Here is a 63,011-nt window from a genome sequence, read left to right as displayed (position 1 = left end):
AAAAAAAACATGATTGCATCTTTAAGAGTATTGAGCATAAGTAGCACATCTATGCTTGTATTTGTATAATATTTAAATAAACTAAACAATAGAGTGTTGAGGAAATCACATATAATGGTAGACATCAAATTTCCAAGAAAATGTTCACCAAAGTCAGACTTATGGCTTTTACTGGAAAAAGCATGTTTCTAAGAAACTGATGACTATCTATTTCTTAGCTTGTTTGTAGGGCACACAGAAGTTTATTTTATTATTTACATCAACTGTATACTTACATTTTTCACTTTTTATTGGTATGATATTTTCTAAACTCTAAAACTTCATATGTAATCTTTTAAACTATATAAAAATATTTTTATGTTGATGTAAATTAGTTTAAAATTCCTAAGTCAATTGATGAGCTTAAAAAGATGTTTGTAATGCATATCATAGAAAGAAAGGCTTTAGACTCCCTAAAATTCCAGACCATTTAGAGATCAATAGAATAAACAGCCCATAAGAAAATGGAATAATTGCTGGCCACCTAAGAAAAGGTCTGAAGATAAAGGTTAAATGTTTCAAAAATTTTAGAGGACATTGTGGCAGAGATATAAGTAACAACATTTAGGGCAATATATATATATATATATATATATATATATATATATTGTAACACCAGAGCTGGAACAATTGAAGTATAGCTTTCACACTAGACCAGTTCAATGATTTGTTATACCCATTCATATGAATATTACTAAATCAATATAAAGGATAATGTAGATTTTAAAATGTTGTGTGGAAAGATGTCAAATATATATTAAGTGAAAAAATAGGTAAACATGAATATTTACTCATTATTCCTACTGGTAAAAGAAAGAAAAAAATGTATATTTATGTTTAATAATACATAGACAATATCTTGATGTAAAAACAAGAAAAGTTAATAGTGCTTATGTAGGAGAATCACGAAGCTAATTATCATTCATTATATATACTTTTGTTCCATTCAAATTTTTTAGCAATTTGTATTAGTTATTTTTATCATGACATCAGGAATGAAATTATACTCATAGTGCATTCAGAATTGCTTAATAAAGAACATGAGAGTACAGCAATGAAAATCAATGACAGTGCTTATGATAAAAGAAAAACTATTAAAGATGTTAGAGTTAAAAATTTGCCATTGATCCTAAGGACTATATTTGTTTCATAATATGTATACATACAGAATCCTATACCTTTCCTCTATTTATGTATAATATGACAAATGTCCTAGAAAGTTATTGATTAGAACTAGGGCAGCATCTCTAATAATCAGAGTATATTTCTAATTCTGTGTTTTGTGTTTATTTGTGAGGGAAGAATTGAGGCCAAGGCCCTAGTCTTATTTACCTTAAATCCACACACTGCCTATACCCAGGAAGTTCTTATCAGTTGTTAAATTATTTACTGTGAAATCAATTCAGTGTAAATTCAAAATCATGTGTAAATCTAAGGATTTTTAAAGTGGGTTATTTTGACTATTAGTTCTGTGAAACAATGTGTCTATTAAAAATCAGTGTTATGGACTGAACTATGTTCCTCTAACATTAATATATTGAAATCTGACTGTATTTGAAGATAGGTACTTTAAAGAGGTAATTAAAATTAAATGAGGTTATATGAGTGGGGCCCTAATCTAACATGACAGATCACCTTACAAGAAGAGGAAGAGACACTATGAATTTACATATACAGAGAAAAGACCATGAGAGGACATAGCAAGAAGGTGACCATCTACAAGCCAGAGAGATAGGCCTCAAGGGAAACCAGCCTTGATAACACCTTGGTCTTGGACTTCTAGCTTCCAGAACTGTGAGAATATAGACTTCTGTTTTTTTATGCCATCTAGTCTTCTAGATTTAGTTATAGCATCCCTAGAAAACTACTACATTAAGGAAGTTAAATTAGTTAATATTTCTAATACCCAGTATGATCTTTTGTTTGTTAGTTCATATTTCTTCATGACTCTCAAAAATATTTGGAGTGATAGCACATGCTGGAGAGGGTGTGGAGAAAAGGGAACCCTCCTACACTGTTGGTGGCAATGTAAGTTGGTGTAGCCACTATGGAAAACAGTATGAAGGTTCCTCAAAAAATGAAAATTAGAACCATATGGTCCAACAATCCCACTCCTGGGCATATATCCAGAGAAAACCATTATTCAAAAAGATACATGAATCCCAATGTTCATAGCAGCACTATTCACAATAGCCAAGACATGGAAACAACCTAAATGTCCATCGACAGATGAATGGATAAAGAAGATGTGGTATATATATACAATGGAATATTACTCAGCCATAAAAAGGAATGAAATAATGCCATTTGCACCAACATGGCTGGAACTAGAGATTATCATCCTAAGTAAGTCAGAAAGAGAAAGACAAGTACCATATGATATCATTTATATGTGGAATCTAAAATATGACACATATGAGCCTATCTATGAAACAGAAACAGATTCACAGATATAGAGAACAGACTTGTGGTTACCAAGGGGGAGGGAGGTGGGGGAAGGGATAGAGTGGGAATTCTGGGTTAACAGATGCAGTATTATATATAGGATGCATAAACAACAAGGTCCTACTGTATAGTATGAGAACTATATTCAATATCCTGAAATAAACCATAATGGAAAAAGAATATAAAAAAGAATGTATACATATATATAACTGAATAACTTTGCTATACAGCAGAAATTAACACAACATTGTAAATCAACTATACTTCAGTAAAAAAAAAATATTTGAAGTGAAAGCCAGCCTCAGCTGATGGGATCAGATAAGAGCTAGATATGTGAAAATTGTAAAGCAAAACCATTCTTTATTAGAAAAGGCAAGTGATTAAAAATAGAACGTATGTAACTAGTGAAGTGAAAAATATGCTGTTTTTAACACCTCAAGCTGTAAACTCTTTTAAGTTTCTATTTAATTTTCCAGGTTTCTGTATTATGCTCCCCCCAAAAACATAAAACATACTAGGAAACTTTTCAGTATGACCAGCTATGATGAAGCAGTTCACATAGGACTTACTGAAGTTTCATCCCAAATTTATGAGAGAGATAGGAATAGAAGGTACTCTGGTCCAACAGGAGAATGGCATAAATTTTAAATCTAATAATCTATGATTTTCTAAATTTGTAGAGCAAAATTCAAAGAAAGTTAAATAACAATTTAATCCCATTGTTAGTATAGCTTAGGTTTCAGTTTATTACTGGAACCAGGCAAGAAGATTATCTTCCTCTTTCAACGAACATTACATTCTCTTTACCAATAAGAAGTCAAACGTCCTCCTTTATGAACACTCAGTGTACTAGACCTATTTGTGATATACTGCATCTGACAAAAATACATCTTCCACTGGATTGACATTTAATAGCATGTTTTATATTTCATTTTGTTTTGGTAGCAATCTTTTAAGTATTGAAGTATCCTACAAAATAGATGACTGGAAAGAAAGAGTAACTATAGCAAGATATTTCTTGCCTCCCCTTCCCAATTCTTTATTGAACAACAGTTCATTGCTATCAGTTGTGGAATTTTATGTGGAAGTGAAAGTTTTAAAAATATATTCCTTTCATCTTCCTAGACTTTTCTTAAACCTCCTTAGCTTCTTCTGATAACTACTTTAGAATGAAAAGCAGAGTCTCTTACCTAATACTTTACTGTAAAACTGTTCCCAAAGCTGAGTGTCAGTCATATTGTTGGAGTCAGAAGTCAAAGAAAATGGAAAGCATTAATTTTTTTTACCCTTTCTGGAAATGTCATTTTGTCTGTTAGTCCTACCATGGCAACAGGCACATAGGAAGGCGGAGCTGGAAGTTTCCCACAGTATTCCTCCCTTGTGCTACCCAAGGAGAGCCTTAGCGTGTACAAAAAAGGGACTCCCAGAAACTCAGCAATCAGCTCTCCGCAGGGCATCACAGGGTCTATAATCATAATATTATAGTTGGTTTTCTGGAATTTCTTCATGATTGACTGGTTGTAGACAACACTCTTACACAGAAGTGTTAAGTGTCTACTTATTTGAAGAAAAAATTCTTGCAGTTGTTTTGCTGATTGTTAGGGTGACAATGATGGCATGACATTAACAGACAGGTCTGAAAAGTCATTTAGTGTATTTTCAGCAGTCTCTCTGTCCTGTGGCACAGGGACCACCTCAAAGTTCAGTGTGGAAGGCTTGTTGTGATCAGTGATGAGATTTTGTGGAGACACCAACACAGTTACTTCGTAGCACCTTTTTGTGAGTTTCTCCAAAATAACCTTTAGATTGAGCCAATGACTCATGTCACAGGGCCATACCAGGACCTTCTCACAGAATCCACAGCCAGTGAAGCTGAGCTGCAACAGTAGAATTGCTGAAACCCATTTCTCAGACACCATGACAGCAGCTGCCTCACTCACTGCTCTACAGAGGTTGAATATTTGCTGGGCACAGAAATGAAGTGGCAATTTAGACATAGATCAAGTTAAAAATTAATTTCTAGAGTTAGGAAATGGCACTTACATGCAGAGAACTTTGCCAGTGTTTTTAACTGTGCACAGTACTGTATGAAACTTGTTCAGAAGGAGGTATGAAATATTTATATATTTTGGAGGAAATGATTGCCACATTCTAGGAGTTTGTTTTAAATATGTTAAAATAGAAAAGATATTTTTAAATGAAAAATTTTAAATGTGATAGAAGAAGCCATTTAAGTAAGTCTAGTAAATAATATGGTGTATCTTTTGGAACATGATGATTAATAATTTGGGTAAACATAAAATGTAGGTCTTGTCATAAGGTTGGTCACATGCTAGTATGTGGATAAAACACATACATCACATAATATAGAAGGAATATACTAAATACTGTTCAAAGGTACAGAGTTTCAGGGCCTCAGAAAATGCTGTCACTGTAATGTGAAGAAAATCAGACAAAGCTTCAAGATGGAGGGGACATTTCAGCTGAGCCCAGAAGCAAAGATTACAAGAGAAGGGTTCTGAAGGTGAGTAGAAGAGCAGGAGAAAAAGATGAATATGTATTAGTTCAGTATGTATGGAGCAGAGGCTATCACAAAAGAACTGTGCAGAAAAGGAAAATATTAGTTAAAATAAGACACTTTGGAGAGCCTTGAATGCTATACTCTGGGTTCAGTTTTTTTTTTTTTTGCAGTACGCGGGCCTCTCACCGTTGTGGCTTCTCCCGTTGTGGAGCACAGGCTCCGGACGCGCAGGCTCAGTGGACACGGCCCACGGGCCCAGCCGCTCCGCGGCATGTGGGATTCTCCTGGACCGGGGCACAAGCCCGTGTCCCCTGCATTGGCAGGTGGACTCTCAACTACTGGGCCACCAGGGAAGCCCCTGGGTTCAGTTTTAGTCTCCATAAAAATATGTCTACTCAAATTTTCGAATCAGGTTCAGAAAATGATCATATATATCCTTTAATAAAACTATTCTGGCCTCTAAATAGGATGAGTTGTAGAGAAAAAAGGATACGTAAGTGGTTAAAAATTAAATGTTAGGAAAGCAAGATTTGATGAGAGTATCAGGGAGAATATAATATTGATTTGTGAATGGAGAGCATAGAATGAAAGTCTTAATGACTGATGGGAAGTGAAAGGTGACCAGTAGTTAACAAGGAATTGCTTGGTTTATACTTTGAGCAACCAGAGTGTGATAATGACACCAGCAAAATCATGAAACACTAAAGGAAGAGTAGCTATCAGAAGAATTTTTGACCTGCAGTGTGTAAGTTAAAGACTGGACATGTCTGTGAATCCAAGAGAGGGGTAAAATTTAGAAGTACAGATTTTATGTCCAGTCATCCATCCATATTTCAATCCAATTCCAATTCTTCTCCAAATTCTTGATATTTCATACCTTCAACAAGCAATTTTTAGCACTTATTATATACCAGATTCTATATTATTTGCAGGGCATAAAGAGACAAGTAAGATACAGTTCTAATTCAAAATGATCTCTCAGATTATTGGAGAAACTAAGTTAACCAGTTAACTAATACTTATTCTGCAAGTATAAGGGAGATGGATCATATAAGGTAGAGATGAATTGAGGAAGGGCAAAGCCCATGAAGGAGGTTGCTTAGTGGAGGAAGGGAATGATGGAATTATGAGTTAGCTAAGTCTTTAAGAGTCTATTTAGCAGGTTGAAATGTATCACTTAGAAGTAAAAGATAATATTAATGTATTTGTGTTCTAAGATGAGTGGCATAGTTATATCAAGGGTTATATTCAGTTACAAAATTATACTGATTTCAATAATTTGAAAGAGATATATTGAAATTTCAAATCCGTTGAGAGCTTATCTGTTTTGCTAAAATGAAAACACAGAGTAGGTTTGCTTAGAAGATACCAAGATAAATCCAGGACCAAGGATTGAGGGTTGTGCTGTGTTGCATAGTTAGGCTAAGTTCTGGTAGTAATTGGTAAAAAGTAGAATCCAAAAGAGAGTCAGAAAACAAGAAGATAGGACAGAACCATAAATCCACGAAAAGAAAAATTGAGATAACATTATAATCTTAAAGGAGGAAGGTCCTTTTATACAGGATAAGTAACCCAGAAGTGATTTGAAAAAAAAGACATAAATTTATCTACTCACTATGACAAAATTCATATGCTGTAAACAGCTTAAACAAAGTCAAAGAGAGAGCAGAGATATATAATACAGTTCAGAAATTGACTACAACATACATGTATAATTTGGTAGAGAAATATTTCTAAGTTCTTTTATTATATGAGAAAAATAAGGTAGAACTCAGATTTTGAAGGATTTATTTGCATAAATTTAAAAATATAGGCCTTTTTTCACTTATGTCAAACTGAAACATTTAAAATTCTAGATAAAATATAAAATTGCCCCATTAAAATTCATTTTTGATTTGGCAAGAAAGTAAAAAGGCAGCAGAATCTCTAAACAAAGTCAAAGCAGGAATTCTGATGTTCAAGCTTGTCATTTCTTTGAAGAATACACAGTATAGGGCAGGAGCAGGGAGAAGGAAAGTCTGAAGGTTTGCCTAAGACCCCACACCCTGCGTATGTTCATGTAATGTTAGATTCTTGAGATATGGCCTCACTTTTATGAATAATTCCTTTACACAGAAGTTTACAGCAAGGAAAATTGCTATTTTTGACTTGGCATTGTATGGATGAAAAAAATCTTCCCTTAGAATTAACACAGTCAGCTTTTGTATGGATTTCCAGCTCAAACTAGAAAAGGCTCTTTGAAGAAACTGACCCCAGCTTCAAAGGTTCCCACAGATAAAATTTCAAGGGAAATAAACAGCTCCTTTTCACAAGGAAACAAGGCTTTAGGACTGAGAACCAGAAAAAGCAACAGAGACCAGAAATATTAGCGCAATGATTTGAAGTATTATTATTGTTTGAATGAAAAATAAAATTATTTTGTACAATAGATTTAAGGCCATGAAAGTGAAGTCTGAAAATATGGGCAAGGAACAAGAGATTAAAAAGAATAATTGTGAAAATTTGCTAAAGAAATAAAGTGAATTTCTGGAAATTAAGAATTCAACAAATAAAATTTAAAAGTCAATTTTGACTGAAGAGCAGATTAAATGCAACTGTACAAATGAACAGTGACCCAAAAGAGAAATCAGAAGATGTTATGTAGAATTAAGTTCTGAATTTAAAAAAATGAAAGAGGAAATATGATAGAATGGTGAAGAGGCATAGAGAATAGACTTAAGACTTGAATCTAGTTAGTGGTTTTGCCTAGTTGGTGCCTCCTCTCTCAAGCCTTTTTTCACTCTTTAAAGCTTGTGCATTTTTCATGCAACCAGTCTGCACAACTAAGCCCTACATTAATGTTCCTTTAACCAAATCTTCCAATTACTTTAACTTTTTAAATAAATAATCATTTTAGACATAAAAAGTTTCAAATTAAGTATAGAGATTTCTGTATACCCTGTAGTAGTTATTACTATGTGTTTGCCTAATAGTGATTTTCTATTTCCATTACTCCTTCTGTAACTATTAATTGGAAATTTACTGTAAAGGATTGTAAAAATATGTGAAAACATATGAATAGCATGATTTGCATAGTCTCACAGTATCTCCCTTCAAGATACTTATTAATTACAAAGGGTGAAATAGGGAGAATCCTGGCAGACACCATCTTAACTAAGTGATCAAAATATGGTCACTAGTAATAACCTATCTCTATGATGTACCTCTGCTATGTCACACTGTGAAAGACACAAGATTGCTTCGGTAGTATTCTTACCGCAAATGCATCATCTCACCCTAATCACAAGAGAATACCAGAAAAAAAAATTGAGGGATATTCTGAAAAATAACTAGCCAGTATTCTTCATAAAGGAAAAAACAAAGAAAGACTTTGGGAACTGTCACAAATTGAAGAGAAGGGAGACTGGACAAGTAAACATAAGGGGGAAACCTGGATTGTATATTGGAAAGAAAAAAGGGTATCATCAGGATAATTGACAATGTTTTAATAAAAATTCCTAATTTTGATAACTTTATTATGGTTGTGTAAATGTAATGTTAAAAACCCAGTCAATTAAAAAATTTAATTGTTCCTTCTATATTTATTAGTTAGAATTTAAAGAATTTCCTACTTAATTATTTATTTACTTATATCACTATAACTCAAAAAGTTATTTTTATAGATTCTATTTAATTTATTATCATTATTCATTTTATTGCTCAAATTGTCACAGATTTTGGAAACTTTTTCATATATTAGTTCCTATGTCCGTTTGATATGACCCCATCATTTTCAAGCACTCTTTACTTTCTGATACCACAAAATGTTTCAGGAACTTCTACTATTTTCACAGCCCCAACCTTAAAATCAACCATTTCTTCAATGAATGCTGGTTCATTTTATTAGAGAATGGCACTTAAAAATCAAGGTACGTTAGATGTGTTCAGTGCTACTGGGGTTTTTAGTCTTATTCAGAAGACAAAGCTAGTAAATATACTTGCACATACTAATACTCACTAACAACATGGGGAATGTAGCCAATATTTTGTAATAACTGCAAATGGGAAGTAACTTTAAAAAATTGTATTTAAAAAAGGATGCACTAGGGGAAAAAAAAGAAAATAAAACTGCCATAATTTTCAAATGCTATAGTTATCTATATTGAAATTCAAAGAAACATATAGTCACTGCCAAGTTACAGCTCTGCACCTGGGGAGACAAACTTTCAACATATACATATATATATATATATATTTGATATTATATATAATGTATAGAGAGATGTTCTGCATATGTAATGTTTTACAAACTTGAACATATCCATAGTATAATATTGCATACACGAACATATATATTATACATATGTAATGTTTTTAAGTTGATATGTCTAGTTTGGTTCTTGCAGAATGAATGGCCCTTCTGCTTCCTCAGAGCTATCGTCCACTTGGATCTTGTGGGTCAGCTCTTAATTGGGTGGGGAGGTGACATATTTAACCTATTTTGTACTTAGTGTCTTTAGTGTTATATTTTACTGACAGTAATAAACGTCATCTTATAAAAAAAAAAAGAATTAGCTCAACTTTGACTCCCTATGCAAAGAATTACCAATCTCCTGGTCCTTCAGGTATAACGTTTAGCTTTAACAGGGCCAAAAAAACCTGGTCCACTTATTGTTTAAATATGAGCGGTTCCTACATTGAATGGGAAGATTGAGTTCATCATTTGATAAGCCAACTTCCATATTAATGCTCAGGGAGTCAGTGCAGACTGTTAAAAATAAAATTCTTTTTAGGGAGAGGGAAGGGAGGAGTGGCAAAATAGGGGTAGGGGATTAAGAGATACAATCTACTATGTATAAAATAACTAAGCTACAAGGATATATTGTACAGCACAGAAAATATAGCTAATATTTTATAATAACTATAAATTGAGTATAAGCTTTAAAAATTGTGAATTGCTATGTTGTACACTTGAAACCTATATAATATTGTAAATTAACTATACCTCAATAAATTTTTTAAAAAGTAAAAAAAAATGCTTTGATAAACTGAAAAATAGTTGATATCTCTTATAATATACACTATATATAATATTATATAATATATAATACCACTTTATATAGATAGATGCATATGTTCAACTTTAAACAATATCTACAACATCAATATCAAATAGACACACACACATATATATAATATTGATAATTTTGGAATTAAAAAAACAGTAAGAATAATAAAACATTATGATAATTCAATAAAACAAAGTGTAATTCAATATTGCAATGTAAATTTCTGTGTAAAATGTTTTTCCTGTACCCATTTATTGAAGAGAGAATCCTTTCTAGATTGTATGTTCTTTGCTCCTTTGTCGTAAATTAATTCTCCATATATGTGTGGGTTTATTTCTGGCCTCTCAATTCTGTTCCATTGATTTATGTATCTGTTTTTCAGTCAATTCCATGCTGTCTTGATTATTATAGCTTTGTATAGTTTGAAATCAGGGAGTGTGGTACCTCCAGTGTATTGAGTTCTTCAGCTCCAGAATTTCTGTTTGATTCTTTTAAGAGTTTAAATTTCCTTGGTAAATTATTCTTTCTGTTAACTAATTCATTAATTTTATTCCTGAGCTCATTGAATTGACTTTCAGAGTTCTCTTGTAGCTTGTTGGGGTTTCTTCATGATAGCTATTTTGAATTCTCTATCAGATTGTGATATTCAGTGATTTTAAGATTGGTTTCTGGACAACTGTCATTTTCTTTTTGTGGTACAATGTTACTGTGGATCTTCATGGAGCTTGATGAGTTGTTCCTCTGCTGGCACATTCGAAGTAGTGAATGTCTTTCTATTGTTTTCCAGTACGTGGCACTATAGCAAAGGTTTTTCGTTTCTCTTACCTGCGCTGACTGGTTATATTTGAGAGTAGGCACTTTCCACCCTCTGCTAACTCTGTCATGGGTGTTGCCTAGTGCTGGCATTGTCACTACTTTGGAGTCCTTGGTGCCTTGCTGCTGCTGATGTCACTGGCATTGCTGCCTGAAGCTCCAGGATAGTGGGTGCTTCTGCTCTGTCTGCCATCTCCTGAGTCACGCATAGGCTTGTTCTCCACAGGGGGTGGGGAAAGATGGAGGGAAGTGGGGGTCACAGGTTCCTCTGCTGTGTTCGGAGTTATTGGGTTCACAGGCACTACCACTGGAGGCAGGGGCAAGGGCCTGGAGTTGTGGGTGTCTCCATGGTTAGAAGGACAGAGTCATAGACATTGCTCCCACTGCTGCCCAGTTACCTGTGGCTGCGAGCACCATTGCAGCCAGGAGGCCTGAGTCGTGTGCACTGCCTTCCCTGCTGTAACCATGTTCTCTGGGGCTGAGTTGCTGGGATTACAAGCATCACCTCTGCTGTTCCCTTGGTTACACTTTCTCTAGGTATTCTAGTCCACTCATATTTAGATGTACACTTGGTACATCTAGGAAGGGCATTAGCTGCCAAATCACTGAATAGAAAATTAGACCAGAGATGCTTGATGGATCACAAATTGAACATGAGTGACAATCTAATGATGTTACTTTTACAGTTAAAATGATTATAGGGTGTATTAAAAAGCTCAAAAAAGAAAAATGGAAGTCCAAAGAAAACAAAAACACTAATTCAAAAAGATATATGCACCCCAATGTTCATAGCAGCATTATTTACAATAGTCAAATTATGGAAGTAATCTAAGTGTTCACCAACAGAAGAATGGATAAAGAAGATGTGATGTGTGTGTATATATATATATATATATATATATATATATATATATATATATATATAAAACAATTTTTCTTTCACCAAAAGAAGAATGGATAAAGAAGATGTGATGTGTGTATATATATATATATATATATATATATATATATATACATAATACACACAATGGAATATTACTCAGCCATAAAAAGAGTGAAATCTGCCATTTGCAACAATGTGGATGGACCTAGAGGATATTATGCTTAGTAAAATAAGTTGGACAGAGAAAGACAAATGCTCTAAGTTATCACTTATATTTGAAATCTAAAAAATAAAACAAATGAATGTACATAACAAATCAGAAACAGACTCACAGATATAGAGAACAAACCAGTGGTTACCAGTGGGGAGGTGGAAGTGGGATTAAGAGATACAAACTACTATATGTAAAATAAATAAGCAATAAGGATATATTGTACAGCACAGAGAATATACCCAGTGTTTTACAACTTTAAATGGGGTATCATCCATAAAAATATTGAATCACTATGCCATACACCTGAAACAAATATGTTATAATATTGTAAAGTAAATCAGTTATAGTTCAATAAAAAAAGAAAAATGGAAGTAAATAAGAAAACTGAACTAAATGGTAGGAGCTATTCAGTCTGATAAGTGTCTAAGAAGTTCTGGAGAGCTGCCATGTTAGAAAGGGATCTTAGAGATTGACGTGTTGGTTACAAAGGTATATACATCTGATAAAACAAAGCACTGTATGCTTTATGTACTTTTTGAAAAACAACATGCAAATTAACCATTAATAAAAAAATAATAATGAGCACATCAACAATATGGTTACAATTAAAATAAAAGAAAAAAGAAAATGCCCAGTGAGATGAAAATGAAAAGAAAAAAAAAAAAAAGGAGAACAATCGGAATCCTAGTAAATGGCTGATGAGATTATCAATCCGTACAAGTGCTTGAGAATCTAGACTTTAGCAGTATCTTCTATACCTAAACAGATGCATAACTTATGACTTAGCAATTCCACTCTTATGTATATACCCCATACTATGACATACATGTATTCACCAAAAGACATGTTCACGAATGTTCATAGCAATGTTTATCATACATAGCCAAAACCAAGATAGCCTACATGACCATCAACAGTAGAATAGATAAGCAAAATGTATATTAATTCAATAGACAGATTTGAGAATGAACATACTATACGTACAACGACTTGGACAAAAACCAAAAAACATGATGTTAAATAAAAGGAGCAAAATACAAAAGAGCATAATGTGTGGTTCAGTTATACAGTTTAAAATCAGGCAAATTTAATCTGTGGTGTTCGAGGTCAAGAAAGTCGTTACCCTTAGATGGGAGTTGTAGGGACTGATGTGAGGAGGGATAAGACGTTATGGGTATAATAATGTTTTGCGTACTGGCTTGGGTGCTGGTTGCATCGGTGGCTTTATATTGCAAAACTGCAATGGGCTGTACAATTTATGATTTATGTTTTACCTTCAAAGAAAAGTTACAGAGAATTTTTAAAATCTCACAACACTGGCCACAGGAAAACCGTATGTGAGAAGGAATTAAAAACCAACGTGAGGCCTTCCCTGGTGGCGCAGTGGTTGAGAGTCCGCCTGCTGATGCAGGGGACATGGGTTCGTGCTCCGGTCCGGGAAGATTCCATATGCCGCGGAGTGCCTGGGCCCGTGAGCCATGGCCGCTGAGCCTGCGTGTCCGGAGCCTGTGCTCCGCAATGGGAGAGGCCACAACAGTGAGAAGCTCGCGTACCGCAAAATAAATAAATAAAAGCCTACGTGAGAGCAGATTAACAGAGATCCACCTTTTCCAGGGAAAGGATGAGATGTTGGCAATGAGGATTAGAATGGGAGTGAGTTACAGAAAAACAAATTAAAAAATATTGGGCCCAGAAAGGGAGCCAGAAATCAAATGTAAAAAATGTAGTGAGTAACCTAGCCCAGTTTCAGTCAAGTGGGGTAGATGGGAAATGTTATGAGGCTTATTTAATTAATTAATTAATTAATTTTAATCGTCTGGGAAAAGGTAGGGTTAGTTCTAGGGAATCCATCTAAAATTTAGCAGCAGGGAAAGAGGGACCAACATGGAACCCACATGGTACTTAGAGGTAAAAGCAGGCTACACTGGTTGAGTGTTACATAGATTAGTACTGAGCTTTCCTCTCTCCTGTCTGCAGTGTGCTGGGAAAAATGGAGACAGATCAGGAAACCAAAAGACACAGGCAAAATGGGACTATTCAGTTTCTTTACCGGTTTAACTATTTTCATTACAACATTCAAGTCCTTGGCCTTCCTATAGCTGTAGCAAAGGCTAGTCTCAAATCCTTCCCACATGAGAACTACCTATGTACTATATGTACAACAAATCTCTCTGAGGTTGGGGGAGAGATCAGGCTCAGTGCAATTGGATGATGCCTTGCAGAACAATTAGCCAGGGCAAGATTTATTAATAGATTCACTCCTTAATATGAATAACAATATTGGCATATTCCCAGATATGCCTGTTCCATTAGGTGTTAGAAGCATATTCAAAATTGAATTGATGATCATTTTAATTTACTTCATTCACAAAAGATTTCTTCACTGATAAATAAAACAGGATTTTTAACCAATGCAGTTAGATATTTCCTTGTTACTTCTATTTCTTTCAAAATAGATTTTTGAGGGTTTTTGTTTGTTTTCTAACCACATTTAAGCATGCTATTTTTCTAGTCTATTTTTCTCACAGAACTGAAGAACAGTCATTGAAATGGAAACTTCTCAGAAATTTGACATTATGAAATCTCGTGTTCAAAGATAATATCAAATATAAGGTACCTGCCCTATTTCAGTGTCAGTTTACAGTTAACAGGTGTCTCTAATACTTTAAGAATGTAATTGAAAACAAAAGACAAATTAGATTTTACCAGTTCTTCTTGGAAATATAGCTTGATTTGAAATAAAATATTCAAGGTAGTTATTTGTTGTTCAACTACATTTAGTAACATGAGGAGCGTAAAGGATTTAAGTAAATAAAATATTTAATTTCTTAATATGTGGGATTTCTGAAGCTAGATTAGTATACTGTGCAAATGAGAAGTTGGGAACATTCTGTTTCAAAAAGGCTTTTTCACACGTTATATAATTTGTCATGGTTTCCTTTGAGAAGGGAGATTTAGTATATCCCAGAGGCCGTTTATTTTCTACAAATATTTACTCACTATTTTCTATGTACATAGCCCCATGGTAGTATAATTAGGGCATTGTCATTACAGAGTTCTTGTGTAATTTGGTGTAAATAATATTCAGCATAAGTATAAACCTTCATAATTGACATAACATTTCCATCCATAAAGTGTCATATGATCATCCTAAAGAGTGCTGTGAAATAATTTCCCCATTTTAAAGAGAAGGATGTGCTGTGACTCGAGTTTACCTGCCTGAGATCACACATTTAGCAAATGGAACTTGAACCCAGAATCTCCTGTGCTTTGCAAGGCCCTTCACCATTTTACTTTTTACATCTCCTTATTTATAGACAGTTACCTTATTCAAAACCCACAGTAGTTGTTGGTATGTGATACATATATGCGCAGTGATAACTATTATAGCACACATTTCAAATATCTTGGGAAATAATCATGTGAATAACACCTAAATTTAAAGTGAAATGTTTCTGAAACATATGAAATTTGGAACCCAGAAAAAAAGAAAATATAGTTATGTTACATTATAAAAGATATAAAAACACAGAATTTTACTTTCAAAATTCTACCATATCTACAAAAGTATATGCAAAATTTAATTACCTTGCATATGTTTTATTTATATGTGTATGATATGTTCAATATCTTTCTTCTAGACTAATTCCACAAAGAAGTTTAAAAGTGATGGAAAACAGGATAGAGTATTCCAAAATCAAGGAAAGAGAAAAATTTTACAGATTCTACTTGTGAAAGGTAAGATTTAAGGTCAAGATACATTAAATCTTTATTGTAAATCCTTATGTAAGTCCTGCATCTATGGCCTGCCATGGGTTTTTGCACTTGTTTTTACCTATGCCTGAAATGCTTTTTCTCCAGGGATCCTACTGGTTCTCATTCTCACTGCTCTGAGGTCTTTGTCTGAATGTCATCTTTTCATTTCAGACCTTCCTTTGCCACCCTATTTAAAAGTATAACACTACTTGCAGAACTGTCTAGTCTTCGTGTTTTACTACATAGCATATATCACAGTCTAACACCCTGTATATTTTATAGATTCATTTTATTTGTTGACTGTCTCCTTTTACTAGTGTGAGCTCCATAAGGGTAGAGTAGAGATTTTGATCTGTTTTGCTAACTGTTGTATTCCCAGTACCTAGAAAAGAGGGAGGTATTGGGCTGGTATTTGGTAACTTTTCTACACAAAGAAAGCAAGATGGATGGAAGGAAGGAAGGAAGGAGGGAGGGAAAGAGGAGGGAAGGAAGAAAGTAAAATAAATGAAGGGAGATAGGGAGAGATGGAAGAAGGAAGAAAAGAAATAAAGGGAGGGACAGAGGAAAGCCAAAAGGTGAGTGAAAGAATAGTATTTTGCATATTACCTTTATAAGAAAGTACCATTGGTAGCATCAACTATTAATTTTTGCTTTTAATTAGTATCCCTGCTACTACTAATAGACCTAGAGAAAAAAACATTAATTAGAAAAGAAAACAGAAAAATAAAGAAAGGAAGACTCATGAAGATGAGAAAAAGAAATAATATATACAATGAACCAGAACTGGCCTTGACAGTTTGTTTTATTTTGTTTGATGCTCATAAAGGAATCTGTGAGACAAGGAACCTTGAGGTTTGCCAAAGGTCCCTGAGCAATTAAGTTGGAGGCAGTGCTGGCGCAAGCACCCAGGGGAACCTAAGGATGGAGAGATAGTGAGAGGCAGAGAAGAGTATAAATTCAAGTTTCCAATGCCTAACCCTAGGCTTTTTAAAGCTTCCTCAGACAAAGAAAAAATAAAGAATGAAGAGGGAAAGTAAATCAGGTATCACTTCAAAATGTGTGTCAAGGTATTTTTTAGCAGTGTCATAATTTATCCTAGTAAAGGTATTTTCATTTATATTTGAAGATTGATTTACACATCGAAAAGCTATTACCTAAATAAGCACAACATTATTTGCTTTGAGACAACAACATACGTATTAATACCACCACTCTATTTTCTAGGAATTTATCCAGAAATAATGTTCAAGGATGTGTACAAAGGTATAATAAGTGTATTTACTTCAGCTTGGCATAGGCAGTGGTATGGAAACCTTCTGCTGTATTAACAATAAGAATAAATAAGATATCTAGAATCAATAGTAAGATAATATTTTAGAGACTTACCTAGGATTTTGCTATAGTATGAATTCCATTGTCCCCAGTAGGACTGAAATATATAATCTTGCAGTGGATAAGATATGGTATTTTTAACCCCTTCGCCAAAGGTCATCTGGTAAGTGAGCTCTGAAAGTGCTGCAGGTACATAGGAGGCAGCTGCTGGGATTTTTCCACAGTGTCTCTCCACTGATGAGGCTGGAGAGAACTTCAACGTGTACATAAATGGAATTCCTGATTTCAGAGCAACCAGGTCTCCACAGATTGTTACTGGGTCGGCTAGCAGCACATCAAAGCCTCCTTTCTGATGTCTTGCCATTAACTTGGGGTTCTTTAATACTCAATCACAGATTTGTGTATTAATCTGAAAAAAAGTATGTAGGAGTTTTCCTAGTTCTTTGTAAAAAGTCCAGAGCGTGAGAGGAGTCAGTCTGTGATCTATCCACAGCATTATCAGATGTTCAATTAAGGAGTCGATGTTGCTTTTCTTGTAGGAAACAGATATCACCTCAAAATTCACAAAAGAATCATCACTGGAGTTGACGAATAGAGTCACTGATGAAGCCTGTACAGTCACATTGTGATTTCTTTGATTCAACTCTTCTAAAATGATCTTAATGTTTAACCGATGGCTACCATCCGTTGGCTAAATTAGCACATTCCCACTTAGAACAATTTCAATCGGAGTCAAATTAAAAATCAGAAGATGGGAAAACTTCTTAGGCATGGTGATATCCATTATGGAAACCATCCTACTACAGATCTTTTAAGACGAAAAAAACTTTCAAAGTATATTTAGGTAGATTATTTTTTCAAACAAAATAATATTTAATGCGATGGCTACACTCATTCATAAGTCAATTGATCTATAGATTAAAAGGAAAATAATATAACTCAAATTCTTGAATATATTAATATGATTAGTCCAACAAAAGAAATGAAATCTGGCCCTATTTTAAAGAAAAAGAAGCAGGCAGGTTATAAGCCTGATATCTGTGTTCTCTGTGAAAATAACCATAATTTATAAAATGTGCCTTCAATTTAATATACCTTTCCCCAAATTGTTAAATAAAAAATAATACTTCTCACTGCTAAAGTCACTTTGCCAAAACTTGCAGAACTTTCAAGCTGGATATCTTAATTATAAGGCATTTCTACATGCATTGTCTGACTCAATCCTTTTCATAATCTTGTTTAGCAGAAGTGATTTACTCCATTTCATGGATAATGAAACTAATGTTGAATTGCATATCCAGAAGCATATTTGACAGAGTAGTACGATTGGGACAACAATCATAACACTATTTCACTCATTTCTGGCTTTTTACAATGTCATGTCTCATCTTTGTTAAGTTTCAGGAAATTTAGCAATGCCCAGTGACCAGCATTATTATCATTTCCCCATGGCTCATATTTAGGAAAATATTAAAAACAAGCTTCCCTTAGAGGATGTTTGCTCAGACACTTCAAGAAGTTTTAGATTAATTGGGTAATAGAGTTAATTACTACACATTTGATAGAGGACTGTTTTCTTCTCTGATAAAGCAAATTGATCACGGAAATTTTAATTTTCTTCCCTATGATATCTTTATACACAATCAAGGAGATAGCGACCAGCACCCTGAGAAACCATACGCTTTTTACTCAGAGCTGTTTAGTAGCTTAAATTAGGTGAACTCTAGATTTCAACAGCCCTGGATTCAAAAACTGACCTTTAACAAGATTTGTGACCCTGATGAATTACCCAGACCCTTTCAGCCTTAGTTTTCTCACGTGTAAATGAGAGATGATGTTAATTTGTTATATTAAGTTGTAAATTAGCAATAATATCTGCAAAGCTGCTTTGCAGACTGCTTGGTTCAGAGCAAGAGTTTAGTAATGTTAGCAGTTTAATAAATTTGCTTAAAGATTGACCAGTAAATCAGTGGGTTAGCTACAGAATTATTGGCTAGACATGGATGTAATGATACATGTTAGTTGAGGTTCTTAGTGAATGCCAAACTGAACAAGGGCAACTATATACTGGTGCTATTTTAAAAGTTAAAATCTTTGAAGGCTGCCATTAAAAAGAGAAAATAAGAACAAATAAAGTGATTAAAAGGATAGAAACCGGGAGCTAAGATTGGAAATTAAGTGCTGGGTTTTCTCTTTATGATCTTTTGCCCTTGAATTGTCATTTCAAGACCTTAAGGAACAAAAGGACCAGGAAGGCAGAGAAATGGAAAGAGGAGAGAGAGAAGTTATGCTTTTAGAATGATTGTATTTGTGTCCTTTCAAGAGCTAGCCTCAATTTGGTTATAGGGGAAGTAATTTTAAAATTAATTACATTTTGAAACAAAACAGCAGGAGAAGAGTATGACTAATCTTGATGGCCATTAAAATGGCCTAGTGAAGAGAATTTAAAATAGCTTCATAAAGAAATCTGTTGCTGTCATGACCTTATTATAAAAAGGAGACAAAACACAACAACATATAAAGGATAACTGAAAGTTTATTTATAAAATACTGAGATTTGTTCAGTTATTGAAGTCCTTGTAAGTATAATAATTAATTAGCTATTACTCACTAGCAACAGCTATGATAACATTTAAAATCTTATCAAAATATACCCAAGAATCAAATGCAGGTAGGCAACCCTAAATTACCCTGTATTTAAAAAAAAATTCAAGCATTCAAGGAGTTAACTTTCCACTGTTAGGTGGTCTCTTCAGGACAAAAATAAAATTATATAATTTAATAAAGACAATAAGAGATAATAGAATTAATTAGTAGCTGATATATGTATATATATTATTTTTGTTTTAAAATTATTCTTGGATGTTAAAATGTTTAATCTCACTACCATCAATGTAGAGTTCTGCTCCATTTATTCTATGGTTTCTTGTATACCTGAAATGCTTCATAATTTGCAAATTCAAAAATGATGAAGAGATTAAAAAATAAATTATGTTTGGGGACATATGCAGTATAAGCTTAGATTTAAATTTCCATCAGTGAAAAAATAATATGCTAAATATACATAATTTCATGAAATAATGAAGTTCTGTAATTTAAAACAATCACATATTTGTTTGCTTTATGAGAGCACTTATAGCTCTTCTGAATACGGTTTCAGTAATAGCATGTGGGATTGTCATTCTATAGCCAACATAAGTCCAGTTTGCCCATCTCCATCATTTTGTATGTAAGAAAATAGACTGAGAGGTTTAAATAATCTGAAAGTCACAATGCTGGAAATGCATAAGTATTCTGGTTCCCAGTCCAATGTTCCTTCTTCTATAATCTACTTTTTAAATTGAATAGTTGAGATATATTTTATAACAGTAAAAATTAGAAAATATTACATTTCACAATGGTGAATATTTGAGGATAACATCTTAAACATAACTAAAGAGCTCAGAAAATAATTTAAAAAACATATGCCTGTGAAACAATACATAAATACCATGAGTGAAAAATATATTAGTCATAGAAAATTTGCACCAATTATGATATTGTTCTTGTACTTTGAATTGTTGGAGAGGAAAAACACTTTCCCTCTACCTTTTCTAGGTTATTTTGGCTCATCTAAAAATTAAATCGATGTGACACAGATGAACAGGAGAAAAACCAAATTTAGTGACATGCAGGGTCTCCTCAAGACTATGAGGCCCAAGAACAAGTTAGGCAACTGAGGCCTATATGCCACCTGAGGGAAAGAGAATGGGGTAAGGGTTTGGGGCTTTAGAGTGGAGGAAGGCAATTCACATAGAGATGGAAAAACAAATATTTGGTAAATGAATATTTGCTGTGCCATAGAGACAATGGGACACAGATTGGACTTTGGTCTCCAGGCCCTGTTGAGTTTCCCTACCACAGTAGGTGTTGTTCTCTGTAGATTTCTCTGGTGAGAGGGCTCTTCCTGGACAGGGCCTCGTATCTAAATTCTTTTAAGCAGTTAAAGGGAAGGTAAAAAGAAAGACTTCCTGAGTCTTTGTCTCTTAAAAGCAATCAGCCTCAGATAATCCTCAAGCCAAAGAGACACATTTTAGGGTGGAAGATTTTGTTCCCCTCAGAAACAATTGCTCCTTTTCATTCTCTATTTTGAAAGAGAGGACTCCAAAGGATAATAAAACAGACATAAATTTTTCAGAATAAGATTTAATGAGGTTTTGTTGGAGAATGTTAGTCATCTGTATAAAACTAAATTAGAGTTATAGTATCTTAAAATGTATAATGCTAATAGTTTGAATTGAGAATGTTTAAAACAACACTTTTGTACAGGAGTTTTTCTTACAATTTTTTTCCCCGAACACATGCCCTGCCTTGAAGCTTTCCTCTTTCTGTGCATTGCCCTGGATGCTAGGATTTAATTGTGCTGATCATTTCTCATTGTCACTCAGATTTGGAGGTGGCTCCAGAGGCCACAAAAGCCTACAAACCAGTCTTCACACTGTTTTAGGAACCTGAGTAATCAACTCTTTAGTAACTTTAAAGTTTTAGCCTTACATTAGTACTTCAAATTTATTTGAGTTCCTTGATTGGCATTTAGTTAATTCATTTGAAATTGTATTTGTTTTTATTTTCTTCATTTATACATTTTTAATATGATGGATTCTCTCTTTTTTTTTTAACAACGTTTTTGGAGTATAATTGCTTTATAATGGTGTGTTAGTTTCTGCTGTATAACAAAGTGAATCAGCTATACATATACAAATATCCCCATATCTCCTCCCTCTTGTGTCTCCCTCCCACACTCCCTATCCCACCCCTCTAGGTGGACACAAAGCACCGAACTGATCTACCTGTGCTATGCAGCTCCTTCCCACTAGCTATCTATTTTACATTTGGTAGTGTATATATGTCCATGCCACTCTCTCACTTTGTCCCAGCTTTCCCTTCCCCCTCCCCATGTCCTCAAGTCCATTCTCTATGTCTGCTCTTCATTCCTGTCCTTCCCCTAGGTTCTTCAGAACCATTTTAAATATTTTTAGATTCCATATATATGTGTTAGCATACAGTATTTGTTTTTCTCTTTCTGACTTACTTCACTCTGTATGACAGACTCTAGGTCTATCCACCTCACTACAAATAACTCAATTTCGTTTCTTTTTATGGCTGAGTAATATTCCATTGTATATATGTGCCACATCTTCTTTATCCATTCATCTGTTGATGGACACTTAGGTTGTTTCCATGTCCTGGCTATTGTAAATAGAGCTTCAATGAACATTGTGGCACATGACTCTTTTTGAATTATCGCTTTTTCAGGTTATATGCCCTGTAGTGGGATTGATAGGTTGTATGGTAATTCTATTTTTAGTTTTTTAAGGAACCTCCATAGTGTTCTCCATAGTGGCTGTATCAACTTATATTCCCACCAACAGTGCAAGAGTGTTCCCTTTTCTCCACACCCTTTCCAGAATTTATTGTTTGTAGATTTTTTGAGGATGGACAGGGTGAGGTGATACCTCATTGTAGCTTTAATTTGCATTTCTCTAGTGATTAGAGATGTTGAGCATTCTTTCATGTGTTTGCTGGCAATCTGTACATCTTCTTTGGAGAAATGTCTATTCAGGTCTTCTGCCCATTTTTGGATTGGGCTCTTTGTTGTTTTGATATTGAGCTGCATGGGCTGCTTGTAAATTTTGAGATTAATCCTTTGTCAGTTGCTTCATTTGCAAATACTTTCTCCCATTCTGAGGGTTGTCCTTTGGTCTTGTTTATGGTTTCTTTTGCTGTACAAAAGCTTTGAAGTTTCATTAGGTCCCATTTGTTTTTTTTTTTTTGTTTTTATTTCCATTACTCTAGGAGGTGAGTCAAAAAGGATCTTGCTGTGATTTATGTCATAGAGTGTTCTGCCTATGTTTTCCTCTAAGAGTTTTATAGTGTCTGGCCTTATATTTAGGTCTTAAATCCATTTTGAGTTTATTTTTGTGTATGGTGTTAGGGAGTGTTGTAATTTCATTGTTTTACATGTAGCTGTCCAGTTTTCCCAGTACAACTTATTGAAGAGGCTATCGTTTCTCCATTGTATATTATTGCCTCTTTTATCAAAGATAAGGTGACCATATGTACATGGGTTTATCTCTGGGCTTTCTATTCTGTTCCATTGATTTATATTTCTTTTTTTTGGCCAGTACCATACTGTCTTGATTACTGTAGCTTTGTAGTATAGTCTGAAGTCAGGGAGCCTGATTCCTCCAGCTCCATTTTTCTTTTTCAAGCTTGCTTTGACTATTCAAGGTCTTTTGTGTTTCCATACAAATTGTGAAATTTTTGGTTCTAGTTCTGTGAAAAGTGCCATTGGAAGTTTGGTAGAGATTGCATTGAATCTGTAGATTGCTTTGAGTAGTATAATCATTTTCACAGTGCTGATTCTTCCAATCCAAGAACATGTTATATCTCTCCCTCTGTTTGTATCATCTTTAATTTCTTTTATCAGTGTCTTATAATTTTCTGCATACAGGTCTTTTTTCTCCTGAGGTATGTTTATTCCTAGGTATTTTGTTATTTTTGTTGCAATGGTAAATGGGAGTGTTTCCTTAATTTCTCTTTCATATTTTTCAGCTTTAGTGTATAAGAATGCAAAAGATTTCTGTGCATTAATTCTACCAGAAAACTAATAGAGCTAATCAATGAATTTGGTAAAGTAGCCAGATATAAAATTAATGCACAGAAATCTAATTTGAAATTTTAAACTTAGGTGAACTTTCCTTTTTTCCCTTTGTTTTACCCTGTATACACTGAATATTGTCTAAAGCTTTCTTTTTAGCCCTGCGTCTGGCATTAAATCTTTCACCACTTCCTTGATTGTAACCTCAGGCAAGTTACTCAGCCTCATTACAAACTAGGGCAGAATGATGGTGCCTATTTTCTGTAGTTATGAGGACTAAACGAAGCAATGCATGTAAATTATTCAGAATAGCATTTGCACTCAATAAATGTTAGCTATATTTGATATTGTAGGGAGAGAATCTGACTTTAAAATGATCAATTTAACCAGATCAGATCACCTAGATCTCATCACTTAGACCCACCTCCACTCCTCCACTACTCAGACAATGGCCCCCTGGGGCACCTGAGCTTCAGTGCAGATGTTCCCAAACACTTGCAATTTTCTCCATAAGTGTCAGTCATGCTCAATCTCAGGCACATCACAAATGTTCTATCACTAACAATATATTCAGTTGCAAAGTTCAAAAATGATTTAAGAAATACACAGATATAAAGCTCAAGATTACACCTACAAAGATTATAACCTTCATTCCTTTTCATTGAGTGGGAGCAAAAAAGAGTGAAAGCTCTTTCTGGGAATTGTGCATGTCCCATAGCAAGTTCCATCTTTGTTGTCATGCCGCCTATGGCTATCATCTGGCTGATGGGTAATTGTGTAAAAGGGAATGCTACCAGTGGTGATTTGAAAAATTCTAACCAATCAAGATTAACTTAAATTTTGAAATAGAAGAAGAAAGGAAGGAAGGAGAGAGGGAAGCAAAGGAAAGACAGGAAGAGAATAAAAGAAAGAAAAAGAATGTTCCAAACCAAAATGTATTACTCTTCAGGGAAAAGAAGAGTATATTCCAATATACTTTTTCTCTTTTAAAATGACAACAGGAAATCAAGCACTGTGCAGATACACACACTCAAATATGTCTAATTTCTAGCACTTTATTTTACATTAATTACCTGTGCTTAGTGAGTACCTTGTTCATGTGAAGATCTGAATACTATGGTCAAGCTTTTTTCTTTTATGAAGGTCTACTGTTTTTCCTATTGAACTTAATATATTTGCATGATTGTCTATTGTTATTATAGATGGCATTCGTTTTTAAAGATTATTCATAGATAAAAATACATTGTATATTTATATAAATCTAATATGTAAAAGTTACTCACAAAAAAATGTTTGTTTTTATAGTGGCCACAGGGTAAAACTGTTGGTAGCAAGAGGTAATATTTATGGATTATAAATATTTTTACTGGCATTAAAATGCTACATTATCATTTCCCTAAATGTTTCCCCAATTTTGGTGGCAGCTTTTTTGTTGCTAATATAAACAAAAATAAAATTTACCTGGATCAACTTTAGACAAATATATTTGAAATCTGCAGAAGCCGTTTCTAACTTTCAGTTAAAGTGAAGCTCTCTTAAGACCATAAAGCTATCCTCAGGCAAATTACCCCAGGCAACAGAATTGCTATGCCTAAAGGAATAACAAGGTGCCTAGTGATAACATGGCCCAATTAAATTCAATTCAGCAAATTAAATAGGTGAGAAATAGAATAGCAGATTGTAAAAACTAAATATATTGAAAGGAAGAAGAAAAGTACCCAAGAAAGTTTAAACCTAAAATATTCTGAATAATTGATGAATTTGTACCTGAAGATTTTAAAGGAGAGAAAAATTGTTCTAGACGCTTTGGTGTCAGAAAGAATTGTTTGAAAATTCTCTCAACCTAATAGCTATATGATTTGATTTTAACATGTTCACTATTTCTAAGCCTCAATATTCTCATTTGTGATAGTAGATTTTTCTTCACAAGTTCATTGCAAGGATTAAGGTATATATTACATGTGAAGCACTTATCAACAAATATTGCCTGCTCTTACTATAATGATATCTAGGAGTTTCAACCAAATACCTGTTACCTGAAATAAAGAAGTAATTTTCACATGATAATATCCAATTCCTAGCAATTAGCAGAGATGGACTCACTCTGAGGTCTTATAGCATACCACTGCAGAAAAATAATGTTATAGAAAGAAAGTTGTCCTCCATTTATTTACTCAGGTGTGACAATTTGAGAACTGAGTAGATATGGATTTGTTGCAATGACTTTGATTAGAGCAGTCAAGCTAAATTAAAAGGTAAATTCAAATTGGAAATGTTATTTTTCCAAGTCAGTTCCGTTCATCATCTTCATTTATCATTCCACATGTACAAAATCTTGCAAAAAAATAAATTACTCTGTCATGTCAGTACTTTCATTTCTTACCTGACCTTTTGAATATGAGTGCTCAAGTCCCTGGACATCAATAAGAATATTGTGTTTTAGTACAACAAAGTTTAAATAGCCATTCTAAGTCGGAAGAGTGTAATTTGATTAGAAACATGAGATTATCAAAATCAGAGAGTAAGAACCTTTCTAGAAATCTTCATTACATTCCCATGAAAAAATTTTTAAGAAATATTATTCTAATATCTTAAGATGGGAAAATAGTGTGGTTTTATTACCAGTATTAACTTACAAGCAAAATACAATGAAACATATGATTTTGAGATTGCCAGCATGGAGAAAGTTTATCTAGGGATAATTTCACCAACATAAATAAAGAACATCGTAATCCTGATAATTATTATCTCAAGTTGAGAACAAGTAGTTGATAAAAACATAAGTGATGAGATGAAAATGTAGACACATACTGTGACCAAGGAACTCTCCATGTACATTCCTCTAGTTCATTAACTGAGATTCTGCACATGTTCAGATGCCACTGTTAGTTTACTACATGCATGAGGAGATTAAAGAGTTTTCAAAATCTTGACAGCTTTGTTGCCTTATAAAATTGCCATTTCTTTGTCCTCTTTCTTAATTTTTAAGGTCCAGTTTTAGCCCTATGATGTTGACCATTCACTTTTATCTTAGTAGGGTAGTTCACAATTGTCATAGTAACTGAGCTTATTCTCTCTAAGAATCAGAACAGGTAGACTTTTGTTTGGATTCCAGGAGATAAATATCTGTTTTTGAGTTTGGGAGCATCTATTTAATATATCCAGAGAATATGATCAGCCAGTTGTAACTTACATCCCTCTTAATACTCCTCACCCATAAACCCACTCATATACTGTCAATTGATTTATAACAAAGGAGCCAAGAATATACAGTGGAGAAGACAGACTCTTCAATAAATCATGTTGGAAAAACTGCACAACCACATGTGAAACAATGAAACTGGACCCCTATCTTACATCATGTACAAAAATTAACTTGAAATGGTTTAAAGACTTTTGTGGTTTGAACTGAAACCACAAAACTCCTAGAAGAAAACATAGGAGCTAAGCTCCTTGACATAGGTCTTGATGATGTTTTTTGGATTTACTACCAAAAGAAAAAGCAACAAAAGAAAAAATAAACAAGTAGGACTACCTCAAACTTAAAAGCTTCTGCACAAAAAAGGAAACTATCAACAAAATAAAAAGGCAACCTATCATATGGGAGAAAATATCTGCAAATCATATATCTGATAAGGGGCTAATATCCAAAATATATGAAAACTTATACAACTTAGTAGCAAAAGTACAAACAATATGACTGAAAATGGGTAGAGGATCTGAAATGACATTTTTCCAAAGACATACAGATGGCCAACAGATACATGAAAAGGTGTTCAACAACACTAATCATCAAAGAAATGCAAATCAATTTGACCTTCATAAATACTGAATCATCAGTAATACACAGCACACACATGCTATTTTAAGACTCCACAATATTGGGCACACTGTTTCCTTCCCCACACTTAATTTGCAGGAAAATTTATATTCACTGTTTAAAAATTTCCTTTTGAGGTGCAACACCTCAACTCTGAAGTTTTTCAGAATACCACTCTCTCTCGTCACATAATGCCTGTCTCCTTTATACTATCTCTGTCCTTTATACATATTTCCATTACTCACCTCATTCATACTGTAAGTATTCCTTTTCATGTCTGACATCTCTTCTGCTTGACTGTGAAATCCTTGAATCCAAGAACTTGGTCTCAGTCTTTGTTGTAACCTCTCTATCTAAGGGAGAGCCTAGTAAACAGTAGGAAATCAATGTGCAATAATCAAACATTTTCCATAAACATGTATGTTTTTAAATACACATGCACAAATGTGTATATTTATTATATGCACATAATAATGGGCTTGTAGAAAGCTTAATTTCTTCCAGCTTTTCGCATACCCCACTGAAGTTTCTAGGCAATTTCTATTTTCAGTGCAATATCTAAATGAGAATTTAGTCCTATTTTTGAACTTAGGTATTTGTCACCAGAATGTTATCCATAAAAGAACTTATTCGGTACCTTCAAGTCCATAAAATTAGAAAACAACACACTGTAGCTACAAAGCATAGTGTCTTTTACGTTCTTTCCTGCTGTCAAATGATAGTAATAGACAGTAATCAATAGGTAGGATTGAAGAAGAATAGCCATAGGGAAATAGAGAAGAAGTGATACAAAGCTCTGTTTGTTCAAACTTAAATAATAAAAAATGTAACATACCCAAAGCCTTACTATAGTAGGAATCCCATGATTTCCAAAGCATATTAAACATGCAGTCCTGTAGATGGTAGGAAATGAAATTTCTTATTCTGTCGGTGAAAGACATCTGGTCAGTAAGTTCTGATAAAATAGCAGGAACATAGGAAGGAGGGTATGGTACCTTCCCGCAGTGTTTTTCCACTGTTGAGGCTGGAGAAAACCTCAAAGAGTATATAAATGGAATTCCCAGTTTTAAAGCTATTATATCACCACAAGGAAATAATGGATCTGATACCAAGACCTCAAATTTGCTTTTCTTCAGCTTTTCCATTAGATTTTGGTTTTTGAGAACACCATCACAGACTTCTCTAGCCACCATATGGAAGTCCTTGATGACTTTGGCCATCTCCTGATAGACTCTCCAAATGGTTAAAGGAGATGGTCTATTTTCCATCCATGTCAAAACAAAGTCCTTGATCAATCCTTCTATTCTTTCTTTGCCAAAGGGCACTTTAGATATTTCAAATATCAGAGATGGATTAGAGGTCAGTGTGATGAAAAGTGCACCAGAAGCAAGTAGGACAGTCATATTATGCTCTTTTTTTAATTAGATCATCTATAATTGTCTTAACATTTAGCCAATGACTACCTTCTATTGGCCAAATCAAAACATTCCCACCAAGAGTGGTTCCTAAGAGACTTATCTGAAGAGCCAACAGCAGAATGTTCTTGTTCAACATGATGTCGCTTGATGTAGAAGATTCAATGAGTTGTGGCGCAAATGAATTTCTCTGCTTTTTAAGCAAAAAAGGAGAGACAGATTATTTCTAAGTTTTGATTCAAACCACTGATACTCTTAAGAGCCTTCTCTCTGCAAAATGATATTAGTCATGGTAGCTCTATAATCATAGTTTTGTGATAATTGGAGATTCAGGGGTATCATGTGTCTTGTCTCTCAACCTGTTGCTTTAGCTTTGGTGATGATTCTGGCTCTCTGATCCTTTTCTTGAAGTTGATCCTTCAACCCTTCCTTCGCATCTCATAATTGTTAAATTATTACTACTAAGCTGCTTAAAGCCACTGTGTATCTCAACTCTACACTCAGGCCTAGGTACCAAAACCTTAGACAGGGCTAGAACTTACTCAGAAATGTAGAGTTGCTAATGCTATAGATTTTCCAAGATTTAATACATTTTATATAATGTCATTAGTAACAATTAAACTTTGTAAGTAGTTCTTAGTTGTTAATAGATAAGATTATTGCAAAGAGAATACTTACAAAATGCAAAGTACAAAGAAATATAGTGAGTGCAATATTTATTACTACTTTAATAATATGTTTAGGAAAATATTTTATGTTAATGAATTACTGAGAAAAAATTACAAGTAAATAAATAAACTATGTGCAAGTAATATATACAAGAGATGATGGGTAATGTTACATGTGAATAGGAGCTATCTGAAGAGAATTGCTAATTCAAACATCCTTCTTTTGAAAGTGCTGCTCAAAAGCTAGCTAAGCCTATGTGAATAAACTATTTTACATCTAGACTCAGATTTTTAAATTTGTTACTAGCATTTAAGTGTTCACTATTTGTCAGACATCGTGCAAAGTGTTTTACATGTATTAATGTCATTTACTTCTCACTAAAGAAAAGATCCAGTGAAGCAGTTACTCTAATTATTCCCACATAAAGAAAGAACCATTGCTCAGAGAAGTTGAGTAACTTGACAAGTTCATACAGCAAAATAAAGAAAGAACTGGTATTAATTAAGGTTCCTTGCATCCCATAGCCTACTGTGTCAAACACTAGGATAGATTAGCCCATGAGAGTATATCATGTCCGCTTATCAACTATAAGACACCTATGTATATGAACCATAAACTGCCCCAAACATGCTGAGACAATATAAAAGACACAATATAAATTTGTGTAAGTCACACTGAATAATGTAGGATCAAGTCATCCCAGTAACATAATCTCTATGAAAACTGTGTATGTGCATGCATATGTCTATGAGTAAGCAGAGATGAATCTTTTTGTTTTAATGTCTGTTGAAATCAGAAATCTTATTTTTTTTTTTTTAGTGATGTCTCTTCTGAGCTCCCCATCACCAAAGATAATCTGTAGTGAAACATTAACTGCTTCATTAAAACAGTTACTACCTTTTACAAAGTACTATTCAAAGCTTAGCAGAGTAATCAGACCGTTCATGGGGTGGATTTCAATTCAAGGCTCTGTGCAGTAGGATTTTATGGTATGCACAAAACTGTCTGCTGGTGTCACCCTGGTCCACAGTTACTTGCCAGGAGACTTTCAAATAGTTGATACACTAGGATGAACAACTGGTCACAGTGTACTACTATTTTATTCATTTTATTTACTAGCAGGGAATCAGATCCAGTTTAAACAACTAAAATATAGTCTTTATTCAGGTTATATGTGTTGACTGGGTACTTACTAGGCACAGAACTCCCTACTAGGCAAAAGATGAATCAAAGAGATACTAATATTCATCTTACAGTCTATCAGAGGAAGATAAGAAAATTGCATACATAAATGTAACAAAAATCGGCATAGCATATTAAAGTCAGCATGATATTATAAAAAGAATTTAGTTTTTAGAATCAGGCCAAGAAGTCCTAGCTTAACATTATGCTGCTTAATATTTATGAAGCTTAGGTTTTTCATCTGGAAAATGAAAATTAAAAACAACTTAGAGTGCTTCTGTGAGTATAAAATAATACAACAAAATAGATAACAAAATATGTATTAATATATAATAAATGAATAACACAATAAATACTATAAATTATGTAATTACATATACAATATATAAGATAAATATATATTTAAATGAATAAAATAATATTGATTAAGCAACAAGTATAGTACCTGGAGTAAAAGACATGTTTAAAATCTATTCTCTCTCTCTTTTAATTCCTTCTCCTTCTCTTAATTAGAGAAAATGCTAAGTGCCATCAGATGAAATGACACGGTTAAAAAAACTGTTTCAGAGCTCTACAGAGTAGAGATTGCTTTCAGGTTTCTTTTTGTGGGGCATAAGGATACAAGAGTCTTTATGAGAGGTGTGGTATATGACACTCATCTTGGAGTCTGAAGTATCTGGACATTAGTGATGAGTAATGTGCGCAAAAGAAACCAGAGTTATATCATAAACTTTTTGATTTAAAAAAAATATCTTAGTAATATAACAAGTGTTAAGAAATTTGTCAAACTATTGAGGTTAAATTTTAGATTTGTTTGTGTTCTTAAATTTAATAGAAAACCAAATGAAGAAATTATATTGACCATAGACATTTAAAGAGGTTGTAAAAAAAGGATTTTTTGAAATGTGAGGGTCTGAAAATGTGATTTTAATTATTCTGACCTTAAGAGCACTGAAAAGCTAATATACTCTTTCCAGAAAATTTTTGAGAGACTACAGCTAAAAACATGATTAATATATTTGTGAAATCAATTGAATTCAAAGAAAAAGCTAACATATTTGAAAAGAAGCTAGTATATATGAATATTTTTATCATAGATGATGATAATAAAAAATGTGCTTTACCTAATTGCACAAAGGAAGCAAGCACAGTATTTACAATAACAAAATTGGTTGCACAACAGGATTTTGTTTAGAGAACATTTAAATTTTCTTTTGTTAATAAATAAATTTGAGTTTGCATAAACTTATTTGAGATTTATTTGAGATATATGTATATTTAAAATATGTAGTTATAAAAAATCCACTGCACAATATTAAGAAAATAAAATACCTATCGAAAGATGTCATCTTGATCTTTATACATGTTCTATCGTAAAGACCATAGTGGTCACTTGTGAGAATCATCTTTGCCTTCACCATACATCGGTATAAATCTTACTTGTTACTTTATGTGTTGGCTAATGCAGGAAGAAATAAGTTTTCCACTGGTTGGACCTGAGGTAAGTGAAATTTTAAAGAGGCCTTTGGGCTCACGTTTAGATAAAACTCTCAATTTACTGCTCTATAATACAATTCCCTCAATATCTATAAAATTATTGTGAATTGTATAACTGGAGTTGGGGAGGAACCCTCAAGTTATTTCCAGAAACCTGAAAACTTTTTCAAAGGGAAGCAATGAAACAAACCAGAAGTTAACCATCAAACTTGTAATGATTGATATTTCTTTTAGAAGAAAATATAAAGTCTACATGTACATTACACATTGCATATGTATTGCTTGTCATGAGATTTAAAAATTTCTTACCTGAAGTTTCCAGCTAGAACTTTAATAGTGCTCATTTGCCACCAGGAAGAAGTTGAACTTAGATAAATGCTAGTTGAGTAAGTATAAATGATGAGAAATATGATCTTAAGTGGAGAAAAGATTATACAGATCATTTTACTCTTTGCATTCCTCCCCATTACATTATAAAGCAGATTAACATTTTGTTAAAGGTGTATCCTTCTATTGGTTCCCTGGAAACTATTTGAATTGAATATTGCCTTTGCTATCATGGTCTCTGCGGCCTCCCACCTCCACATCAACCAAGTATTTCTGGATGTATCTGAAATAATTACTAGTAATGATTAATAATTGGGTTATTATAAGAAGTAGATAAAATTAATATCTCTCAAGTTCATGCAACATAAAATTATTATTATTATTTATAAAGAGAATAATTTTTTAAATTTGAAGTGTCTTTCTTCTTTTCTGCTGAGTCCTGTAATGATGATAATAGTTTATGTTAATTCAAATACAGGAACCACGGCAGAGCTGAATGCTCTGTAGAATGAAGAACCATCTCTGGAAAATCCTGGTGGTTTTACTTATCTTTGCATTTATATATTTAATAAAGGTACTAATTTAGACCATTAAATAAGTGTTTTAAAGCTGCACACTTTCATTATGCAATATCCTTGAGAGTGAAAATTACAATTACATTTCTTTGTGCAACCATTTTGAAGGGGAAAAAATAATAACTGAGTATGTCTTTTAGCAGTGTCCCAAATATGTCATTTAGTAAATAAGTACTGGAATAGAACATGACCATTTATTGTTAGACCATTTATTGTTGTAATTGATAAACAGATGTGGCAATAAATTTCAAACGGATTGTAAATAGGGATTAGTCTCACAGAGATGCATTTTATGTGTTGGCAATGGAGGGGAAATAAGGAGAACAGTGGAGGTGCCACAAAGCATTTCAAGTTTAGTTCCCTTAGATTGCATACACATGACTGCCGGTATTCTTTCTCAATTTGTGGAGTTCAAATTCAATCTAGATAAAAGAAAATCAGTACTGTACATGTTTTATAGAATAATTCTCCATCTTTGAATTGCTAATATAATTTACCTATCAACTAAATAGAATAAGTCTAAGTAAATATTTCAAGAGAAGTCTATAGGTAAAAACTTTTCTGAATCTTTCCACATCTAGTAATATATTTTTCACCTTCACACCTGTATGACAGCATGGGTGATAACTGATTTCTTTGACCCTGACATTTTTCACTAAATATCTAGTAGATCATATTGTATTGTCCTTTTCCAACTCTTGTTACAAAAGACAACAATGAAGTCGACAACTTTTTCTGCCAAAATGCCAATGTGTGTGCAGTTGTTGGTGTGTGTGTGTTTGAGTTACATTATTCCTATAAATTATTTTGTCATAATTTGTCTAGGTAATGTTGATGGAAGCAATCAATAAAAAATCCATAATAGGAATAGAAAAGAGTTTTATTTGAGCCAAACTGAGTACTATCGCCTAGGAGACACAGATTCAAGAAGGACTTGAATTGTGTCCTGTCAGACTACAAAATGGAGAAGTCTTATAAAAGCAAAAAGTGCAAAATTACGTAAGTTGTTTGTCAAGGATTATAACCAGACCTGGCAAGAAGAGTTCTTGTTAAGCAAAGATTGGCTGTGGTCTGAAATGATTGCATAGTTACAAGGGGAGACCTTGAGACTAGAAGGTTGCAGTTGGCAACTTCCGGCAGACATTATTTTGAGAATGACTCGTGATGTCCTTGAGCCTAATACAGTTCAGAGGATTCAAGTAAGTTCTCAGTGACACAGGTACATTGTCTGAACCCATGTCCACAATGGCCATGCAGCTCCATTTTGAATTCCTGAACTATATTTATAACATTTTGATTTTTTAAATGCATTCTTTTCTTTAATGGTTAAAGCAGATGTACAATGCATGCTTAATTGGGTACAAACAGGTTGTTTATTGGTTTTGTTTTACTTGGGTTTTTTTGAAGTATATTTGCTGTACAATATTAAGTAAGTTACAGGTGTATAATATAACGATTCACAATTTTTAAAGTTATATTTCATTTATAGTTATTATAAAATATTGGCTATATTCCCTGTGTCGTACAATATATCCTTGTAGCTTATTTTATACTTAATAGTCTGTATCTCTTACTCCCCTACCCTTATAATTCCCCTCCCTGCTTTCCTCTCCCCACTGGTAACCACTATTTTGTTCTCTGTATTTGTGAGTCTACTTCTTTTTTGTTATATTCACAAGTTTGTAGTATTTTTTAGATTCTACATATAAATGATATTATACAGTACTTGTCTTTTTCTGACTTATTTCACTTAGCATAACGCCTTCCAAGTCCATCTATGTTGCTGCAAATGGCAAAACTTCATTATTTTTTATGGCTGAATAGTATTCCATTGTCTATATATACCACATCTTCGTTATCTATTCTTCTGTTGATGGACACTTAGGTTGCTTCCATATCTTGGCCATTGCAAGTAATGCTGCTTGAACTTTGGGGTGCATGTATCTTTTCAAATCAGTGTTTTTGTTTTTTGGGCTGTATACCATGGAGTGGAATTGCTGGGTTATATGGTAGTTCTATTTTTAGTTTTTTGAGAAACTTCCATACTGTTTTTCCCAGTTGCTGCACCAATTTACATCCCCACCAACAGTGTATAAGGGTTCCCTTTTCTCCACATCCTCACCAACATTTGTTATTTGTGTTCTTTTTGATGATAGCCATTCTAACAGGTGTAAGGTGATATCTCATTGTGGTTTTTTTTTTTTTTTTGCGGTATGTGGACCTCTCACTGTTGTGGCCTCTCCCGTTGCGGAGCACAGTCTCCTCCAGATGCACAGGCTCAGCGGCCATGGCTCACGTGCCCAGCCACTCCGCGGCATGTGGGATCCTCCCGAACCGGGGCACGAGCCCGTGTCCCCTGCATCGGCAGACAGACTCAACCACTGCGCCACCAGGGAAGCCCTCTCATTGTGGTTTTGATCTGCATTTCTCTGATGATTAGTGATGTTGAGCATACTTTCATGTGCCTGTTGATCATCTGCATTTCCTCTTTGGAAAAATATCTATTCAGTTCTTCTGTCCACTTTTTAATCAGGTTGCAAACAGGCTGTTTTGATTAGCCTAAAGTTCAAGTTAAATCATGTGTAAGCCAGAATGACTTCTCCATACTTTAATATGTAAAAATTTCTTCCATCAGTAATGAACTCATTCAATATGTGTGTATTCTTTTTAACTCAAAAATTTTTCTTTGATAACTTTGATATTAAAAAAATGCTTTCTTATTCTGATTGGATCTCAGTATTGTAAAACTTGTATTGAACATTTTCTTACCTGAGTTATTGTTTTCCTATGTGTATCACTTATGTATTGCTGTGAAAAACATTACTCCAAAATGTAGTAAATGACAATCATTTTATTTTCTACCAATTTTGTGGGTCAGCAATTTGTGCTGGGCAGTTCCGCTAATCTCACTAGATATCCCTCCTTCTGTTAAGGTCATCTAGTGACGCTATGTGATGGCTAATTTTATGTGTCAACTTGACTAGGCCACAGTGCCCACATATTTGATCAAATATTATTCTGGTTGTTTCTGTAAAGGGGTATTTTGGATGAGATAACATTTAAACTGGTGGACTCTGAGTAAAGCAGATTATCCTCCATAATATGTGTGGGACTCATCCAATCAGTTGAAAACCTTATTAGAACAGAGACTGATCTTGCCTAAGTAAGAGAATTCTGCCAACAGACTGCCTTTGGACTTGAACTACAACTCTGCCTGGCTTTCCAGCCTTCTGTTCTACCCTAAAGATTTTGTACCTACCAAACTACCACAATTGCATGAGCCAAGTCCTTAAAGTAAATCTTTCTCTCTACATATAACTCTATATCTGTCTATCTATCTATTATCTATCTATCTATCTATCTATCTATCTATCTATCTATCTATACTTCCTGTTAGTTCTGTTTCTCTGGAGAACCCCAATATTCTCCACTTTAGCTAGATTATGTAAGATAGCCTCACTTGTATGTCTAGTTGTTGGTTCTGGTTGTTGACTGTTCGGTTCCAGGATCCAGCCAGATAGGGCATACTGGAATGACAGTTTCAGAGTACTGTTCCAAGAGAGTGAAGGCAATACCTGCAGTGCTTTTCAAGGCCTATGCTATAAAGTCGTGTTTTACTTACGCAGAGTTCTGAAGGTCAAACAAGTTATCTGGCCAAGCCTAGAGTGAGAAAGAGAGGGGAATCATGGTGTCCATATTGCAAACAGTATACCACAGGGTACATCCTTGAAGAGATTCTCAAATTTAACATCCTCGTGAATGAGTCTCTTTTCATGTGATCAATTTTACAATTTAGTCATTTCTATACGAGTTTTTATCCCTTATTGCATTTTCAATTTTCTGTAAGTTAACATCTATTGAGCATTTCCAATATGATATGTGCTATTCTAAGTACTTCACGTACCTTAACTCATTTAATTCTTACAACCCTTTGAGGAAGGTAATGTTATTATCTCTATTTTCAGATGAAAAATCCAAGGCATAGAAAAGTATGTAACTTACTCATGTCATTCAGAGATTTAATGACACAGCCACAATTTGAATGTAGGCTATCTGACTACAGAGACTGACGAAGTGCTTAACCATAATATGATTAAAGGGAGCTTTTTAAAAAGCATAGTCTTTTTGTCCTTTTTATGCCCTGTGAATTGTGAATGCAGCAATAAATATTGTTCTTATTGACAGAATGAGATGACATCTATCTGTTGCTGATAAATAACAGAAGTGTAAACTGCTCATAAATATATCTCAAGTAAAATGTTAGAAATACGTTCCAAAAACATTGTAAAAAAATACATCACACTTAAGTGGGGTTTGCTGCAGAAATGATTCACTAAAATGAAATCCATTAATATAATTTATATATTAATAGAACTAAGAGAAATTTATATAATTACCTCTCTATGAAAAAAAGCAGTTGATGAAATATGGCACTCAATTCTAACTTACGAAGAATGCATTTAATAAAAGAGAAATCAATTAATATTTTCTTTTAAAACATCTTTATTGGAGTATAATTGCTTTAAAATGGTGTGTTAGTTTCTGCTGTATAACAAAGTGAATCAGCTATACATATACATATATCCTCATATCTCCTCCCTCTTGCATCTCCCTCCCACCCTCCCTATCCCACCCCTCTAGGTGGTCACAAAGCACCAAGCTGATCTCCCTGTGCTATGTGGCTGCTTCCCAAGAGCTCTCTGATTTACATTTGGTAGTATATAGTAGTCCATGCTACTCTCTCACTTCATCCCTGCTTACCCTTCCCCCTCCCCGTGTCCTCAAGTCCATTCTCTACATCTGCATCATTCATCATTATTCCTGTCCTGTCCCTAGCTTCTTCATAACCCTTTTTTTTTTTAGATTCCATATATATGTGTTAGCATATGGTATTTGTTTTTATCTTTCTGACTTACTTCACTCTCTATGACAGTCTCTAGGTCCATCCACCTCACTACAAATAACTCAATTTCATTTCTTTTTATGGCTGAGTAATATTCCATTGTATATATGTGCCACATCTTCTTTATCCATTCATCTGTTGATGGACACTTAGGTTGCTTCCATGTCCTGGCTATTGTAAATAAAGCTGCAGTGAACATTGTGGTACTCCACTATATTTAAAAAGAAAATATGAAGGCCATATCTCCACTGCTATGAAACATGTGTTTGGAGATACAGACAATAAAATTAAACAAGAAAAGATAACCAGTTAAAAAAGATTGGAAAGGAAGAGATAATCTATTTTTAGTTGCAGTTTATATAAATATATATTTGGAAAACTAGTACAACATATAAGAGAGTATAGGATAATAGCAAGATATATAATTTAAATTTAAATATGAGTAGAATTTTATATATGCAAAAATAGCCAGTAGAATAAACATGAAATATTTAATGAGCATTTGAAGTGAGTGAAACAATGAAATGAATAAGCTGTTCATAATTCTAACAAAAACATAAAATTAGTAGCCATAAATTTAACAAGAAATACACAGAACCTGTATGAGGAACAATTGTAAACACTCCAGAAGTACACAAAAATAGTCACATTTCATTAAATTAAATAGGTGCTTTTGCTTCCCATTATCTTTAAATTCTTCAAATTCCTTTTTTTCCTCCATTCTCACTAGTTTTAACAGCTTTATTGAGGTAAAATTGATATGCAGTGAATTGCAAATATGTAAGGTGTACAATCTGATGAGTTTTGACATACACAAACACCAGTGGTATTATCACCACAATCAAGGTAATAGATATACCTAACACATCCCAAAGTTTCCTTTATCTCTTTGTGTGTATGTGTGTGTGTGCGTGTGCGTGTGTGTGTGTGTGTAGAGAACAATTAACATAAGATCTAACCTCCTAACACATTTTGAAGTGCACAATACCACTTGGTTAACTATAAGCACTATGTTGTACAGCACATTTCTAGAATTTATCATCTAGCATAACAAACTTTATAAACATTGAACAACTCTCCATATTAATAACATTATATTGTAAGATCCTATTAACTTGCACCTGAATCAGCTTCAGTTTAAAACATAAATATTCTGCTAGAATAATTTAACAATTGCTAAAAATATAACAAGACCCATACTTATCACTGTAGCAGGATAGTAGTACAAATATAGAACCATGATATCAATTTAAAGGTAATTACATGAACAATGGAAACAAACTCAAGGAAACATTACTAAAGATAAAAATATAAAATGAAACATATGTAGAATAAAGAGAGAAAAATCGTAGCCTTAGAATATTGAAATGGGTTTTAATCAATAACTATTAAAATTTGGTGCATACATATGGAGACATATTTTATAACTCAAATAATAGCACATGTAATGTGTAATAAAAATATGTCTGAATCTTCTTTTCCTATAATCATAGATGTGACAATCTCTTAATCTTAACAAAAAACAAAACAAAATAAAACTGAACAACATTATTTCTCTTAATGGCCTACAACAAGAGGATCACTGGCATCTCTTTTCCTGGGTACTTGTAACAACGTAGAAGCGGTTGCTTGATATAAAGGGGAAGGAATCACAAGGTAATCTTTTACTTTCTTATTGGTTTAAAGTTGAGAGAGAAAGAGAGAGCGAGAGAGAGAGCGGGGTTTAGTTTTCAAAACTTAAGAAAGATACTAAAGCCATGATAATTATATACTATGTAATAATATAAAATGCTGTTTCAAAACTCTTTATCTTCTTTCCATAGGAACATTTGACCAAATAAAAAATAATTAAACTTTAAATAAAAACAAGTCTATAAAAATAGTTTCAAGGAAGAACAATATAATTTGATAGGGCATTCAATTAACTTCACTTTTTTCTGAGAAATATGTCATATTGTTTCTGAAAAATCCTCTTAAAATTAAAAGTACTAATAACAATCAGAGTTCCCTCAAGTCTTTGTATGAATAATAGCCTGCACATGCACGTGAGGATGCCACTGAGACTGGGGAAGGAACCATCAGAAAGAGTGGGTAGTTTAGGGATGGATTATATTTTCCTCCACCATAGTAGAAAGAGCCTCGAACACTCTAAGTAGAGTCCTTAAAACTGTATTGCTTCAGTGGTGGGATGAAATTTATTTGAAAATAAAGTATCATCTGAGTATGATTTAATTAACTTAATAGCAAGTTTCTAATGTATCAAATTCAAAATTTATCTCTACTAGAACAAAAATCCCAAATATTTAAAAGAGTACAAAAAAATCCAGCACTCAGCAAGGTAAACTCACAATAAAAAGCTATGAGACATTTAAAAAAAACTATAAATATATGACTTTTAACATATTATATATATCTCTTTCACTAGACAAAGTCACAGTAATGACACAGAGGATAAAATTAGTTGATAAGAACTTTAAAACAGCTATTATAAATACATTATGGTCAAAAAAGATAGAGGTAAGCATAAGTATGTGAGGAGAGAAATAAAAAGAGATCCATATTAAACTCCATAGAGATAAAGACTATCATCTAAAATTAAAAATATATTGGATAGGATTAGCAGAAAATAAGGCATAGTATAGAAAAAGAAATTAACGAACTTGAAGACATAGTAATAGAAGCTACATGAAATGAAACACAGAGGAAATTAGCCAACTCCCCCCTTAAAAAGAAAAAAAGAAAGAAAATGAACAAAGCAGCTTACCATACATGAATAAGAGTCCCTGATGAAAGGAGTGTAGACAGAAACAAGTACTGAGAGGCACAATAGCTAAACTATTTTCAAATGTAATGAATTCCACATACACAGATATCCAAGAAGCTCAATTAACCAAATAGAAAAAAGAAACATACAAACAAAATCACCCCTAGCACATCATAATCAATATGCTGAACATCAGAGAAAAAGAGAAAATCTTTAAAAAAGAGGAAAAGTTAGAAAAGCATATTAGCAACAAAGGAACAAATTAAAGAATAAAAACAGACTTATTATAAGCCATACAAGTTATAAAACAGTGGAGTGACATCTATAAAGTACCAAAAGAAAATTCTTCTAATTAATATATATACACCCAGCAAATTATATAACCTGTAAATGTAATTTTAAAAACATAGGCCAATCAAAAACTTTGTTCCATAGTTACAAGAGCCAAGAGAATTAATCTTCTATAGACCACAATATATTATATATATTTTATAGAGAGAGCAAAGAAACTGATTAAATCTAACCATTAATTAAATACAACACAAAAAACTCATGAAATTGAAAAACATAAAAGAGAAAGAAATAAAACTTTTGATAATACTAGAATGTAAGTCATGAGGGGCAAATGGATTTAAAGTACCACAGGATAATTTATTGTGCAGGAGAAATGTTAAAATACTGATTAATTTTAAGCATTTATAAGTTAAATAATGAAGTTAAATAAGAAGTGTAAAAATGTTACCAAGATTGGGCTTCCCTGGTGGCTCAGTGGTTGAGAGTCCGCCTGCCGATGCAGGGGACACGGGTTCGTGCCTCGTCGTACCAAAAAAAAAAAAAAAAAAGAAAATAGTTACCAAAACTGATGCAAGAAGAAATAATAAATCTCTTTGTCCCCATATCCATATAAGAAATTGAATCAATGGTTAAATAAATTCCCACAAAAACACTCTGGGTCCAGACCAGATGGATTCCTGGGCAAGTTTTACCAAATATTCAAAGAACAGGTAATTTAAAATTTTCTCCTAAGAGGGTAGGTAATCATGATTCGAAAGATACAGAAAGGGAAATTACAGAAAAATAACAGTCATAAGTATAGAGGCAAATAAAAGAACAAATGTTAGCAATACTTTTTCAGTAATGAAAAACCTTTTCAGTAATGTATAATAAGCTTTAAGTACAAGTCAGAATTATCCCAGGAATTCAGGTTTAATGTTGGAAATCAATTAATATAATCTACAATATTAACAGATTAAAGGAGGAAAAATTATATGATAATTTTATTAGACGTAAAAAAGTCTTTAGGGAAATTCAACATCTCTTCATGATTTTTAAAAACTATAGAATAAAGGATTTCTTAACCTGATAAAGGGTATCTATAAAAAAGAAACTTTTGTAAAAAAAAAAACAAAAACCTCTTAAAGATGTAAAAACAAACAACATTAAGCTACATTGTTTAGTGATGTATATATATATGGTAAAATTATGAAAAAAGACCAAAAAGATTCATTATAAAAAAATGAGGATAGTGGTCACCTCAGAAAGAAAAGGAGGGGAAATTATCGGTGATTAAGGGGTCTTTTAATTACTTGAAGCAGTCTAGTTCTAAAACAAGGAATGATGTATACTTAATTATTTAAAATGTTGGAGAAGTTTTTGATCTTTTAAAGTCTGTTCTCATGTGGCAATGCCATTTGCCTGCTTTTACAGTGAGATCTCCCATTAGACTGATTAATTTGAATTCCTGGAGTTTCAGGCTCTATTTATTTTTATGACCCAAAAATCTTTTCAAAAGAACTATAAACACTCTCATCAAATTCAAATTCAGTGCATGCCAACTGCAGGATACACACACACACACACACACACACACACACACACACACACACACACACATTTCCTCCCCTGCGCATTTCTCTATCTATGTAGCTGTCCAGTATAAAGATAGAATCTTGCCTTTAATTCTGGCAGCATCACAATGGGATGCAAAGAAAAGTGTGTTGTAGTCCATTGATAAATCCTCCAATTTTAGCTTTCACACATATAGACACACTTGGATGAGGTCTTAACATGTGAACTGTAGTTTTCTTACATGTGCAATAGTATTTTTCTCATAGAATTGTGAAGATTACATGAAATGTATGTTAATTTTATATATGAAACCATCCAATCCAGTTTTTCTACAATTTGAGTCTATTTAGACTCTTAATTCAACAGTTCTGAAATAACAAATTCCTAAGACCTGGAAAAATGTCTCTGTTATTAAGTTGCAAATGTGAATGTGAATGTGAAATGTGAAAAACATATCAAAACATAATACCATTAGGATAATGATATCTTGTTTATCATTGATGTTTTGTTTTCATTATTGTTGTTGATTTTGTTAATTTCTCATGGAACCAGGGAGTGAAATTTTGTTGGTGAGAAAAAACTATTTTTCAGCTGTATTTTGTAACCCAGTTATATTTTATTTCATTGGTCTTGAAAAATTACATTACACAATCTTAGTTAAGTTGTTAGTATTTTAGAAGTGTTAATAGGCAAAAATAAGCAACAATTCATTTCATTCCTGGCTCAAATTATTTTAAGCAACATGTAAATGGACCCTATATGTTGCTAACAAAATCTTCTTAAACATTTAATATATTATTATTTTAATTTTTAAATAGCAGTAGTCCTAACCTGAAAAGGCTTTTCTAGTGATTGGAGAATAGCCATGACATTTCCTATTAAATATGCTGTGTGAGTTTATACTGGTTTTTTATGTCTATGTATACAGGTACACATATATCATTTGCTTCATATTTTTGTTTTATATTATATATCTGTATATTTATGTTCTATATTTATATAAATACGAAAAGGTATCTAATATACACATCTAGATGAACTTAATTTTTACTCCATCAACAAAATTATGAAAATCCTAATGTTTTGGACTCATAATACCTAGTCAGTGTTATCAGCTACCATCCGCTTGAGGGCAGCATATCCTAAAGCCAGATAAACTGCTTGGAAAAGAAGCCATGCCTGAGATTGGCTTTAACTTAAGCCTTAATACTCACATCTTTCAGATGATACACAATTTGTATATCCTCACAAAAGTTTTGAGACCTTTATTTTACGGATGAAGAAATCAACATCAGATTGTTACTGAAGCAAGTTTGCAAGCCAAATGCTCAGCCACCACGGTATGCAGCCCAGAAAGGGTTTTTCCTGAGGCAGCCATTTGAGAAGATAGGAGAAGTCTCAAATCAGCCTCCCCCAAGGCGAGGAGCTCAGGATTTTTATGCGATGGAGAAGCATGGTGGTTGAAGGCAGGAAAAATGTAAGGTAATAGCTGCTCTGCACAGACTTAGATCTGAGTTACTTGCTTCCTCACGGGATGCTTGATCAGAAAACGACGGGACTAGCATGATCTTGGGTGGAGTTTTTGGCCCTTTGACATAGAAAGATCAGACACTCACGCAGGCCCAAATGAATGGTCAGTGGTCTCAACCGGTTTGCATTGGGCAAGACTAACTCCATGTTCCAGAAAGAAAAACTTAAGAGACAGTCGCTATAGTGACCCATACACACAGTGTTATCTATTAATATAGGGGGCATTAAAGGAATCTTGTAATACATTGCCTAAGCTATGTGAAGCTTGCAGGTTATGCAATTTTTAAGAACAATTAAAGCAAGGTTGGTCAGTGAAGGCAGGTTACAACATATTATTTATTAAGCAAGTTATAGTTTAAGAGATCTAACTGATGACTAGCCTCACTTTCAAGAGAAGTAGAGAATTTCCTGACAATTGGAAGTTGGAATTACATCTCAATTCCAACAATTGCATATTTCTTATTCAATTACATTTTGGTTACAAAATAATAGTGATAAAATCATGGCTAAAACTTGTGTAGATTTTTCTCTACTTCATTGTCATTAATTAGAGATGCCATCTATACGGAAAGCAGTTTTCAGGGGAAAATTAAATTTAGAAACCACTGTTAAAAAAAAAATCCAAAGAAGTTCCAAGGTGTCACTAGCCTTTTATTTTTCTCTAGATGTTTCTTATGCAGACTAAAGTCTGAAAACCACTGGACTGAAAACCACTGTGTAACTGTACACATTGCAAATAACTAGAAAAAGAAATAACATTTTATAGAATTTGATGAGTAAAGAATTGATTCTTATTCCTAAAATTCAGAAAACCAACTTCATAACAAGAAGCATAGCAACCATAGATTTTTGACTTTTAATTTGAAGAACAAATAATGATTGGAATACTGGAAAAGAAGCACACAATTTATATTGATCGAATTTATGCCCTTCTATGAGCAACTTTAGAAATGAATTCCCTGACCTCTATTTTTTTCATTTATTTTAAAAAATTGTATCCTCATATCTACGGAGGGGTAAAGAGAAGAGGTTAAAAGAAGAGAATACTGAGAGACAGGAAAGGAATAAATATTTTTCCTGAATATAAAATCATATTTGTTAAGCATAACACAGTTTTATTTCATGCAGCTCTAGTGATTAATATCAAAATGATATAACTATGCTTAGAGAAAAACATTGAAAATAAGCAGAAAAGTTTTCCAAATTGAATTGCTTATTTACATATATATATATATACAGTGAAAGAACAAATAATTTTTAAAACATTTCCTTTAATGAGCTTGGAAGGGCTTGCTTTTTGCTTGTTACTTTAAATTTTATTTATTTATTTATTTATTTATTTATTTATTTATTTATTTATTTATTTATTTTTAGCTGTGTTGGGTCTTCGTTTCTGTGCGTGGGCTTTTTCTAGTTGCAGCAAGCAGGGGCCACTCTTCTTTGTGGTGCGCGGGCCTCTCACTGTCGCGGCCTCTCTTGCTGCGGAACACAGGCTCCAGACGCGCAGGCTCAGTAGTTGTGGCTCACGGGCCTAGTTGCTCCGCGGCATGTGGAATCTCCCCAGACCAGGGCTCGAACCCGTGTCCCCTGAATTGGCAGGCAGATTCTCAACCACTGCACCACCAGGGAAGGGAAGCCCTTTGCTTGTTACTTTAGCATTCCAGTTCCTTATTTTTTTCACAAGGTGGTGCTATAAATGTGATTTCCCTTTATTGATTGAAATATAAGATGTGTTTAGTACATTTTGAAATAACGAAGTTTAGCTGCCAAGCTGTTTTGTGGTTACTTGCCAGTTAACAGTAAAGCCTTTGTCAGTGGCTTTCTGATTACTTGTTACTTGTCATGAGAGAATGTACAGGAAATGATTTAGAGAAAAAAACATCTACTTTGCTCTCAAGGTCAGGAGTAAAATCCTTAATATAGCTGTCTATGCATCCCAAAGCAGCACATCTCTAGTTACAATTCCCACAAACATGATAGTGTAGCAAAAACATGAGAACAGAAAATTCTCACTGTGTTTGACTCACCAGGACTAAGCCCAGTTTATTTTTTCCTCTTCTTTTCTTTGTTTGTTTTTTACAATTTCAAATTTTATAATTTAAAAGAAATGATGAAGTCTATAAGAACTAAATTCTCCTATTGTGTTAAACTTGTAAAGTTATAGATTAATGTGGGACTCTGGGAATTTGCGTTTTGATGACAATTTTTGTGAACAGTATATCATTATATATATATTTTTTGTTCATGAATATGTATATAATTTTGATTGTTTAATTATCTTAAATACATTTTAAGTAGCTTTCTCAGAAAATATATTTATTCTATTTATTTGAATTGTCTGTGGGGAAAAAAGTTTGCTATTATTTGGAGTCTAAGATATAGCAAAATCTACAGAGAAGTCAATATAATGAGATTTATTGTATGAACTTCTTTTCTTTCTCCACCCCCAAAATTGTTATTTTTGTTTCTATTTCTATTTATTTCTACTTAATCTTGAGAAATTTTGTTAGCATTGAGAATCTTGTCTTTTTGTGACGGTGGTAAGGAATGCAGAGCTAAGCATTTTCATCCTGTTTTTGCATTAAGATTCATATAGTCCTCACACATCTATGGCTATGTGGTTTTGTGCTCAGTAGTACTGAACCTGACTTTAGAAACTGGAGTATAAATAAAAATCGATAGAAGAATATTTAGAACTAGAAGGGGACTTAGGAATAATCTAGTTGATTGCCCTTTTTGACATAATAAAAAATATACATTTGGACTTTGTCCCTGGTTGCTGACACAGAGCTCCTAAAACCCTTGGGATTCTCAGGATGATAAGAATGTCTTATTCTTAATGAGTCCCTTTGGACCACACCTGAGTTTATGCATATGCAGTGACTCCTGGGGGGCACCTAGATAGCTTCATTATGGGGCTGATTGCTAGAAGAAAAAGGAACCACCAGATTAGAGGATTAGAATTTTTAGTCCCACCACCAACCTCCCTGGAGGAGAAAGAAGCTGGAGATTGAGTTTAATCACCAATGACCAATGATTTAATTAATCATGTCTGTGTAATAGAACTTTGATAAAAACTCAGAAGCCACAAGGCTAAGGGAACTTCCAGATTGGTGAACACACTGATACGCTGGGAGAAAGGTGTGCCTGGTGATGGCATGGAAACTCTGCATACCCGCACTCCCCCAATTCCTTGCTCTATGCATCCCTTCCATTTGGTTGTTCCTGAGCTGTAGACTTTATAATAAAACTGTAATTGTCAGTATAGTGTTTTCCTGAGTTTTGTGAATCATTGTAGCAAAATTTTGAAGCTAAGGGGTGTATTATGAGATTTTGGAAAGCCCTCTGGATTTCTAGTTGGCTGGGCTGAAGTTCAAGTAGCCTGGGGGCCCCAACTGTGGCTGGCGTCTGAAGTGGGGGCACGTTGGTGGAACTGAGCCCTTAACCTGTGAGGTCTGAGTTAACTCCTGAGCTACCCTCTGAGGATAATTAGTTGGAGAAGTGAATTGAATTGTAGGGCATTCAGTTGATGCTAGAGAATTGTATGTTGTAAAATCAACACCCTTTTTCTAGTTTCCTCAATACCAAAGGAAGTTTAAAACTGAGACATGGTAAGTGATATACATAAAATCATGCTGCAAACAGCAAGGGAAGGTGGCAAAACTAACAGAGACTTCAGGCCTCTGAAGTCTGACGGTAAGTGCAGTAATCTTTGCTCTGTACCGTGCTGCCCTTCTACTACTTCTGTTTTAACCAGCAGCTACCTTCTCTGCTAAATGGAGGAATTTGTGGCTTGCACTTCTCCATTCCTTATCCCCTTTAATAAACTCTTTCATGACCCAGTTAGAAGATAAAAATACAGTGTTCTGGCTTCATTTTTCACCTAAATTCATTGACCTGGGCACAGCAGTGACTTTACAGGGCATATTAAACGGGAAGTACCAAGCTCTTGAGTCACTTCTGTGCCTGAGAATCTTTCCCGCTTTCAACCCCTCTCACAATTCCTGGGTTTTGTTAGAAAACTCTGGGATTCCTGGTCCTAGGTTATAAGTAAATTGTTCCTTACACCTAAAAATTGTTCTTTTTCTTTTGCCTTTAAATTTTATTAGCTTTCTTATTCTGATTTACAATATTACATGTACATGATTATGGCAACCAATAAAGGACATCAAAGTTATTTAGTGAAAAATTTGATAATTTTTCCTTCTCCTCTTCTCAAAATTTTATTACTCCCATTCCTTCAGCTAATGTTAATCACTTGTTGTGTAGTTTTCCTATTTCTATACTCCTACTCATATGTACCGACATACACTTTCATATGTATACAGGTATGTATATGTACATATATATACAATATATTTATGATTTATTGATATTATTGTCTATGATATGTTTTAATTAAAAAGATATCACATTATGCACGCTAATATTGAAAAAGAAAAAGGTAGCTTTGACAGCTGGCAACTGGCAGCTGGCTGAGCATTATCACCTTGACCATGTTTCCTGTTTAATATAAAAGATTTCACAGAACACCAGTATCAGATGAAATCACTCTGTGACTGGATAAGTGAGACAAAAGCAAGATCATGCTGTAATTATGTCTAAGCCCAGTCAAAAACAAAAACGCTGTGGAACCATGAAAGTAATTAAACACGTCTCTGCTAATATAAGTGACTGATATTTCTTTACTAATGACAGTTTTAGCCTCACTCTATTCCTCCCACCTTCTAGATAACATATTAAGATGTTCATCATAGAATTGTTTCCATTTTCTTACTGGCCCAGTATTGGACAAATCCCAGCTTCCTTGAACCCTTCCCCAAATCACTTAAAACAAATCCAAGTACTCCCTTGATTCAGTAAATAATTAACATTTTGACAGGTGGCCTTTAACACTCTACAGTTTGCTTTTTAAAAAAAAAATTTATTGAAGTATAGTTGATTTACAGTGTTGTGTCAGTTTCAGGTATACAGTAAAGTGATTCTGTTATACACACACATATATATACATGTTTTTTACATTCTCTTCCTTTATACGTTATTACAAGATATTGACTATAGTTCCTTGTGCTATACAGTAGGTCCTTGTTTGCTACCTATTTAATATATATATATTAGTGTGTATATTTTAATCCCAAACTCCTAATTTATCCTTCTGCCCCCACTCCCCTTGGTAACCAGAAGTTTTTTTTTCTGTCTGTGAGTCTATTTCTGTTTTGTAAATTAGTTCCTTTGTATCCTTTTTTTCAGATTCTACACATAAGTGATATCATAGTCTGCTTTTTAAATTTGCTATGTATCATGAGCATCCTCATGACCTATATATGATATTATATTGACCTATTCTGTAGTATAGATTTACCACAATTTATTCTACCAAATCCATATCAGTGGACAATAGAAAAGCATCCTTTGTTACCACTACAAACAAATACTGTTGCTTCTATTTCTTTCGAAGAGATTTCCCAATAATAAGATTACTAGGTTAAAATATGGTATTTTTAGTTATAATAAACACTTTTAAAAGCCTGTTGTTATATTTCTACCACCAGCAGCAGATGCTTCAATAATTTTCCTTGTCATTTTACTAGGTGAAATTTACTATCTTAGTAGTCAGTCTCTTATTAGTGTGGTTGAGCATCTTTTCATGTGTCCATTCATTCATTTAGTGTATGTAATTGAGTACTTGCTACTTACTATTCTACATGCTGAACACACAGTTGTATACAAACAGATCAAGTTCCTTCCCTCATGGAGTTTACATTGTTTGGGTAAAGATTGTCTCTAAAAAAATGATAAAATTAATATATAATATGATAGATGGTGATAAGTAATGTGGAGAAAAAGAAAAGGTAAGCAAGAAGGAATGAATTGGGGATTATTAGATTCTATAGGGTGGTCAGAGAAGCCTTTCAATAAGATGACTGGCTGCAGAGGACAAGTGCTGAAAATATGCGAACCAGTTAGGAAATTGTTGCAATAATCAAAGCAATTGGTAGCAGAAGTTTGGGAAAAAGTAACAGTAGAAGATGTGGTGAGAAGAGGTTAATTTTGGATATATTTTGAAGGTAGTTCTGCAAATCTCAGAGAAAAGGGGGTTGGAAATGATTTTAAGATTATGTTGATATGATAGGGTTGATATTTACTGAAATGAAGAAGGATGTGGTGGGAGCAGGTTTGGAGGTTGAAATAGAGAGTTCAATTTGAGACACACTGTATTTGAAATGTTTGTTAGACATTCAGGTACATGTACTGAGTATACTTTTGGAGACAGAAGTTTTGAGTTCTGATGAAAAGTCCGGAACGGAAATATAAACTGTGAAGTCATCAGTTTGCAGATGATTTTTAAAGCAGTGAGACTGGATGAGCTCATCTTTGGTGTAATGTGGGTAGAGAAGAGGTCCTAAAGCTAAGTCCTAGAAGACTCCAATATTTAGAGGTTGTCATGATTAGGGGAAAGCAACAAAGGAGACTGAGGAAGAGCAGCTGATGTGGTAAGAGGAGAACCAATTGGGAGTAGTGTTCCAAAAGCCAAATGTCAGCTTTCAAGCAGAAAATAATTAACTGTGTCCAATGTTGATAATAAACTAGTTAAGATTTGCCATACAATTTAGCAATATGGAGGCTTTTGGTGAACTTGGAAAGAGCAGACGTGTGAGGTGGTAGAGGTGAAAGCTGCACTAGAGTAGATTTGAGGAGGAAGAAGAGAATCTGGAGATTGTGAATATAGTCAACACTTTCTAATAATTTGCTGTAAAGGGAGCAGAGAAATGAAGTGATTACTGAAGGCTAAAGTAGGGTAAAGAGATTTTTGTATTTTGTTTTTAACATGTTATAAATAACATTTTATGAGATGAAGGAATGATTGTGCAAGAAAGAGGGAAGTATTGGTGGAGAAATATTGAAGAGTCTAGAGAGTAAGAGGGCATGGGATCTAGTGCAGTTCTGGAAGGGTTGGCATTGTATGACAACCTGGACAGTACATCCACAGAAAAAGGTGAGAACATCATAAGGGATCAGACACACACAAACTGGTATATAGGAACTTGGATGTTCTCTTCTGACTGCCTTTGTCAGAAATCGGAGGTGGTTTTGGAGGTTTGAGAACAGCAGAGGAAGAATGGAATAGTCTTCTAGAAGAATGGAAAAGTGAATGAAACCAGAATGATGTGTCAACATAATCATGATTATGAATATAAATGGTACTATTCAGCATGATTGTGTGGATTTCTCCAGCCACCTTTCCCTGCAGTGGGGTAAAGGAGCTAATGAGTGTATGGTTGATACAGAAGAGTGATTCATGTAATGCATCATAAAATCTCTGCTGGGTAAAGATGTAATAAAGATATGAGAGAAAATGCATGATAGTGACAAGTGGCAAAGTCAGTGGATTGTTTATACTAATGCGTTGAAAGATTGTTGAATTGTAATACTAGAAATAATGAGTTTAATGGACATTCCGACATCTCCTGAAAAATTTTCTACCCCTAATCTCCACACATTTTTAAGAAGATTGTTTTGTCAATTTTTATATTTTGAGTAATAGTATCTTGTCACTCATATGTGTTACAAATATTTTTATTAATACACAATATTTACCTTTCCTATTTTAAGAATCCTATTCAAGCAGTTTCCAGGCACATTAACATTGTGTATATGTTACTACTTTTTCATTAGTTTCTGCTCAGCACTGTTTCAGGCTCATTTCATTCTATTCCGAGTTCTTTGCACTGGTTGAGTTATTTTTGGTTATAAACACTTTTAATAATTTTCTCAAAAATGTAAATGAATGGAATACTGTTTGAACCATTAAATGTTCCCAAAATATTTTGCTTTGGTCTTACTACATGAATAATATTTTGACAGTGGAAATGATTCTTAAGGAATAAACATTTATCTCTCGCAAAAGCTGTAGACATTATAGTTTCCAGTGTTACAGATGAGGAATCCAATAGTGGTCTGGTTGTTCTCCCTTTGAAATAAAATCAACCAATTTATTCTATCTGACAGAACATAAACTTTTTATCTTCAAATTCTGAAATCTTTCCAGTGTGAGATTTTGTTTCTCAAATCCTACCTTGAATTTATTGGGCACATTTCAACTTAAATTTCAATCGATTCTTTAGCACAGTAAAACACTTTTTCTTAAAATCAGTTTTTGATTATTGGTTTTATTGTCTCATTTCTTTCTGTGTTTCTGAATCCCTTGCTGCTCTTTACAGAGTGCTCTGATCTTTCCTGCATTTCTCTAATACCTTGACACATTTTTCAGTTTTGGGTATTTTTCTTTATAAAATAGCTCTTTCTTTTAACTTTCAAGATAACTCAGTTTTCATGACTATCTATTTATGTTTCACTATTGAATATTTTAATTTAGAAAGTATGATTTTTTAAATTATTTTTCTTTTGAAATTCTTTAAATTCTTACATTTCTAAGAATTTTAAAACATTATTTTAAATTTTCCTTTTTTTTTTTTCATTAAGTCTATTTAAGTAGGATCTTCCTATTTTGTTGTTTCTCTCAGTATTACTTAAATAAGACCTTCCTACTGGTGTGTTTTCATGTGACCTTCCTGCTTGAAGAGATTAAATCTCCAAAAGTGTTCTTTCATAACAACTTACTTTTGCTGGTCAGGTTGCCCATTTTCTTCTACACCTCTCAATAATCATTGGTTAAGTTCCGATTTTCTACATTTTTTACAAGATCTGTCTTTCCAACCCCAAAATATTGTACTTATTTATTTATTTAATTAAAAAATTTACACAGCCTTGATTTCACCCTAGTTCTATTTCTTATAGGTTTTATGACTATGTTTTACTTAATAGCTAAGTAAATGAGCTATCTGATTTAGAGTATTTAATTGCTCAGTCTCTCCATTTATAAAACGGAGCTAAATGAAATGTTACAAGGTCAGTCCATTGCTTGGCACAAAAACATATTCTATGCTAGTTATCATTGTTAAATTTATGACTTTTAATAGCCATATCCTAGAGACTACTCAGTAAACACTTCATGATAGCTCATTCTAATCACCCACTTTTTAACTCACTAAGCTTTGCTGCCTCTCTCACCCTTCATCTTACTTGTTTTGCACAATCCTAACCATAATTAAACTCAACATTCCACCTACTTTATGCCTAAACAAGGCTTGAGAAAACTACCCTACCATGGTACCTGGTTTCACTTCAAGTTGAAGGCCATGTCCATGCCCACAGGTGTCTTTTTGTATTTTCTTATCTTTCACTCTCCTCTTCTAGAAAACCATTTCATATCTTCTTTGCTGTTTTCCTTTGCTTTCTCTTTTTATTGTTTAAGCACCCATCCTAGTCTTCCTTTTTGTAAAGATGTTTTAACCCCCATTATTCAGAGTATGATGGGGGTGGTGTACTAAATGATGTATTTAGTCAACTCAAACATATGGCCAATATATTTATATGGCTTTTATGTGGAGCCTACCCAGATTCAATTTTGTGAGGACTTCATGATAATGTAAAGTGATTGTACACTTTAAGGCTGCTTGTCAGGACTTTGAGTAAGAGTTCTTATCTGTCAAGGGACAAAACCAGGCATAAATATTATGGTTAAGGTTCTTAGTCACTCATCCTGGTAGCAGGTACAGATGTTCAAGTTTACTCAGGATTCCCAGGGGACTGTTGAGGGTAACCTTTGTTGCAACCCTAAATTAGATATCAAGTCCAATCCCCTTAAATAAGTTCCAGAGTACTAAAGAGATTTAGTTAAAATAAAATCATTATAAAAGTGAAAACTTACATCTTATGCCCTGTAACAATAGTGGAAATAGACATTTTTCCTCATTGCTTTCAGTGTAGATAAGGACTTTCTTTTTCAAGTTAACATTGCCCTGAAAAGTAACTAGCCCAACAGATCAGCAAATTTCCCAAATATAAATATACCATCTTTCTTTCTTCATCTCTTATCAACCAGTTTTATTTCTCAAACTTAGCTCTAGTATTTTGCAGGAAGTATATGACTTAGCATGACACAAAGATAAGTCTTTCAACAACTCTGTAAAAAACCATTTCATAAAAACTGCTTATTTTAATTAGCAGTGACAATAAAAGTTATGTGAGCCTCAGGTATTCAGCTCTTAGGGTTCTGACTCCTATAGAGGACACCCACAGATCTCAGAGCCATCTGAAACCATACCTAAATGGGCTGAATACCACCGTTTCTTTCTCCATTTTTTTACTCTAGTGCTCTGAAAAGTTCCTCTACATAGATGAATTCAAGATAAATTGTACTATTTTAATCAGGAGAATTATAAGTGGGAAACTTGTTTTGCTGTCTATTTCAGTGTAATTGCCTATTTCTAAACCAATTGCAATCAAAAATTCATTTGCAGGTTACATATTTTGGAATAAGTTTACAAGTTTTGCCTGTTCTATAGTTCTTACCCAGCCTAAACAAAACACTTTTCCTGGAAACAATTAACTTCACGAAATGTTGTACATGACAAAATATCCTATATGTCTTAATCACTGTGAACAATAACCTTCTAGAATGTGTACTCAGTGTTCCAACTTGGAGTCTCAGAAAGGTGAGGGCCCCTATTGATGACTGTACATCCTGTGACTTTCATTCAGACAAATAATAACATATAGGCTGAAATATATTAACATTTACATCTCTACTGATTCAAGTCTCAGAAAAATAAGTTAATATGTCAATGTGTCTTAAGAGAGAATAGGAAGGAGAATCATTTTACGAGTTACTATCTTTTATTTTTTATTTTATTTTATTTTATTTTATTTTTGCAGTACACTGGCCTCTCACCGCCGCGGCCTCTCCTGCTGCAGAGCACAGGCTCCGGACATGCAGGCTCAGTGGCCACGGCTCATGGGCCCAGCCGCTCTGCGGCATGTGGGATCCTCTCGGACTGGGGCACGAACCCATGTCCCCCGCATCGGCAGGCGGACTCTCAACCACTGCACCACCAGGGAAGCCCAACTATCTCTTATTTTTACCAAATAAAAAACAAGGTGGAACTGGCCCACTCCCAACATTTGCGAGTTCAGGAGAAGAGTACAGATGGAAGTCTTGGTCCAGACCCTAGCTCCATTTACCACCCAAATGGATCTCATATAAATGTATTTGGACAGACTAAGCCACAAGCTCAAGCTCTGTCCACACCCCTCCTTCCAAGCAAAAAGCCACCACTTGACCATCCTTCAAGCCTATAAGGGTGCACATGCCTGCAACAGAGGTCTGCCCTGAGGAGGAATGACATGGAAAGAAAACTTCATAGATCTGGGAGTGGGTTAGGTCTCTACAGGTAGGGAATTCCAGCATCTGGGCTTCCTAAAACATGGTCAAGAAGAAAGGACAGACTCCCCTGGCTCCCAGGAGTCCTTGCCCAATAAAGGGAAGTACAGGCAGAGAAGGGCTAGACTATGGCTCTCTAAAGCTTATGATCAGGTTATAGCCAGGAATATATTTCTTTCGACTAAAGTAAGACTAACAAACAGAATAAAAATCCTAGAGAACAGATGAAGAATGAAAGATAAGGAATTGTAGCACCATGAAAAGCCAGTCTGGCAGGCAATGGGGAGAGTGAGGCTAAGCAGTGAAGGATAGTTTTCACTTTGTGGCATCCTCTAGCTGTTTAATTTTTTTTTCTTAGCTGGGTTACAAGAGGCTGACTCTCTTGCTCCTATGTCTACACCAGACACCTAGTGCTTTTAACTAGGACTTTGTTCTTACTTTACTGAGAGCAAAAATCAGCTGTCTTACAGCTACCTGCAAATGTCTCTCTCTTAGGACAGTTCACCACATAGCTCATAACATACTAGAGAGAAAACATAGGGGGAGCAATCTAGAGATTCCACTGTTATTCTTTTACTTAGAACCAATCTGAAAAAACAGTAATAATAAAAATAAAATGATATATTTTATTACAATGAATAAAACTAAGGGCAATTAAGATTTCAACTGTAATAGAAAATTTTTAAAAATACTTATCATTAACATTATTGTGGTGGTTTTAAAAAAAATGGTTGTAAAATTTTAATGCTCCTCTAAATGAAAGGCGTCTTTTTCACCTCCCCTTGAGTATGGATAGGCTTGTGACTGCTTTAATTAGAAGAATATGTCAGAAATAATACCATTTAACATCTGATGCTAGATCATAAAATGCTATGTAACAGCCATCTTGTTTACTAGAACACGTGCTCTTGGAGCCCTGAACTTCCTGGAATAGATCAAACTACATTAAGGCCGCCATGCCGTGAGGAAGCCGAAGCCACAAGGAAAGAACCTGTTTGGTCTCCCTTACCAGTTGAGTGCAGTTTTCAAGTCAACACAGTCCAGGCTCCAAACCTGTGATCCTGTGATTTAAAACACCTCCCAGGTGTTTCAGTACCCAGCCATTTGAGATTTGAGATTTGAGTCTCCCCAGTTGAGTTCCCCTACATTGCGGAGCAGAAAACAAACCATACTCTTTTCATCTTGTCGGATCAAAGATTCTCAGCATGTTTGAGGGTAAGAATATAGTTTTGTTTTATACCACTACCTTTTGGGATAGTTTGTTACATAAAAATAGATAACCTGAAACACTAACGATTGCCTATGTGTGTATGTGTGTGATTATTTTGCATATGTACGAATATATCATATAAGAAATACCAGATATAACAATAAGTAATAAAGCTACCTATAATGTGATTATATAGTCAATGATGTGTTCAATCTTAATTGAACCACTGAATATTTTGCTGGGTCAGGGGCCATGAACATTTCCCAACTTTCCCAGTCCTAAAGTTCTATGGTGGTTGGTTCAATTGTACAAATTAAAATTATTACATACTATGTTGTGTCCATTTTATTTCTGTTCAAAAATAATTTGAAAAATACTGTGTGGCACCTTTAATAGCATTTATTGTATAATTTCTACATTTGGAGAGAGAAGAAACTGAGATTCTTCAAACTCAAATCCAAGCAGTTTAAAATGACTGGCATAGGGGATCTTCACAACAAAACTTCCTTTCAAAGTTCTAATAATAAAATTATTATTCTGTACAGAAATTACTTAAGTAATCTTAATCCTTAGGGGGCTTTATAAAACTTTAATTCTTCTACCTAGTGGTTCTGATTTAATTTTTTTTTTTTTTTTTTTTGGTACACGGGCCTCTCACTGCTGTGGCCTCTCCCGTTGTGGAGCACAGGCTCCGGACGCGCAGGCTCAGCGGCCATGGCTCACGGGTCCAGCCGCTCCGCAGCACGTGGGGTCTTCCCAGACCAGGGCACGAACCCGTGTCCCCTGCATCGGCAGGTGGACTCTCAACCACTGCGCCACCAGGGAAGCCCTGATTTAGATTTTTCACCTTGGAGTTTCCTCCTTATATTTTCCTTTACTTCCTTTTATCTCCATTTTCTGTTTTTTCCTCACTTCCTATTTCCTACTGGCCTCTGATACTAAATGTTCTTGGAGGAAAAGAACCTAAATAAAGCACACACTGTTGCTGTTCTATTCATTTTTCTCTTGCTAGAATAGCTAGAATTTTTTTTTTTTACACCAAACTCTGCATGAGACTTAGTTATGCCAAACCTCACATACCCCTCTTTTGACTCCTTGGACACCATCTGCTTAAACATCTGCAATATCTCCTTTCTCTGGAGACATTATGGCTTTTTCCCACCAGGCACCCTTACAGGAGAATCATATTTGGTAATTTTTAACACTCCTCTGAATAGGAAAAGTGATTTAGTGATTATGGAGAATTAAACTCAGGCAAGATGTGTTTCATCCCATTGTGAGGAAGAAGAAATTAACACAGAAAAATGAAGTGAGTTTTCCATGATTACATAGCTATTTATGCAGAATTAGAAATCAGGTTCTGATTCTGAATGCCTCTGCTCAATTCATGCTGCCCATGGTTGTCACTTAGACTTTCTAACTTGACTGTGTCCTCAAGAATGATTCTTTTTTTAATTTCACAAAACAGAAGGCCCTAGTAGCATTTTAGCTCAAGTTATTAATTCTAGTTAAAATTCCAAAACTTAGCTCATTAAAAATGCATTTTAAAAAAATTGAATGGAGAGGGACAGATTCAAGATGGTAGTGTGGGAAGAAGTAGAGTTTGTACCTCCCCACAACTAGGGTGCCTGCCGGATACTGTTGGGGGACCTCAACACCCAAGAAGATGGGAGGAACCCCCAGGTGAACCGGTAGGATGTGGGGGGACTGAGGGGGAATGAGAAGTGGAGGTGGGACGGGACCAGCGCCCCTGAGGGGTGACTGGAAGGAGGGAGGGGGTTCCATTCCTGGAGGGGCCCTCACGGTCTTGGATCAGGGGGGAGCACACTGAGTGTTTCCCTTGCCCAATTGGCCTGGGAAGCCTCCCCAGCTCTCAGACAAAGTCCTATGCCCTCAGAGGCCCCCTCCTGGCTGTGTTGGTCCTGGGGGCATAGGAGGGAGGCCGGGGAAGAACAGGAGAGGCAGGTGGGAGGGGACCTTTAGGACTGGAGGAGTCGGAGAAGAGTGGAGGCCATTTGCCCTGCCCACTTGAGCCCAGAAGCCTGCTGGGCTGCCAGGCTGTGTTGCATGCCCTCTGAGACCAGAGGTACACCTGGGACCCTTCTGTTCCATTGAACCTAAGCTCCACCCCACACACCCCTCCCAGGGCCTTTTCCAGCCCTGTGGGTCCTAAGTATAGGCCCTGCCCACTGCCTAAACCCCGCCCCTGCCTAAGCCCCACCTCACACAACCAAGGACTTTTCCACCTTTTTTTTTTCTTCTCTTTTTTACTATTGTGGTTCTGTTTTACCTTCCAGTTGTTGTTTCATCTATATTTTTATTTTTATATTATTTCTAACATATCTGTTAGTTTCCTAGTCTAATTTTATTTTTTACTCTTTGGTATTCTCTTATTTGTATTCTTTTTTTTTCTGGCAACCCAGTGCAGATTACGGGATCATTGTTCATGAGCTGGGGGTTGGGCTGAAGCTCCCGCAGTGGGAGCTCTGAGTCCGAACTACTGGACTAACAGAGAACCTCAGACCCCAGGGAATATTAATTGGAGTGAGGTCTCCCAGTGGTCTGCATATTGGCACCAAGAGCCAGCTCTACCCAACAGCCTTCAAACTCCAGTGTTGGAAGCCTCAGGTCAAACAACCAGTAAGACAGGAACACAGTCCCACCCATCCAAAAACAAAATTAGATGGCAAAAGTTATGTCACAGATGAAGGAGCAAAGTAAAAACTTACAAGACCAAATAAATGAAGAGGAAATAGGCAATATACATGAAAAAGAATTCAGAGTAATGATAGTAAAGATGATGCAGAATATTGGAAAAATAATGGAGGCACAGATTGAGACAATACAAGAAACGTTTAACAAAGATCTTGAAGAACTAAAGAACAAACAAACAGAGATGAACAACACAATAACTGAAATGAAAAATACACTAGAAGGAATCAATAACAGAATAACTGAGGCAGAAGAAAGAATAACTGAGCTGGAAGACAGAATAGTGGAAATAACTGCCAAGGAGCAGAGTAAAGAAAAAAGAATGAAAAAAATTGAAGACAATCTCAGAGACCTTTGGGACAACACTAAATGCACCAACATTTGAATTATAGGGATCCCAGAAGAAGAAGAGAAAAAGAAAGGGTCTGAGAAAATATTTGAAGAGACTATAGTGGAAAACTTCCTTAACATGAGAAAGGAAATAGTCACCTAAGTCCAGAAAGCACAGAGGGTCCCATACAGGATAAACCCTAGGAGAAATACACCAAGACACATATTAATCAAATTAACAAAAATTAAATTCAAAGAAAAAATATTAAAAGCAACAAAGGAAAAGCAAAAATAACATACAAAGGAATCCCCATAAGGTTATCAATTTATCTTTCAGCAGAAACTCTGCAGGCCAAGATGGAGTGTGAGGATATACTTAAAGTGATGAAAGAGAAAAACCTACAACCAAGATTACTCTACACAACAAGGATCTCATTCAGATTTGACGGAAAAATCAAAAGCTTTTTAGACAAGCAAAAGCTAAGAGAATTCAGCACCACCAAACCAGCTTTACAACAAATACTAAAGAAACTTCTCTAGGAAGGAAACACAAGAGGAGAAAAAGACCCACAAAAAAAAAAAAAAAAAAACAAAAAAAAAAACCAAAACAAAGAATTAAAAAAACGGAAATAGGAACATACATATTGATAATAACCTTGAACGTAAATGGATTAAAGGCCACAACCAAGAACAAAGAGTGGCTGAATGGATACAAAAACAATATCCATATATATGCTGTCTACAAGAGACCCACTTCAGACCCAGGGACACATACAGACTGAAAGTGAAGGGATGAAAAAAGATATCACATGAAAATGGAAATCAAAAGGAAGCTGGAGTAGCAATACTCACATATATTAAAATAGATTGTAAAATAAAAACTGTTACAAGAGATAAGGAAGGACACTACATAATGATTAAGGGATCAATCCAAGAAGAAGATCTAACAATTATAAATAAATATGCACCCAATGTAGGAGCACCTCATTACATAAGGCAAATGCTAACAACCATGAAAGGGGAAATTGACAGTAACAAAATAATAGTAGGGAATTTTAACACCCCACTTACACCGATGAACAGATCATCCAAACAGAAAATAAATAAGGAAACACAAGCTTTAAATGAGACAATAGACCAGACAGATTTAATAGATATTTTTAGAACATTCCACCCAAAAGTGACAGAATACACTTACTTCGCAAGTGCACATGGAATATTCTCCAGGATAGATCACAACTTGGGTCACAAATTAAACCTCAGAAAATTTAAGAAGATTGAAATTGTATCAAGCATCTTTTCTGACCACAACGCTATGATATTGGAAATCAATTACAGGAAAAAAAACTGTAAAAAAAAACACATATAGAGGATAACAGTGCACTAGTAATAGCTAAGAGATCACTGAAGAAATTAAAGAAGAAATAAAAGAATACATAGAAACAAATGACAATGAAAACAGGATGATCCAAAACCTATGGAATGCAGCAAAAGCAGTTCTAACAGAGAAGTTTATAGCAATTCAATCTCACATCAAGAAAGAATTAAAATCTCAAATAAACACTCTAACCCTACACCTAAAGCAACTAGAGAAAGAAGAACAAAGAAAACACAAAGTCAGTAGAAGGAAAGAAATCATAAAGATCAGAGCAGAAATAAATGAAATAGAAATGAAGAAAACAATAGCAAAGATCAATAAAACTAAAAGTTGATTCTTTGAGAAGATAACCAAAATTGATAAACCCTTAGCCAGACTCATCAAGAAAAAAAGGGAGAGGATGTAAATCAATAAAACTAGAAATGAAAATGAGAAATCACAACTGACACCACAGAAATACAAAGGATTATAAGAGACTATTACAAACAACTATAGCCAGTAAAATAGACAACCACAAAGAAATGGACAAATTCTTGGAAAGGTACAATTTTCCAAGACTGAACCAGGAAGAATTAGAAAATATAAACAGACTTATCACAAGTAATGAAATTAAAGCTGTTATTAAAAATCTTCCAACAAACAAAAGGTGGTTTCACAGGCGAATTCTATCAAACATTTATAGGAGAGTTAACACCCATCCTTCTCAAAATCTTCCAAAAAATTGCAAAGGGAGGAACACTCCCAAATTCATTCTACAAAGCTGCCATCACCCTGATACCAAAACAAGAAAAAGATATCACAAAAAGAGAAAATTATAGACCAACATCACTGAAGAACATAGATGCAAAAATCCCGAACAAATACTAGGAAACAGAATCCAATAACATATTAAAAGAATCATACACCATGATCAAGTGGGATTTATCCCAGGAATGCAGGATTCTTCAAAATATGCAAATTAATCAATGTGATACACCGTATTAACAAACTGAAGAATAAAAACCATATGATCATCTCAATAGAAGCAGAAAAAGCTTTTGACAAAATTCAACACCAATTTATGATAAAAACTCTCCAGACAATGAGCATAAAGGGAACTTACCTCAACGTAATAAAGGCCATATATGACAAACACACAGCAAGCATCATACTCAATGGTGAAAACCTGAAAGCATTTCCACTAAGATCAGGAACAAGACAAGGATGTCCACTCTCATCACTTTATTCAACATAGTTTTGGAAGTTCTAGCCATGGCAATCAGAGAAGAAAAAGAAATAAAATGAATACAAATAGGAAAAGAAGAAGTAAAGCTGTCACTGTTTGCAGATGACATGATACTATACATAGATAATCCTAAAGATGCCACCAGAAAACTACTAGAACTAATCAATGAATTTGGTAATGTTGCAAGATACAAAATTAATGCACAGAAATCTCTGGCATTCCTATACACTAACAATGAAAAATCAGAAAGAGATATTAAAGAAACAATCTCATTTACCATCACAACAAAAAGAATAAAATATCTAGGAATAAACCTACCTAAGGAGGTGAAAAACTTGTACTCAGAATAAAACACTGATAAAAAAAAGTCAAAGATCACATAAACAGTTGGAGAAATATACCATGTTCTTGGATGGGAAGAATCAATATTGTGAAAGTGACTATACTACCCAAAGCAATCTACAACTTCAGTGCAATCCCTATCAAACTACCAATGACATTCTTCACAGAATTAGAACAAAAAATTTTACAATTTGTATGGAAACACAAAAGACCCTGAATAGCCAAAGCAATCTTGAGAAAGAAAAATGGAGCTGCAGGAATTAGGCTCCCTGATTTCAGATTATACTCCAAAGCTATAGTAATCAAGAC

General features: G+C 34.2%; 1 protein-coding gene across 1 annotated transcript; it reads right to left on the bottom strand.

The window, feature by feature from the left end:
* Positions 1-4,082: 4,082 nt before the first annotated feature.
* On the bottom strand, positions 4,083-29,065 carry LOC112397401 (uncharacterized). The gene is given in 6 exon segments (XM_024741596.1): positions 4,083-4,448; positions 7,257-7,335; positions 10,969-11,173; positions 17,106-17,742; positions 28,354-28,929; positions 28,931-29,065. Coding segments are annotated over 6 exon segments (1,998 nt in total).
* Between the last annotated feature and the right edge of the window lie 33,946 nt (positions 29,066-63,011).

Source organism: Neophocaena asiaeorientalis, unplaced genomic scaffold (assembly GCF_003031525.2).
Source record: "Neophocaena asiaeorientalis asiaeorientalis breed wild unplaced genomic scaffold, Neophocaena_asiaeorientalis_V1.1 scaffold445, whole genome shotgun sequence".
In the NCBI taxonomy this organism is placed as follows: domain Eukaryota; kingdom Metazoa; phylum Chordata; class Mammalia; order Artiodactyla; family Phocoenidae; genus Neophocaena; species Neophocaena asiaeorientalis.
This window is presented reverse-complemented; position numbering and strand designations above follow the sequence as displayed.